This window comes from Physcomitrium patens, chromosome 1, assembly GCF_059467195.1.
Source record: "Physcomitrium patens ecotype Gransden chromosome 1, ASM5946719v1, whole genome shotgun sequence".
In the NCBI taxonomy this organism is placed as follows: domain Eukaryota; kingdom Viridiplantae; phylum Streptophyta; class Bryopsida; order Funariales; family Funariaceae; genus Physcomitrium; species Physcomitrium patens.
The window spans coordinates 20,949,534-21,010,481 of NC_143410.1; the positions used below are offsets into that span (position 1 = coordinate 20,949,534).

The following is a 60,948-nucleotide window of genomic DNA, read 5'->3' on the forward strand; positions in this document are numbered from 1 at the left end:
AAGATAAATTTGAGTCGATTATTTCTTATAAATAAATATTCTGATAGATATAATCAAAAATACAATTAGACTGATTATATCTATCAAAGTCTATGAAGATCCATCATGTATTTCACATATTTTTTCTTGAGCCATATAACAAAGTGAATATTTCAAAAAGAAAACAATTGCCACCACCTTCTATAGAAGTGATTAATAATCAAGAATTTGAAGTAGAAGAAATCTTAGGCTCAATGTAGCATTTAAATATATTAAAATATCTTATTTATTAATATAGATATAATATTAATGAATGTGCATGGAAGTCAATAAAAAAAATTACAAATACAATAGAGAAGATTAAAGCTTTTTATTGATGATATCCATCAAAATCAAGATTATGAGTTAAGCAAATCTTTACTATAAAAGAATGTATAATCAAAAAGATTATATTTTATCTTCTATTTTTTATTAAGACTTCTTTGTATTAATAGTACTAATAAGATAGAGAATCAACAACTAGTAGATTCAATTTAAGAACTATTATTTGTTGACTTATTAGATAAAATTTTGTAATTGTTACAACTTCAAGACAACATAATAGAGACAAAGATCTTTAAAAATAATATGTTTTTTCTTGAATAGATAGTAAGATACAATGCATTTGGTAACATGACTATAGAAGAGATTCCTAGTATTTAGTGATTTTATTGGAAGTAGAAATGATTCTTGATGGTGCTACAAATGTTTTTTTTTGAAGAAAGTTATGAAGGCTTCATTAATGATCAAATATCAAGGTAGTCTTTCCACCTTGAAATTAAACATTATTGATGGCTGAAAGGATCAATTAATTACATTAAATGAAAACAAAGTTTAGAATATGTGGCAAATATAATTTGTTGCATCTCGGACTCTATCAATATGTGATTACTGCTCTTTGTACAACTTATCTCTAAAAAAGGGAATATTATCACAAACATACATATTTATTCTAATAATTACTTAAATAATATGAATATATAGAAGTAAATAAAAATAAATAAATTTGATAATATCTTATAAAAAAGCTATTTATAAGCTTTATAGATGTGATTTCACTTTTATATATATCTAAAAGTAATTGATAGATTGAACACTTGATCAATAAATTAGCTATATGATATACATATTGATAGCTTATGATATAAGCTAATCATATGGCACATGTATAGAAAACTTGCTTGCAAGTTAAGACATGTATTTTACAAATTAAACATGAGTTAGAGTTCCTATAGAATGCCGTTACATAGCTTTTAATTAGATAGTATGTATAGAAGTAAGTATGAAGCCTTCTTCACGTTTATCAAATCCTTTTTTGTTTCTAGTTTAGATTTAAGGATCTTTAATTTTCTTTTCTTTTGACAATAGCCATTCTAATTTTCTTTTAAATATACATACTTTCTTATTTTATTTTTTTCATCTTTTTTTTTAAAAAAAATCTTGCTTATTTATTTACTTTCATTGAATTCTTGTCTTTAATAACATGATCTTTTGATAAGTTAGGAGGATTATAATGATAGTTCTTTTGATTACATAGTAGAAATTAGAATCAAAGAAGTTTTGTATTTAAGCAATACTCTAGAGATAATTATCAATTTCTGAGTAACATAATAGAGGTGACTACTCAATCCATAGATTGATATAAGTAATTTGCATAAGAAGTGTTCATGTCTTGGTTTAGAAAATTCAGTCAATTACTATATGTACATTTCTTATTTGAGTGTTTTATTCACAAAAAAATTATGACAACATCTATGTGGTTGATGCTTCAATCTATGGATATAATAAATATAATTAAGGTTTTGAAAGAGGACCATATTACTATTGAAGCAAATGTATCATGGTAATTGATGCCTTTTTATTGCTTAAGTTCTTATAAAATAAATCTAACTTTGAATATGGTCTTGATTTGATTTTTTTTTCTATATCATTAGTTTGGTCTTAAAGATCTACTTTTTTGAAACAATACATCTATATAATAAGAATTGTGTGAATTTTCAAATGTAATTTTTTATGAGAAAGTCATATTTTTCATCTATAGCTTCTTTTTGGAGTCGATTATTAAGAACTACTTTGATTTTTACATCATTGTTTAATTGGTTGGTGGTTTTGATATCATATGTATTAGCAATACATAATATTTAAAGATTGTAGTTGTGAAACCATGTGGATATGATGCATTTAGTTCTTTTGGTAGATCTTTGAGTTGACTAAATAGATGTTGATTCATTTATGATCTAGAATAGAAAAGAATTGTGACATTATACTTTTGATGCAAACTGATGTTTTGAATCTTTGTAAAATATATCCTTACATGTTGGTTTATTTCCAAATTTATTGTTGATTTGAATATTTTCTTGTGTTTTTTTCTTTAGCTCTAAATCTGATGAAAATATGTTATTAAAAGATAGTAGATTGTCAAAGAAGTTGGAAGTAGTCTTTTGTAAATTTTCGTAGTTAGCAAAGACAAATTTAAAACTTTTGCTTGGAATTTGTACTTGAATTCTTTTGAAATGTAAATATATATTGTGCATCTAAAAATGCAAAGATGAATAAGATTTTATTTTTTTATTGTAGACTACTTTGAAATATATTTTATTGATGAATACGCAAGTAGAACTTTGATTAAGGACTTATAACATAACTTAAATACATTTAAGTTATATGAAAGGTAAGAATTTTCTATCAAAGTGAATGTTGTGGATAGCTTTCAGAAGGATGTAATTTTTTTTTTTTTGATAATGTCATTTTAATGAAGAATCAATGGAGTAATAAATTGATGTCTTATGCTATGGATAGAGCAAAAATCTAAGAATTATATAGAAAGATATTTGCTACCTTTGTCACTCCAAAGGTACAAGATTCTAATCTCTAGTTTTTATTTGAACTTTTGTTTGAAGATTTGGAAGTGTCAAAAAAACAATTTTAGAAAATAAATCCATGTGAATTATGTAAAATCAATGAATGTATTTTTTTATTTATATTTATTAAAATAAAATCAAAAATCAAAATATAAGATATTAAGGATATGAATCACAAATAATAAAAACCTTAATATATTCTTATATCACTAGAAAAGAGTAGGTATTTATTTAAAGATAGTATAAATTTAAAACTAAAATAGCTATTATTAAAGATAGTAAGACTATAGACTCTTTAAATAAGAATAAAATCAAAAAAGGCATTGAAAAGAATAAGGAAGGTTTCACTCTTGTCTCCATATATTCTACTTAACTAAAAACTATGTGGCAATATTCTGTAGGATCTTTGATACATATCTAACTTATAAGACAAGTTTTCTATATGTATATCATATGGCTAACTTATACCATAAGTCATTAACATGTGCAACATGTGGTTAAGTTTTCAACTTATCAATCACCTATAAATGCATGTAAAGTCAAAATATCATCTATTAAGCTTTTAAGAAGCTTTTCTATAAGATATTATTAAACTTAATTACTTCTATTTATTTTTATTTAATTCTTTTAATGTAGATAAATATGTATATTTGTGACAAAAAGACATTTACATTTTATAAGTTGTAATGATGAAATTATAGTGGTCATACTTTGTACACCTATGTAATAGGCTAATTGATAATTGAATTGACTGAGATATTTGTGTCATAGATTATTAAGGTTGTTTTGGCTTACTTTGCTATATTTGATTGTAGATTCTATTTGCAAAGAAGTTACACTAGCATAATCTCCAACAAATAAGGATGTAATACAAAAAGCAAAGGATTATAGATATGGTGCTAGTAGCAAGTTGGCTTCATGAATACTCTCAACTTTAGAAGAAGTTGGTGTTATAAAGTGAAATGTTCCTTTAGTTATGCCCATAAGTGTTTTCAAATATGCAATAAGTAGAAGTAATGTATTTTTGCAAATAATAATGAGGGTGTAGATAACTCTCATGTGTAAGTATTTGGAGATGGTTTGGTGGCACGAAAAGAATTGAAGTTTTGATTTTCAATATACTTGCATCAATATTCTTTTTAATATTAATAGTTCTACTAGTATGTCTTGGAATTTGTTGATTAGTGGTTGTGTAAGCCTCTCCATTATAGTTGCTACAATGACTCTTTGGTTGTTGAAATAAACTTATAAAGATTTCAATGATGGATATAGAGTCATTGATACTAGTTGTTGAGGCCATCAATAGTAATATTATAGAAGTGATAGCAAAAGCATATATGATTGTAGTAGTTTCATATGCTATAAGTATTTTGGTCAAAATTAAAGACAATATACATAAAAAAAAAGACGTTTTTAATTTTGGAATCTAATATTTAATAATATAATTTATAGTTATTGCATATAAGACAACATGTAGCAATGTTTCTTGATTAAAAACTAGACATAAAGTGGATGAAAATATTGAGTCAAATCTAACATCACCTAATATTTTTTTATAAAGGTATGATTTTTTTTATCAATCTTAGTATATACAAAATACTATTTAAAGATTTATTACCAATAGTTTCATTTTTAAAAAATAGAAATGAAGCATCATTGGCACTAATGACATTGCCATTAGAAGTAAGGGGCTTAAAACTATCTTAAAGTTCTCTTTCTATAATCATAAGATTGAACACAAGAAAAATCAATGTACTATAGCACAATGTGGTAAGCACAGATGTTTACTTTCAAATGTTCTTTTGAAATATCTTGTTACTCATCATATCTAAAGTAGTGTAGGTCAAATATTTCAATGAGGTAGCCTCGTATATGATTGGAATCTTTATGACAATGCATCACTTAATACAAGCCTATGATATTGCAATATGTACATTGAATTATTTTAAGACACATTTGACTTCTCAATGTTCTAATTAATTGCAATAGCTACATACATATGTCAATCCTCATCTATGTGTTGTCTCTCAATAACATGGGTAATAACATCTAAGGATTGAGCAACCACATCAGCCATGTAACTTGTACCTCTAGTAATTGTTGTTTGGATATATGACTTGATTGCAAAATTTGGTATACATGACCTCTTTGTTGACTTCATTTTAGCAACTTTTTTTCTAAAATTCTTTAATTTGCATACATTTTATAAATATTGAATTACTATGCATGGGATTTTTAGTAAGATCAATACCAAACTGTGAAATGAATGGTCTCCAATTGTTGGAGAGTCCCTGCAAGATAATGTGCATTAGTTTAATGGATTCTAATTCAACACTCATGTTAGTTAGCTTGCTAGTGATATTTTCAATTTGTTCAGGATAGACTTCTATTGTTGTCTCTTCCATCATATTAATATTTTGAAGTTGATGTTCTAGCCTCACTTTTTGTTCAAGTAGGTCCTCACAATATTTTTGTTTGAAGTAGGTCTTACATTCCACTAAATCAGTATAGAAGCCTTCTATTGTTAGTAAGAATTTATCCCTAATGGTGGTTGTGAAGATGAAGATTGCTTTGATTATTTTCTTCTTCCCTTCATGGGTAGTCAATGGTAGTGAAATATTATCTTAAAGATTTGCTAGATTCTTAATTCTTCTATTGATAATAGTTTTGTTATTAGGCAGAGCAACCATTGTATTGACTATAGCTAGTGACACAGTTTCTATAAGTTGCTTGAATTTGAATTTGTCTCATATTCCATCTTGCATGAAGAAGACTTAAACTTGAAATCTCTATATAATAGAATTGTTTTTACTATCAAGTTTGTCACCTTTAAAAAATAGTTTTGTAAGCTGTATAATTGGAGCTGTCAAATGAAGAAGGGATAATAAAAACAAACAAAGTAGGTGTTTCTAAAGTTTGGTTTCTACACAAGCAAATCTAGTTAGAAACAAAGTAGAAGCAAGGCATCTCGCTTGCTCTAATATCATGTAAGATTTATTCTATGTCTAATTGATACCTAATTAATTAATTAATTAATTTCTAGGCTTATCAAAATACCTAAAACCTTGGCTATCTCATAATATAAAGAAATTGCAAGTTAGTTCTAATACCAATTCTAATTAATTTGTCCTAGAAAATACTTACTAACTTGTACAAAGAATTGATATTAAATTCAGACTAAATAGTGTGAGGTTAAAATTATGAATTCATAGTGTAAGGCCATACTAAATAAATGCATGTATTTAGATGCAAGCAATAAATTTCTCAATAGTAAAATAAAAATAACACATTTAAAACATACAAAACAATATCATGCTCATAACATATACACATATATTATTAACTTTGCACTAATAAAAAATAATTAAAATCTACATAGAAATTAAATCGTAATAATAATTATAGAACAAATGGCAAGAAGAATAAGAAAACTAATACACAAATACACATTTAACTATTATAAGATTCAAAAACTGAATTATTGAACAACCACATACATTATCTACATTTATTATACCAATTTCTTAAACTAATGAACAAAAATATACATAAAATGTATACAAAGATTAATACACATGAACCAAATCAACACAATGTAAAACACATGTAACAAGCTATTGTCCAAACAAAAAACAACAAGAAAATAATATCTTATTATATAATTTTGAATGTATACAAATATATATTTCAAAACCTCCACTTAGCTACTCAAAATTCCCACCTAGTAGAACATGAATCAAAAAGGAAAAGAAAAAAGAAAAGAAAAAAAGGATTTAATATAATCCTACATTTATCATACCAGTGATTTAAACTAATGAGTAACATTAATTACTCTCTATATTTCCATTGTTACACATCTCTTGAAAAAAATGGCTGCCCTTCAAAGGTCAACAAAGGTCAACATGAGGAAGCTATATTTTTGAAGCTATTGTAACACTTGCTTCTGTTCCAATTGTTGCATTCCTCCCTCCAATTTGCTGCATAACATGTGTACAAGTCCATGCGTCGGGCACAATAATCTACCTCATACTCCAAAACTAGCAAATCCAAGCTGTTTTACCTGCAAAATTCATCGGCGGCTTGCTGGCAGGAAGCATAGCTGCTAATCACCGCATATACGCAGACTGCAGTATTGTGTTATCAAAGGATGAGTTCCATATTCCATGGCACAAAGAAGCCATACAAACTAGAAGTATAAATACGTTGGCCCCATCTTTGACGCCAAATTACGCCCGATTGCTCTGATATTCACAAGATGTGTTCGCAAAGGCATAATCTGATGTTCGTTGCCAACAACAAATTACCTTTGAAGTGGCTTGAGGGGCACCAAAGAGGGATGGAAGGATCGACAGGACGAATTGTTGATCCGAAGGACCTGATACCTCCATGGAATCAGCACTACCAACTGGTGTAGAACCGGGTTAATCACTCCTGTTCATCAGCCTCTTCCAGCTGGGCCCTCCTTGCAGCTGCTTGTTTCCGAATGAAAATGCCCCAATGCAATGCCGCTTTCAACTTCAACCAGCTCACATATGCCTTGCCATTTGGTCGGGGCTTGTGCTCATCCACAGCCTCTTCACCTGCAACTGGTAACCCAAAAAGAGGAAATGTATCATCAGTCATGGGACCATACGGACTAAATGGCATGCCGCCCATCTGTCCATTATACAGACGGAGCAGCTGCTGAATCTGTGTTTGCATGTCCTCACTGTCTAAAAGCTCCAAGCTTTGGGAACGAATTTCATCTTCAGTTGGAAAAATTCTGCCAAGACTCTCCTGCCGTTGAAGGTTGGGCCGAGATTGCTGCTGCTGCTGTCGCTGCTCTCCCTCTTCCTCCTGCTGCTGCTGCTGCCGCCGCCGCCAATCACTTGTGCCTGAAGTAGAAGCATTCATCAGAGTGGGATCCAAGGCATTCATGCCCGAGCTTGACGATGTCGTGCTACTTTGAGAGGGACCCAGAGCTAGACCGGTTAGCCCAGTGTGCCCTGCAAGCAGTGAATTCTCGAGAGGATTCGGCAAAACAAGTTGATGATAAGTCTCAGTGCTGCTATTCATTTGCAGGACGGGTCCCGTGATACTCTGGTTATCTGGAAGCTGACCAATAGAACCAGGAAATGATCGTGGAGCCATATTTATTGGTTCCTGTCCGTACGAAAGAGACTCCGATCTTGACCCGCTACCACTACCTGCGCTATCTGCAAAATGGCGAATGAAAGTAACGAATCAGCTATAGAAACGTCAAACATCCAAGAACACATTCAAGCTGAATGTGAAAAAAAAAAAGCGCTTTCAGCAGCTCACAATAGCACCGACAGAACCATCTGAACCCACACTGAAGTAGACAAACTTGATACAGGTGCCTTTCTGCAGTTGACAACGAAGTTGCCAGAAACTGGTTAGAACGTTCTACATTACATATTAACCTACAATCAAATTATGTTCTTTATGTAAGTCAAAGCCCAAAAAGCTCTCAATGCTTTTAGATATCTAACTTAGTTAGCATATATCTCCAGAACATAAGCACTTGAAGGTGACCAAGACTGCAAGAGTTGAAATCTACAGTCCACATAATCTCCCACGGCGTATCCACAAGGCTAACTCTTCTATTGTGTTGAAAGAGGTGCTGCAGTGGTTGTGCCAGCACATGCGCAATAGTATTTACGTTACACGCATCGTCTTTCAGTTGCATACCCACAGTACCCTAGCAGCTAAACGTCCATTCGCCAAGCTATACCTGAAAGCTCTCAACAGAAACTCCTGTGGATCGTGCTGACACTTACTTTTAAAATTAATAATACACGCTTAAATTTAAGTTCAAAGGCTGCTCCTTACTCGCCCACCATTCGAATTCTGGGTAAGTATACTTATGTAATGACATCCTCTAAAAATAATTTTCATGTCTGTAGGCTTGCTTATGGTTCAGATTCGGACCTTGGGAGTGGATATTGGAAATATTGGACATACTGGATACTTTGCGTCCACCCAGTGGGTCCTCAGTGCGAGTATCGAACCCTTTTGCTTGATGTAACGGCTTCACACCGACCAAAGCCTCTCCATCGTACTCCACCACATTCTCCCAGTTCTCATATGCTACTTTTACTAGTTTATCCACATAAACCTGGGCATCAAATAACCTAATTCGTTCAGAACGAAAGTCACTGAAAAACGTTAAGAAAATCGGTGTACATAACAATCACCAATAGAACAAACAGCATCTTCAACTGTTATTCAAATTACGCCCATGTGACGGAGAGCTCAATGAGGGTGTAGTGACACCACCTTCTCACTGTCAGAGAGAGAATCCACCGACATGTACGAACCATCAGCAATAAGCCCCATTAGCTGAAAGATGTTGTTAAATATAACGCCAATATTCTGCTTCTCGTCGGCATAGTATACGTGTAACTTTCCACTCAAAACGCAAGTCTTCGCATGCTCCACCGTGCCTTCCCAAATCTTGTTCGACATACCATTTCCCAAAATCTGGACAAATCAAACAAAATTAGAATCCGAATTTTCACGATTAAAGTACCACACATGATAATGCGTGACACAAGTTTAAATGTGATACTTACGTTCCGCAGCTTTAGAGGATCCATGACAACCAAGCGCAGAAAATCCTCGACTGTCATAATACGAGATTGATTGAGACGCTTGTGAAAAGCACCGTCCTTGCCAATTTTATCCAACCGCCAAACCTCATCAGTCAGGGCTGGCGGGTAATGTTTCTTGTACACTGCAGAATGAGACCAACAACGAGGCTCAGAAACAATATTATACTCATTTTTATATTTCCACAAATTGTTCACACTTCTTCAAGTGATAACAAAAATGCAAGAAAAATTACTATATGCCAATAATCAACAAACTCTGGAGTAAATTGTAGGTTTGAACCAGTAGATCTCATGACGATAACGAGCAAAGCATAAAGAGGTCACATAACAGAATACCCTGGGTCACGAAATAATCTACTCAAGACGAACGAGAGGTTTGAATCATACGCTCTCCACGGTGATCCTTCACGGTAAAGGCCTCAGTCTTGGCTTCTCGAATTCGCAATCCCTCACAAAATCCAGATGCAACTTTCACGCCAAGTCGGAACTTGCGACTGCGAATCCAACTAGAATTATCTGTAAACGTCAACTCTCCCAAAGTACCCACTCCATCCTTTAAAGTGACAGTAAGGTCTCCAGTAAGAAGTGGCCTTTTCCCGTCTCTCTCTCTGACCTCAAAATTTTCAAACTCTTCCCGAGTCCAAGTGTCCTCGTCCTCTGCTGTGAAATCGCCTTCTAAAACTACAATGTCCAGCTTGGCGTAAGCCTCTGGACCAGTGGTAACAACTTGGCCGGTGCCGGCATGCTGTAGAACAACGTGAATTGTCAAACCTTGCTCTCCCTCAACTTTGCTCCCAGTGAAAAGAGGAAGAGCTAGCTTATTCCTGAATTCCAACCGTAAATGTTTTTGGTCTAGGCCTTGAATCCTTTCAGGTGAGGGTCTGCAAACATTAATTCAAGGAACAAAGTTTGTGATCAGAGACGAATTTGAGTTATGTTGATACCCGAATAGTAAGTAGACACAACAGTACAGTAAAAGTTCAGTTAACATGGTGAAAAAAGGACATTATGCATACCGAATTCCCAATGTTGGAGGAGCGAGCTTAGCAAGAACACGTTCAACTTCCTCAGCAACCTGCATTGTTCCATTGATCGAACCATTTATGAGTGTTACATAAACCTCTTATCCCATTCATTTAGTTGAAGCTGAACTGAACACCAAGTTCCAGTTGTAGTTCAAGTGGAATCAACTAGTTCAGTTGGCGCCATAAGTGAAAGTAGACGTTCTGTACCTAACAAAAGATTCTAAACATCAGTGAAAGTAGAGGTCATCTCCTCTACTCAATTAGATTGTTGAAGTCAGAACAAAAAACATCAAGTGTCCCTCCCAAAGCTGAGGGCAATGTGTGGAAAAGTACTTACAATACGTCGAAGCATAGGCTCCAAACTTGAGCACAGTTTCTGCAGGCTATCCCCTTTCACAGCCTCCGCTATGATACTGCATCATTAAAAGAAAATAGGCAATGGGTTACCATTGTAAATTTCTAGTTAGAGTTTATATTGGACCTCATATTGTCTATGCATGGCGTCAATCAGGCTGAATAGTATCAATAAGAAGGTGTCCAAACCTGGCAGGCTGCGATCGAAGACGTTTATTGTCCGATATGCCATCTTTCGAAGGATCCCTATCAAGAGGTCGTTTCTCTCCCCCCATGGTCATCGAGGTGGTTCAAATAACTCCAGAATGACCTATAATCACAGTCGAAATCAAGTTTCTATTGAAACGAAGTTACTGATCTAACAATTAATTTAAAATCTCCACCGAAATTCAAGTCTCCTCACCAGAAGGTAACTTTGAGCACATCTAATCTAACCCTGCTAATGATGAAGGAAGTGTCTTTTGAACCACTTCGAACTTCCTCGCTTCAAATAAGCCACAACTTAACATCGACACCAACTGCGTCGGGTTGCTGTGCATTCATATCATCAGCTCCGCAGTACATATACTTGACGATGTCCGTTAACATCGACGCAGACTTAACCTACGATCACAGCCTTGACTCTCTCTACACCCTCGCTTTTCGCAAACCTGTCAAAGAGATTGAGACACACCCTTCTCCCGGCAGCGAACCGAAATTTCCACAAGATCCTCCGTGCTGTAACAGTGTTGAGGAATTCCCTCGCTACCATGCTCCAATCGAAACCACAGGCGACTCCGTCATCCTTCCCTCCCTGCTATAGCATAACCAAAATAGCAATCGTAAGGGAATTCATTCTGCGATCTACACTTCCACTACACTCCAACAGACCTAATCCTCCCAAAAGATCATCGACACAGTGCGTGCATCTTGGACTGGTATTAGAATAACGTACCCAGCGTGGGATATCCAGCGGTAAGGGTTGTACTTTGCCACTATATGAGGCTATTTCAGGTTTTGACTTGAGTTGGTGGGGTCGGCTTGGCTCGCAGACCTCACAGTAGCCAAAAATAATGTCAGCTATGTGCTTTTGTTGTCCACACCACTATAGATCCGACGGTCCCCGTGGTGTAAGAATCCTTCTGCTCTTATTAGGTGTTGCCATTTCAGTTTTCACTTCCTACGCACAAGGCTACTACTTTAGGGCTATCTAACTGTTGAGGACAATGATAGGTAGAGTGGTAGAGATCTGGGCTATAAAGTTGTTCCCCACCAGTTCGATTCGGTGTTATCTCTGATGGTTGGTGCAGTGGTGGTGTTTGTGACGAGTACTGAGAAGTTGAAGGTTTGTGAAATACAGTCGAACGAACTATGAAATCGTTACGACCCTGAATTGAAGAAGTTTGTAAGTTGTGAAGCGGATGAGCGACGAGGTTGTGAAGTCAAAGAGGGGGTTTGCAACGCGGTGGGGGCGGGGAGCGATGGAGGGTATGATAGTTGTTTGATAAGAGGGTGGACCGTTCTATAGCGAGTTTTGTGATGCATTTTTGAGATTTAGCATTTCTACTATCAATCCTCAATTTAGCATTTAGAGTAAGGAAGTGGTCATGTACGATGCCTTCCTCGAATCGGAAAATCGCCGATCAAGACCGAGATCACGGTCAGATGGGCATCTTTTGCGAGCCTTGAATGATACCGGAACGCGAGGTCTTGAGGTGGGCTGGCTTTCATTGAACGGCAAAAGTTGCTCTCGGAGGCGACCCACAAAGCTTATTTCCTTACTGGAAGAACCCTCGACCTGGAGGTAGATTTCCTGCGGCGAACCACGGCTGCTACTGACGAACACCATTCATACTTCTGGTGCTTTCTGCAACAACTGCTGATGCCGTTGTCATCATCTCAAGTCTCCCTCAGATAAACCCTAATTCTCAGTTTCAAGTCATTTGATGAGATTCCGTCACAGCTAAATGGAGTCGATGTGCTGCCCAGGATTTGGCTCTTGTCATTCAACCTCTTCACAAACTGAAACAGGTCTTGCACTTGAGGACGAGTCCATCATCAAGTCCAAGGTCGAATGCTGAAGCTTGTGCATGGTTTTGTGAAATAGCGAAACATTGTTGTCGGCACTTCATCAATCTCTTCACCAAAAAAACATGGTAAATTGCTCCTTTTATGGGATAATTCTTCTACTCTTATTTCCTTTATTTATTTTATTTTTTTTTGTTTCTTATTCGTATTCTTTTGATATGCGATGGATCCTGTTTCTGCCATGCAGTTTCATGAGAAAGCTCTGTCGTCTAGTTTTGTTGCCATTGGGCTTTGAAGTTTTGAGACGATTGTGTTGAATCTGTCGTCGTAGGTGAAATTCAATCGTAGTTGCATGTACAAGTGTTGTTTGTGATGTATTTTAGAATTATTGATATGCAGGAAGGTTTTCTTTGTTCTGTTTGGAAAAAGATTGTTCAGTTTAATTTGTAGATTGTTTAAAAAAAATAAAATAAAATAAAATAATACATATGTCTAATGAGTACTTTACAATGACCTTCTCAAACTGATTTGTGAATTGTGTGGTATGGACAAATAAATAATTGCTACAAAACTGGAGTTTTAAATACGTTATTTTAAATTGAAGAAATTGGAATGCATAGGAATTAATATAATAGTATTTTATTAAATAAAGTTACAATTTTTTTTTGTATTATATTCTAGACCAAACAACACTGTCTGAATGATGTTGATGGTTTATTTTTGGTTACTCTATAAACATCATTCGATTCCAATTATAGTTATTGTTTATAATTTGATTTCTTACTTAAAGAATTTGTCAAGTCATGTTCATAATTTGAAAGTATACACATTAGAGCACTGAAAGCTTGGATTGTTTTTAATTAAAGTCTAAATCAATCTGTTTGCACATGTGTCGTAAATATTTGAATTACTACAAGCTTATTTTATTTTCTGTATCTCTCATATTAAAACTTATAGAATATTCAATTCATTGATGTTAAAGTAATTATTATTTTATACTAACATATACAATAATTAAGAAATATGGAACAAAAGGATTAAAAATGCATAACAATGTCAAAATGAATTGGTTGTATTTGTACATTATTATAAATTTGAAATTAGTAAATGTATGCAAAAGTAGTTCATTATATTTGTTAATTTACCCAAAAAAAATGTAACTTTTACTAATATCACCCATTTCATCATCAATAATAATAACAAGAACAGGGTGTGACAAAGTAACTGAAATCAAAGTCAATGTTTATTAAGTTGTTTAATATATATACATATATATATATACATATATATATATATATATATATATATAGATATAATTTTTTCCTATGATTAATAAAAAATCACTATTAAATTTTAGTTTTCATATTTTTAATTTTTTAACTTTAATTTAATTTAGTGGCCTTATATACTTATTTTATTGATGACAAATATATTATTTTGTTGCAATTTTCCAAGATAAAACTTGAAAATTATAGCATTTAGTACATGACAGTGATCTGATACATATTATAAATATACAAGCTTAACATTCGATTAATGTTTAAAAATGACTAAAATATCATTTGATATATATCATGTGATTTTAAATTTTTGATATTTCTAACAGATTAGTTGTAATGAAGTATAGAGTTTCATTTTCCATCTAAGGTTTTGATATTTTACAATTTTATCTTTTTATCTAATTGCTTTTGGTTAATAGTATTACACACACTTATATATAAACACACATGTATATACAATGTTCTTCTTGATAATTAATATCATTCATTACAGGAAAAATATATTAATTATCATAGATTGTTAATTATCAAAGGTGGTTTGTTGAAGGTAAGATGGAAATCATCCTTGCATGGACCCTACAATTTAGGATGCTTACTTCTACCATGGTAACCACATGGTCTTTGTTAATTACCTTTTTATTTAATAAAAATCTATAAAAATAATTTAATTATAATAAATTACATATTATTAATTATGCATTATAGAACTCAAATTCCAAAATTTCAATTGATTATTAGGTGTTATTAATTTTTAGGAGGTCGAATAATAATAGAAACACCATATAATAATTTTGTTTATTTCTTTCAAATTATACCTACAAGTTTATAAATTTACTTGGATTTTAGAGCATATTATACAAGTATTATTTATTTATTTATACTATTCTTTATTCTGATAAAGAACTCTAATGAACTTAGTATACATCAACACTTTTCACATTGTAAACATTTCTTTATAACTTCTTCCTTGTAAACATTGCAAACATTCATTTTTTGCACATGAATTTTTTTTTTTTTTTTCAAGCATGCTAAAACTCTCTTTATGCATGCAAAGTACCTATTAAATCCATGAATTCTCTAATCCAAACCTATAAGAACTTTACTCAATATGCACAAAATGCATGAACCAAAAGTATGACTTCTTTATCTCTCTTGATATTTATATTAGTAGTGACTTATATAACAGATACATAAATTTTTGGCACTCTCAAACATATTATGTCACGTTGGTGTTACAAGGGTGCCACAAATATTTGTAACGTTTGATTTATCCTTTTTATTTACCTGTATTATCATCCATCCATATATCCATCCATTTATATATCCATCCGCCCATTCATTACACTTAGTAAGACTTGATTATATGGGGATGGGAATGTGTACTATGTAGGCGAGAGGTGTCAGCCCCGACCGGCGACTGGAGTGGGGTCGTGGAAGCGTCGAATCAAGCTGCTCCGCTTTCTGACTCTTCCTCCCTCAATGCCTCATAACGCTGCTACTGTTGCCAGGACTTTAATATCTCTGGACCCACCCAGTATGGCTTTCAGGTTTGCATTCGGTTTCTAATAATCTGACCACCCTGGTCGTTGCCAGTATCAGACCAAGGTTCTCATTATATCCTACACAATTGAGCTTCGTCTCTAGAGAAGCTATCTTTAGATGTCACTAACTACAGACTGTTAGATGTTAGCTGATTGTGCGTCATTCCAAGTCCAGCTCCGCTTTGTTGCGAAGGTGCGAGCTCAAGATTCAGTTTTTTATTTTTTATTTTTATTTTTTATTTTTATGGGGAGTGTCGTATGTCGGCGGTCTGACTCTTGTGCCATGCTTTTCTATCGACTTCCCCCATTTGCCATGGCATCTAGCTCTGGATTATTCGCCCCAGTCCTGTGTTGCTCCGGCGTGTTAGTTTCAGGCCTTGTTTAGTCGACCGTGAAACTTTTTCTGAGGTTTTCGCGCCGTGCCTATTGCTGTCAAGAAATCCCACAGTTGTTTTGTTGCACATTGTGGGTGTGTGATCTCACGGTTGGCTCTGCAGCTAACAGCTAACATCTAACAGTCTGTAGTTTTTGTTCGACCTTTGCTTGGCAGCTGTCCTGTCTTGTGCTTATGCTCTCGGTCAGTTTTCATTTTTGTGCTCCTAGGAGCACAGGTTCCCCGCGAGCGTGGTGCGATGTCTAGCGACGTCTGATTTGATCACTGCTTGGCACATATTAGCTCGGTTTTCTTAATCTTTTAGTTTTTCGCCTGGTGATCGTTCCAATGAGCCAAGCCAGAAGCTACGCTGTCAGATTAATTTGGCTACTTGCCCCACTGGATACATGACCTTGAAATCTGTTGGTTAGCAAGAGGAGATTCAGCAGATGAGGGCATCGAGAATTGGACTCCGTGTCATGAGGGCGTCTACCGGTTTGTGAGTTTCCGTCTGACCACAGATTTGCAGATTGTTGAATGTTCTCTTAAGATATCTCTCTGCATTTCTAACCGCCTCAGGTGTTATTAGTCTAGTGGATCGTCTTCCTTGCATTCCTCTTTTGAGTAAAAGTGCGGGAGGGAGTGATGAAGATGACGAGGACTTCAGGGAGAAAGAGAGAGAGAGAAATAGCAAATTTGGCAATTTTTTTTTATGAACGACTAGTCACAGAAGTCCTTTAGAGATGAGGGTGGAGCCAAACCCGTGTAAGTAAAGTATTCGTGTTGGTTTAGGCTTTGCATTATGCTGAGTGTCCGTGTGTGATACATCTTCAGAGATGGAGAGAGCAGGAGACAGTATATCCGGAGTGGGGCTGCCGGGGCGAGTTGGAGTCGGAGATGTATTTCTGTTTATTCAGACCCCAGAAAACTCAAGCTGCTGCCCAAAACGCCCCAGCGGGTTCTCATGCTCACTCTCGGTGTGCTCACCATGATCTTTCTCTTCTTTACGGTTAGCACTGACTGGCACTCATTTTTTGGGCAGTCCAGACATACCGTAAGTACAAGGTTAGCGCTTCTCTTACACATGTGCTCCTTTTGAATTGAAGCTACCTCGGTATTTTTAGAAGAACAGATCTTTCTTGCTTGTGGATTTAGGCTTTCTTTTCACCAAGCAGACAATCAAACTATTACCTGCTCGTTGATGAGTGCTTGACCTGAAATACATGCGCAATTGCAGACCCAGGGTAAGGTCAGATCCCTGCACTTCCAATTTGCCAGAAGTAAATGATATTGATGATGGAGGAAGAGGAGCCTCGAGTGATGGGAAGTCCATAACAGGTAATGTGGCGTTGCTGCTAGGACAGAACCTTCAGTTAGGCAAGAGGCCAAGTATCGGACTACTCAACATCGGTAAAGATGAAGCTTTGGGATGGCAAGAGTATGCGCATGGACGCATCCCCATCTTCTTTCCCTTTGCCCAAGTTAATCAGAGCCTTGCATGGTCGGATTTTTATCCCGAGTGGATTGACGAAGAGGAGCTCTTCGAAACTCCAATGTGTCCGTCCTTGCCCTTCCCATGTGTGCGCGAGAAGACAAAGCTCGACCTCTTGGTCGCCAAAGTTTCTTGCCAAAACCCGCAAGAGTCAGGTGGAGAGCGAAACGTTCAACGACTGCAGCTTTTTCTGTCTGCAGCCAGCATTGCAAGCCAGACGGGAGATGAGGCAATGGATGTCCTGATCATTAGCGAGTGTCGGCCGCCGTTGAATATCTTCCCTTGTGGAGAGCTCCTAGAACACGAGGGAAAGATGTGGCTGTACCACGTGAACCTTGTCAATATGAGGAGCCGGTTGGTTCTACCAGTCGGATCGTGCGAGCTATCGTTGTCCATTAACTATCCAGGTACAGCATAATGTTTCCGTGAGATGGAATTGTTGTCCCTGTGGATTATAATCTTTTTAATGATTAGCCTTGACGATTGGTTTGGCTCGCTTAAAATTGGTGTGTTTTTTATGACAGAGCAACTTGCTGCGAGGACGGGCAATGAGAGGAGGCAAGCCTACGTATCCATGGTGCACACTGATGCGTCTTATGTCTGCGGGGCAATTGTATTGGCACACAGCATTCGTCTGTCCGGCTCTACACGGGACCTAGTTATGCTGGTGGACTCTAGCATCCTTCCCGAGCAGCGCCGAGCCTTGCAAGCAGCAGGCTGGCAGGTGCGTGAAATCGAACGAATCCGTAACCCGTACGCAGAAAAAGACCGCTATAACGAATGGAACTACAGCAAGTTTCGCCTCTGGCAGATCACAGAGTATGATAAGGTAAACCCTAAACCTCGAACAAATGTGTGTGTTTGTTTGTTTGCAGGTTTGTTAATTGCAATATGGAGAAATTAATTCTGAAGGGGCTGCTGCTGGTTGTTGGCAGATTGTTTTCATCGACTCTGACCTTCTCGTGCTGCGCAACATTGACTTCCTATTTCAATTGCCTGAGATTTCGGCCACTGGAAACGACCAAAACCGCTTCAATTCGGGAGTGATGGTGATTGAGCCCTCCAACTGCACGTTCGGCATCCTCCTGGATCAAATCATGGACACCAGATCATACAACGGCGGCGATCAAGGTTACTTAAACGAGATATTCCCATGGTGGCACCGTCTTCCGAAGCGCGTCAACTTCCTGAAGCACTTCTGGTCGAATGACACCGACGAGTTGGAGACTAAGACTCGCCTCTTCGGTGAAGATCCTCCTGAACTCTACGTGCTCCACTACCTAGGCATGAAACCATGGGTTTGCTTTAGGGATTACGATTGCAACTGGAACTTGAAGGAGCAACAGAAGTACGCGAGTGATTCGGCCCACGCCACATGGTTTAAGATACACGACAGCATGCCGGAGAACCTTCAACGGCAGTGTTGGCTCAGGACTTTGGCTAAAGCAGCTCGGGAAGTGGAGCGCAGGGAAGCGGAGGCTGGAAGCTACAGCGATGGGCATTGGAAGATCAAAATTAGGGATCCCCGGCTGGAGTTGTGTCCGACTCCTGAGCATTGTGACTGGGAGGAGATGATAAGGCACTGGAATGAACCACCACCGCAAGCTCTTTGAGCCCATAGTGTAAATAGTAGGACCACTGGTTCGCTTAAACAAGGTCAGGGCCCATGACAAACAAGATATACAAAAACTGGTTGAAGGATCTCAGGAATCGGCCCAAATGCTTGAAATGTGTGACCAATGTACTATTAAGGCAATTATCCTATCAGTAGGCTTATATGGAGAACATATTACAGATCAGGGTTTCTTTATAAAGATCGGCGAAATGTTGAAGCATCAATTCAAGGACTTTTTGTAGCAGGGGACGCGTTTCTGAAGGTCATTGTTGTCGTAGGCTGTAACAGTAATGAAGTCTCTAGAGAGCGCTTGAGTGATTCGCACTGGTTGAAAGACCAATTTTGGGGGATTTGCATTATCATGCTGAATGCTATGTTGCGCTTTGGCAAAATTTATGTCATTCCATTTATGATTCTTCTGCTTTTGCTCGTGTAGTTTTTCGGTGATGACATTGTTGTTGCGCAAGTTTCTTAGTAAGGAATGAAGCATCTGTTGTTGGTTTCTACTTGAATTCCTTGCTCGTGGTAGCGTTATGGAGAGATCGAATGGGCTGGAGCAGCTGTAAAACTCCCTCATGGTAGAAGTATTTTTGCGTAGGTTTCAGCTTTTCAGGTTGTCGTGCTAAATGCGTCCCTTCTAGTGCATGTTGATGTGCATGAGCAGCGCGGTATGTCCACGCTCATCAAAGTCTCTGACAATGAATTAAAAGTAGCCACCTGAACGCGGCGTTTTCCTTCCTGAATTCTGATGAATTGTTTTTATAATCAAGGATGTGAAGCATGGCAAGTAGTAATTATCCACATGATCCACATTCCACACAATAATGTTTACCAGATGTGAAAGTCTGCCGCTCAAGTTTCCCTGCCAATGTAACATCCTATTCCCAATTCATTGAAGTGTTTGAGAGAGTATGTTGATGAGGAGGACTTCTCTGTTTATAAATTAGTGGAATGTAGTAATAGGAGCGTGAATGAGGATGTTCGAAGAACATAATCTTGGAAGAGAATACCACAGGCAAAGTTCAGAGACTTGGCTATTTTTTTCCAAATCACCGAACATGTCGGAGGAACGAAAGACGAACAGCGATGACCACATCGAAAGAAGAACGGCGATGACTTGATGAAAGAAGAATGAATTTCGATTCATAGCCGTTGGGGACACAAGTAACGTCGGACCACTTTCCTCACCCCTCCCAACATTCCCAGTCCTACATAAGGTCACATTCCCCTCACATACACCAGTATACTTTACTGCCCTACCTTCTATCAATCGCACTAGCACATTCATACTCTCTACTAACAGCTTTGATACTTCGTGCATACTGTACTGATTTCTGGATTACTTGTTGATTGTTCATTTTGTGTAAGTGGTATTGTATATGTGGATCGTCGTTGCATTGTGGGAATACAAGCTGTGCAGGGTTTTGGATCCGGCTGTCCTCGGTGAGAGACCTACACTGTGACAAAGACAGAGGATGGCTACTCTCGCTAAGTCATTCCAGACCCCGACCATGAATGCCGATAATGGAAGTTGGAAGCGTGTTCCTTTGAGAGAGCGCAGCAGTCCTGATCCTGTTGTGACGAAGACAGTCGAGTCGAAGTCTCCTGACAGATCTGTAAGAAATCTGCATGCATGAGGATAGCTTCCAATTCTCTATAATCAGTGTTGATGGGAATCCTCAGTTCTTAGATTTTGCTGCCATGTTGAGATCCCCAGAAAGAAGTGTACCTGAGTCTTAGATACTGCGAAGATTTCGACGCAGACTGATTGAGTTATCAGGAGAATTTGAATTTCGAGGGTTCTAAATCTGTGTCGGATTGACTTTAGACAGACCGTTTCATCACCGACCGAAGTGCTATGAATTTCGAGATAGCGAATTACCTGATCTCGAAGGAGAACTCATCATCTGACGCCAACTTTCAATCCAAGGATGTATATAGGAATCAACTTGGGGAGAATCTACTGAACGATCACTGCCAAGAACAGAGTCGCATTCTGGCATTCAAGAGCAAGCCTCCTCCTCCTCCCGAGGGATTCCACAACGGGCGCAAATCCCTGTACTCTCAGAACATTGCAGCCGGTGAGGCAATGCCCAAGAATAAGTTCCGTCACATTCCACAAGCTCCTGAGAGGACTTTGGATGCGCCTGATCTCCTTGACGATTACTATCTCAATTTGATGGACTGGAGCTCCAACAATGTCTTGGCTGTTGCTCTCGGCAGCACCGTATATCTGTGGGACGCTACCACCAGTTCCATCGAGGAGCTAATGACGGTTCAGGAGGAAGGACCTGTCACAAGCGTATCCTGGGCTCCAGATGGCCAATATCTCGCTGTGGGGTTGAACAACAGCACTGTGCAGCTCTGGGATTCATCGTCTCTTCGTCAGGTCCGTGGCTTCATGCGGTAGTTGTGTTGAATAAGCACAATAGACTCTAAGATGCTTGTCGTATACGGTTCATTAGCTAGTTGCCTACCTGACAAGTAAATTCGTGATGCAGCTCAGGACATTGAGGGGTCACTCAGCGCGTGTGGGCTCCTTAGCATGGCATGGTCCTACGCTAGCAACAGGAAGCCGCGACTGCACTATATTGAACCATGATGTGAGAATTCGCCACAATGTGATAGGCAAGATGAGTGGTCACGAGCAAGAGGTCTGCGGGCTCAAATGGTCACCCTCTAGCCAGCAACTCGCCAGCGGAGGCAACGACAATTTGCTCCACATCTGGGACTCGGCTGCGGCTTCGTCCTTTTCATCCTCCCATCTTCACCGCCTCGATGAGCACCAGGCTGCCGTCAAAGCTCTTGCATGGTGCCCGTTCCAGAGCAACTTGCTTGCATCAGGCGGCGGTACTGCCGATCGATGCATCAAGTTTTGGAACTCGCACACAGGCGTATGTGTGAATAGCATTGACACGGGATCCCAGGTGTGTGCTCTACAGTGGAGCAAGCATGAGAAGGAGATTCTAAGCTCCCATGGATTCAGTCAAAACCAGCTGTGCGTGTGGAAGTACCCCTCCATGGTGAAGATGGCCGAGTTTACGGGCCATACATCGAGAGTTCTGCACTTGGCCCAGAGCCCCGACGGGTACACTGGCTTCCGCTGCGGGCGACGAGACCTTGCGTTTCTGGCAAGTATTTGGAGCCCCTGAGACGAAGCAATCATCTCACAGACGGGCCACGAATGCTGGCAATGTGCTAAACTGCTTGATCAAAATTAGGTAAGTCATCCAGGTGGGTATCCTAGTACTTTCATGTTATTTACTGTAATTATGTACATTTGTATTTTCATAGTTTACACATTACGCCATTTTCCCGTAGCATCGTTGTGCACTGTTTATTGATTGTATCGCTAACCACACATTCTCTTAAAGGGTTAATTATTCGGTGTTTCATAAACGCCAACATATCTGCTGAGTATCTACAGCTCCACTTCCTATACAATGTTGGTCTCTCAACTCCTTACTGTTCTGTCTACCATTTGCATTACAAAGCCCCAACCCAGAATCGGACTTCTAGTAACACTAACTGGAAGTTTGTTTATAAGTTGTAGATTCGAGGGACATATGTTTCAATCATATATCGCAAAGGGGCGCCTACCAAAGTATATACAACTAATACACAGTAGGATGTGATACCCACTGTCACCTAGCAGGTAGGGCACTTGTGCAAATCACACCCTATTTTCAAATTAAAAGAAGTCATCTTTTGCAAGTGAATTGATAATGTTGTTGGAATGCACCGTTACAAAACTCAAACAGACAAGCCAATGAAATTATCATATTATATCAACTTGCACAGTGCAAAATTATCCATGGGAACTTTTCATGGATAAAAACCTTTTTCTACATTATCCAGCCAATGGTTATGTACATCTATTATAATCCGAATGTAAAAACCTACTTATGAAATGACATGTGCTTCTTACACACATGTGAGCACTTTGACAAACAGATGCCTACATCTGTTAACATTGACAAATGGTGAAATAAACCACAACCAATGTAATCAACTTTACAGCCCTTTCGAAAGAGAGTATGTCAGGAAAGGACATACTAATTGCAGCGTTGTCCTACACTTCATTCTCGTTCTCAGCTTTGGGCTTCTGCCCGTTGTAAACGGGAGTCACGGTCTTCGAATATTTGCCTTGTGCTATCAGATATTGCCACCGATCTTGGGTGAGGTAGAGGAGAGCACAAAAACTAAGTTGGATTGAGAATAAAATCTGAAGTGTCCGCAAGCTCGTTCCACTCATCACCTCGTATGCATGCAGCCCAGTGTAAATGTTGTAGAATCCCAGCACCACTCCAGCGGTTCCAAGAATCCAGTGGATACCATACCAGATTGGTCGGGATCGGACTCCACTGCATAAACCAGAAATATTGAATTAACATGGACTCTACGATAATTGGTATACTGAACTGAAAATGATTTGTCCGAATTTCATAGAAGGTGAAACTACGAAAAAGAACAAAAACACAGAATTATTGTAAGAATATTAACTGTTGGGGACGAATAAGGCCCACAAGTGGTGCAAGCCACACCAATATCCACAACGCTAGACCAAGCCGCTCATGGGTGTAAGTGAAGGCATTGTCGAATTTCGTGATTGCGACTACCGCGCTGCAGATGACCGCCAACACCGCAATAACCTGAAAGGTCGATGGACAACTTGATTTCAAAATTGCGCCATCAAATCTTGTCACATTCAATGTCTGATGAACATGGAGAGAAAGAAAGGGGAACGTGGAAATGGAAGTGTTGCACACCTGAACGAAGATGTGGGCGTAGACTAAAGTTCTCACGGTTTTCAAGTCACCTTTCTCTCGGTAACCACTAGAGAAGCGGACCAGTATGATAGCCACGGGCATCAGAAGTCCCATGGATAGCCACATTAGCCACCCATGAACCTTAATCCAGTGAAAAGGATAAACGCGCTGCAACAAAATCATCGAGCAAGATCAGTTTCCTAAGTGTTGACTTTCTATTGTTGCGCCACTCTACGCTGAGTCAATCGATTTTCTTACAGCGAGCTAATGCGGAGCTGCAAAGTTTCTGGCGATGTATGAATACAACATTGGGTTTGTACAGTCGTGATTAAAATTTAGATAACGTTTAACCCAATTTCTCAGTAATTAAAACCTTATCGTTATCAAAGTAAAGAAACCGTCAAGTTCAATGCTGATTATTCTAAGGATCGTAATGGAAAAATCAAGTTACCCAGCGGCCATTCGCACGCAAAGAGACGTCAGCTGTACAATCATTACTCGCAGAAAATTTTGAATTCTACTTTCATGAGATTAGTGCTTCTTTAAAATTTAACGCTTCGGAGACTCCTCCCTCCACCCAAACGACATTAATTGACATGCAGCAGAGAAACAAGTTCAAAAACTGCATCAAACAATCGTTGGACTCACCGGAACCGCTGCGCCTGGGGTCGCTGCTTGGGCCATAGACACACAACACATGAGGAAACTAACTACAAAGGCTAACAACGGCGTCCTCATGATTTTCAACATGCTGTACCCTTCTCCTTGCGCCACAAATCCTGTCCCAAGAACAACGGGGAAATGTTAAAAGTGCAGCGGCAACAAGCTGTTCGTGATGATGAGGTAGCATCCTCAAGCTCATTCTCGTCCCTCTTATACAGCAGCCACCCACCCCACACAAAAATTTGCCCAAACTAGAATCAAACTGTCATCACATGATGAATCCAACCCATGACCCGCAACTAATCTCGAGTCAAAAGGTGTCGCTCATAGTCTTCAAGGGACCACTAAAGCAGCAAATCATCATTACACCGTCGCCCTCTTTAGTTGTGCACTCGAGTTGTCCCGGACAAATCTTCGAGAGAAAGCTCGAGGAGCCTACCCCGTCATGCTCAACTACAAAGCACCCAGTTACAGAAACACTAAGCGCAGTGCAACAAAATCACAAGCGCAAAACAAAGATAATCGGGAGGGACATCCAATTGCAGCCGGTGGGACATTCATTGGGCCAATGGGAGGGGATTTGGGAACCTCGTGAGAACTATAGTGATTCATGGAAGGATTCTATCTTACGATGCAGGTAGCAGAAAATTCTGCTGTCATGATTCTAAAGTTACTTTGCAAAGACGGGCTATCTGTGATTATATAAGCTCTGTCCTTGTCCCTGGTTTTCGTGGGGTTGCATCTTTTTTAAGGGAGAGGGATTCCAGCTAAATCAATTTTCATGGCCAAGTTTGTTCTGCCTCACACTCAAGTCGTGCAGCTGGTGCTTTTTTTCAGATTTATTGAGGATAACATTGTCGTTGACGTTTGATAAACATGTTCATCACCCAAGTAACTGTCAAGAGTATATGACGGCATGCCATTCTGGTTGGGCGTCTCTTATCTATCGTCTTCGAGGAGGACTGTTCACACTGCAACACGGCCTCTCACAAACAGTGGCAGGGTAATGCACGTAGGACGCGTTGAACCAGTTTGTTAAGCAGAAGAGTAAGGATTTTCATCACACAAAACATCGCACTTAAAACTACATTTTCATGTGCATTCTATTCCACCTCTACCGTTCTCAACAACCTTGATCCGCGGCGAATCATTGCTCATATGAATATACGCCGAGAGCACCCAAGGATCAGGACATAATTCTGTAGCATTCTGTGGTACTAAGTGCGCCCCTCTCATCAATCTTCATGATTTTGTTAAGTGGACATGACTACGACCATCTTGTTTGCCAAGATTCTTACTCCACTGTAGGCTCCACGGCCACAACACTTTTCCACCACTCCTGCTTTAGTTAAGACAAAAGCCGTAGTGCTTATACACAAGCCTTTCTGACGCTTCAAGAGGAATCCATCCCACACGTGTATTTCGTACAAATGCACGAGTAAACCGATACCACACTCCTCAAGGTCCATCCATGGACATACATACATGTAAATTGCGACAGAATGTGATGAAACTGAAGCTTCTGGCTGCGGTGGCCCGGCAGATGCGGCAGGAATACTGCTGCGGAGGACAGGGGGAGGTGATGAGCGTCCAAGCTTTTGCGCGTGGCACACTTTTACGAAAGCCATGGGAAATTGAATGAGGGGAGGAGATAAGCAGCTACTGCTGGTTCCATGACTCCGGTGCAGCCACCGTCCCCACGGGAGGCCGGTCTCGCTGAAGGGCTGAGTCTCCGGCGTCGCTTTTGAGCTCCGGAGGTCGATGCTCTGGTCCAGCTGCAGGTCAGCTTTCCCCGTGAGTGCATCAGGTGAAGCAGAGCTCGAAAACCAGGTGCACTTCCCCGCGAGCAAAGCAACGCAAAGCTATGCAAAGCAACGCAAAGCTCTGCAAAGCAAAGCAAAGCGAAGCATATAGCGCACAGTCAAAATGCGCCTTCCACACGCTCAAGTCAAGTCAAGCGAGAGTGTACAATTCTAAAAAATTAAGTTACTTCTATAGAATTGTACAAAAGAATATTTTATTTAATTTTTTGTTTCAAATTAGCTAAGAAGCAATATTTTTTATATTTTAATTTTTTATCTACATCACCAATAGTGGCTTGCTTGGTTAGATAATCCACAAGTTCCAATGACATTTTCAAATGAATTATCTAGTTTCAGCTATAGAGGATCACAACAAAAAATATGTATTATCCTGCCAACAATCTTCAGTTTGTGGCCACATAAACATGAGAGTACAATAAAGGATGGATTGCATGAAGGGAGTCACTTTGTAGCCTACAACAGCGCAAATAATAGCTGGTCCAAATTGTTTTTAAAATGCTCATGGATGAATCGTAGGATGAATCAACCACACTATGAATGCCACTATTCCCATGTCTTACTCCATGGCAAAATAGTTGCAAAATTTTGACACAGAAAAGCCTTCTTTTGATTTACTTCGGCAGCAAGAGCCTTGTCATTATATCATTTTTTTGGGCTGTGTGTTGACCAATAAAAATTCTTTCCACTAAGAGTACTGTCAACAATTCTATATGCAATTCTGTGATGAAAAGTCTTGTGAACCCACTAACAAAAGCATAATGAAAAAAATTTAAATACCTCCAAAAGTAGCCTTTAGTACACAGCAGGTACTGCTGATGTTGCCTTCCTCCCATTTGGTTCCTGGGTCTCATCACAAGGTACATGCACAATATGATGTGAGTGACTCTCGAGAGTGCACGCCACAGCCCCCATCTTTGCATGTAAAAAACCCTAGTTCAATTTTCAACCTCAAAAATTGGTTGAATGTGCCTTCATTGTTTTGATTATTTTACACCACATTGCAACATCTTTAGCTATGCTTTTTCTGTCTTTTGATAACAGCTTTCACAACCTGCATTTTCTACATTTTCTTTTTAGGGTTTTACAAAAGAAAAAGGTATGGAAGACCCACATAGTTTTGTTGGCCCTGCTTTGGTTATGCTCCATCTATAAAACCTGCCCATTTGGAACTTTTGGTTGGATAAGGTTGACAACCCATTTTCGAGAACTTAAGCATTTCTAAGAAAAGCATCCAGTAGGTGTAGAAATGGAAAAAAATACCTCCATGTAGGGAAATAGAAATTAGGAGGGTTTCAAGTGTTTTTACACAATTTGATCCAAAAACAAAATTTATATAAATGTTTTAGTTGAAGATTCTCTTTGACCCATTCCAACATAGAGGCCAATATAATTTTGACCAATAGTGGGTTACAAAAATGAGAATCCAACTTTTACAAAACCTTGATGTGTGGTGCCTATTAGTGCTACCAAGAGTAGAAAGTCACTTAATTATATTATTACTCCATCTCAATCAATCAATAATTGCCACCTATTGATAATTCACATATATCCATTCTAAATACAATGAATTTCATTCGTTGATCATAACTTTATTTTAACTAATCCTTGACCTATTTCCAATCAATGGATATGAGATCCGGTTGTTGGACTAACAAAAATAATGTATCCTATTTGTTGGAAATGGAAGGGGGGAGAGGGTGGTCAACAATGGATTAGCTATCTTATCTTAATAAAATCTTTAAAATTTTCAAAGAGCTGAGCATATATAATATGTAGCTTGATCTTTGGATTTGCATTATCTACTATATTTGAGGCATTTGTAATTGCTCCATAGACCCACTATATTCCATTGACAATTGGTTCACCATATTTTATTTGTGTATTCAAGTTTGAGACCAATTTCTTCTATATTCATGCTAAAAATATACCATCAAATATTGTTTGAGCTTTAATACCTACAAACTTGAATTTTTTTTCTTCTATTAATCACTATTCCAAACTATATCAGTATAAGCATAATTAAACACTAAAATGCAACATAGTTTTAAAAATATTACCTACACATTGTATTTTACAAATTGATGATAGAAGGTGTCAAAAGAGAAAACAAGATAAGAAAAAGATATTTTACAAAATTCACTTGATCCAATATTTTTAATATATTGGCTCTTTATTGATATTTTTTTTGATATTTTTTATTTTTTTTAATTTGAGGATTCAAAAGCAATCCATAAATGGCTTTTCTGGTTATTTTAAGATCTTTTTAAAATATTAAATAAATTCAAAGATTTATAATTAAATTAAAATTTTCTTCCTTTGAAATTAAGTTATAGAATAAAAATCTTATTGTAATATATTACAAACATTTTTTTTCTACTCTATTCTTATTTAATACATTTTTAGGAAAATATTAAATTAATCCAAATAAATCTTAAACTGACCCACCTTTGCTCTTACCCAATTGTACCACATCATATCTTTGTCACCAATATGGCAACAACAACAACTATATTATAATTGTAGATTACATTACATTAAGTGCTATAATAATCTAAATTCTCTTTTATATACTTGAATGCTATTTTTTTAGATCTTATATAATCTACATAATCCTAAAGTTTAGATTTAGACATCCTACACCCTATACAAATTCTAAATCCTATATTTTACATTCTAAACTCTACATTTTATATTCTAAACCATATATCTTACATTTTACACTCCAAACTTGTATTCATGCATTTTTACTCTAAGTAAACTAAGTTTGTAAATGTGTCTCTATAAAAGGTGGTGTTATTGATACTATAAAGGTATGTAAGATCCTTTTCCAAAGAAAGAAGTGGTTTAAAATTTTTCTTGCACAACATTTCAATCTATTTTATATTTTTGTTTTAATTTAAAGTTTCTTTACAATTACATTTGTTTCATTTTTTATTATATTAAGACTTTTTTTCTATAGATTATTTTTAATGATTTTTATAAATTTGAGCACAATATAATGAAAGAAAAAATATATTATTTGATTCACTTCTTTTATATGTTAATTGCCAAAGTATTAGCAATCATATTATATATATTTTTTATATCATTTGAACCTTCTTTTTTAGTTTACTAATATATTTTTTGTAATTTAAAAATATTATAATAAATAGTTTGATAATCTTAAGAAAATGAATAAACTCCTTATATTTTTACTTGCACACAATATATACTATTAAATGATGGAAAAAATATTTTATTTTAATTTTTTTTATAAAAATAATTACAATAAAAAATAAATTTTATAATATTTGCATTGGAAATTTGAATTAAGGGTTTAAAAGTTTGTAAAATATTTGAAATTTTAAATAAAATTATCATGTATATGACAAGATACTTTTAATGTTTATTTTAAAGAAATTCTAAATATTTATATATTCCAAATAGAAATATCAAAAGTTTAATAATAACAAAAATAGTATTAAAACTTTAATGATATTTTATAAATATCAAAATATGCTTATGTAGAATAATGCTTCAAAAAAATTCATCATCCATAATTCTTTTTAAAATTATATATTATAATTAAATATAATACATTTAAAATATTATATAGAAAAATTTTGTTCAATAAATAATTTTGTAGATTATTAAAATATTATCTAAAAAAAATCTAAGAAGAAAAATACTTCTTTGGTTTGAATATATATTGTTTGTAATGATTGCTTGTAACTTCTTTTGAATACACTTTAAATATATTTTATTAAAAATTTCAAGTAAGATAATTGATTTCTAATTACTTAAAATCTTTCTATCACCTTACATATATAGCAATATAATTTTTTTTTATCTTATCAAGTATTTTGAAAGAAGAATTTGAGTATTATTTTATTATTTGTGTTTATATAATTATTGCCTATGTAAATCTAGAATTATTTTAAATACGTTACTTTTTCTTCATCTATACTTGAAATGATTTTGTTGGCTATATTTTTTTAGAATTTTAAATTTGTATGAATATATATTTTTAATTATATTTAAATTTAGTTATTTTTAAATATTTACTAAATCTTTAATCAACTTAGATTCTATAGTTTTCAGCCTATAAAAGGAAATTTTGGGTCTTTTATTATGATTTTTGAAATTAAAATTTAAGAAGATATTTTTTTAAAATATGATTAATCACCTATATTTTTTCTTGATTATTTAATAAATAAAAACTATGTAGCTTAAAGTGGCTCTTTTTTAATTTTTTGAATAGCAATTGAGGACATTTGTCATCATATGCTTTTAATTTTATTTAAAAATATACTTTGATATTTTCTTGTTTATAATATTTAAGATATCTTGCCTTTTTTAAGTGCTTAGTTAGAATTTTTATTTTTATTTTAATTTTATAATGGTTTATGTAATGAATTACACTTTTTTAAGTCTTGATAAAACATCTATTTCTTGTCTTATCTTTTGGTATACTTTCTGTATGCAAAATTTCTTAAAAAATTCACCTAATTTTTTAATTATATTTTAAAAAAAATACTTCCTACAATATGTTGTCAAAAAAATTCTAAATACTTGAACTATGAACTTTAAGTCTTTAAAGAAATGAGAGTTGATTTTGTAATTTAAAAACTTTAGAAGAATCTTGTATATTGAATAAAATATTTAATAAATGGATAATATAATAATGCCACATTTCATTTATTTCTATATGAAAATCTTATTGTTTTGTAGAAAGGTACTATTGCTCACATAGAATTTATCTAACTTTACTCTCAACTGAATACCATCAATATAATTATTTTATGAAAAATTTAAACAAGTTTTATTTGTTAAAAAGATATTCAAATCAAATATTAACTTTAATAAACTTTGTTGGTTTATTTCAATTCTTGCCAATATTATTTTTATAATTTAAATATTTATTACATGATTCATTTGTTATATTTCAACCTCTAAATATAATCTATAAAAATTGCTCATGTAACATACTTTTTAGGTCTATCCAAAAAAATTCCTATCCAAATATTTATGAGACATATTAATATTCTATATTCCAAATATTCTTTGAGAATATTTTTTAATATAATTTAGATTTATTTAGATTTTCGGTTTTTTTGTATGAAAAAATATTCTCTGAGAATATCTTTACAATTAGATATTTGATAGTAGATGCATCAAGAATACAAACGCTACTTGCTCCTACTCTCTTAGGATTTCTTACATATCTTACAACAAGTTTTAGAATACAGAAATCTGTTACCACAACATTAATATTCTTAAAACAATAAAATATTGTACTGAGATTGAACACTACCAATACAGCTAAAAAATGTGTGAATTCTGAGTAGATTACTCAGCCCACAAATTCTGCACGAAAAGCATTCAGTTTCATAGAAGTAAAGATTAGAAGAAAAGTATCCCTCATGCGAAGCCACTTGGGTTTTCTTCTTCTTTCACAGCAATTGGCAACCACTCAGATTTCTCCAAATCCATTGCAGGTAGGAGTCACCAAAAGTGAACGATCGTCGCCACTGCTGACCCCCAACAATGCTTTGTGGTCATAGTTATTAAAGACATATAAATTCAAGTGAAAGAGACAACGCAGCTGCCGTCAACTTGATATCAGGTGGAGACACTTGCACATTCAAGTCATCCGCAAATTTTGCTAGTGGGAGACTCTAATCCTATGTGAGGTTGATCAAGCTTGATTCCTCGCGTTCTACACCACCCAGCCTTCTTCGTTTTCTTCCTTGGCCGTCAAAAATTGTATTTTGTTCATGTTATGACATCCCAATCTGGGGTAACCAATGCAATTCATGGCTTCATTTTTGGGTGCCACCATGCTGCTAACCCTCCTCTCACACACTCTCTGCTTGTGTGTTTAGTGGACCTGATTTTCCAACTTAATAACTCCATGAATTCGCAGTTTCCATTCACTAGTCTGTTGGTTATGTCAACCTCCTTGTTCAAGTCCATGTGCTCTTTGTCGGAGACTAGCTACCCTTCCCGGACTTTCGTGCACACCTTTTCGAATCACGATCGCTACTTTCTCCTTCATCGCTGATACTATCTCACCAGAGGTTTCTCTCTCTCTCTCTCCCCCCCCCCCCCCCCCCCCCCTGCTTCTCTGTAGCGACGTTACTTCATGTTAATTTCCATTCCTCTTGTTTCCTCTTGCTTCGATACTTTTGATGGAGTGATATCGATTGAATTTGTTTGCATAAAGCCAGATGTGTTCCTGTCGTTGTTGTCGTTGTCTATCTCTTGTATGCTCAATTCCGGATCCATTTCTGTTGGCAATGTGGGTGTCATTTTTTGCAACTACATTTTTGATGTTGGGTAATATTTTTGCATACGTTGATCGGATCTAGAGGGGTAGCAATGTGCGACCAGTCTCTTGGAGTTGTTTGTTTATCCTAATGCAAAGTAATACAAATACATGGTTTGTATATTCTATGGTTGTTTAGACTTTCTTCAAGAATATACCTATTTTGGATATTGCTTACAAAGAAATCTTTAAAATTTCATTTATTAGAATTTTATAATCATCCAAAGTAGAATTGTAGAATTTCTTAGGATGTTTATGATATATATGCCTAGATAAGGTATGTATGCAACTATGTACTCTTTCCAAATAGGTTGACATAGTAGAATCCATTGCAAAGTCTAAAATACATTTTTTTTATTGCAATAAATTTTAATAGAAACTAAAAACTTGGTTTGCCTCCCTTAAACTAGCTACGCTCATTTATGCAATGTGATTCAAATTGTACTTACAATGTTAAAGAATTCTAGCAATGTTTGTAATACCACAAACTATATAGTACATTGTAAGCCAAATAATTGGAAGGTGAATGAAGTAATTATAACAAGTTTTATAAAAATATATGTTAAAAAAATCTAAATCTAATAAATAATTTAATATTTTCTTGGAATATATTATAAATTTATTTTTTGATATATATGGAATTGACAGCAATTAATTAGTTGAAGACTTTTTTTATCTTTCAAATTATTTTCTTTAATTAATTTTTCCTCTAAAAGAAAAAGAAATTATTTGTCACAAATCAATATTGGTGTATAAGAATTTTCTTATAGAAAAAAGTTATCTGTGGCATTGTGATGAAATTTTTGCAGTGGCCTGAATCCTAGATTACTTGGAAAATTGAACAAAGCACCTTCAAAGGGAGGAGGGATACTTGGTTAGAGTATTAAAAGAAAGTGAGACCAACAAAAATCACATTTAAGAAATTTAAATATACAAGAATAAAGAAAGTGAAATGAAATATAGAAACATTTGAATAGTGTTTTTCTTATTCAGTTTTATAATGATTCTTTTCCAGATTTAAGTTGTATATTTACAAAATCAAATACTGATATATTAACATAAATGTCTTACACAAAATACACTCTGATTTATAGTAAAGCTTTTTTAATGATAATTATCTATATGTAAAAATAAAATTTATTGTGTGAGTTAATATATTTCACAACAACTTATACCAATTTATTTATTTTATTGAACACTGTAGTGAGAGATTGTTGTTGTGATACATATCACAACATGAAGATATCGTTAAACAATCAGGTTATTTTTTGATTTGCACTTTGAAATCAATGTCAAGTATGATAAAAAAGGAAAAAAAGAAAAAAAGAAAAAATTATAAAAATCTTATATTATGAAATTGAAATGAAACCAGTGTTTTAAGAAATATTTGTGAATTGACAATTTATAGCATATGGATGCAACCACAAAGCAGTGGCAGAAGCATTATTCTATATGGTTAATCTTGTAAAAAATATTTAATTTTTGTATAACAATCCATGTCTTAGAACACATGGATATAAAACTTTTAAATTAATAATAATAAAAGACTTTCACGTTGAATTATACAATTAAGCATTAGAAATAAGATGTCTAAATTTAGATTTGAAAAATTGCATGTACTAGAAATAATTTGAAAGAACCTTGCGTTCATTTCAAAGAAAATTGTGATAAACTTGCCGAGCTTACCACAAATTAGCACGTCCTGTCCATGATGTCTTGTACCGCGCCACCGACATATACCTCAAGGTTTTGTGTACCCCACCCTGTGGTTTTCAAACTCTAAATTTGATTCTTATCGCTTTATCAAATTACTTTAGAACGCTGGAAATTATAATGCATTTTTTTTCTTTTTTGAATTATCATGGCAAGGTTGTGATATTCTCGAAAGCTTTAGGGGGTTGTAGATTATCTGACATTGAGTTGGGAAAATTTTTGAATTGCAGGAACATCCAATGCTTACAAAGAGTGAACGGAAAAAGATTTGCAGAGTGATGGATTGTAAGAAGCTATCCATGGATGCGTGCATGCACGCCGCTCAGAATGATCGTCTCCCTTTGCGAGTTGTGGTCCAGGTCAGTCGCCCCAACTTCGTGGAATTAATTGTAGCTTAGGAACGACACTCATGCATCACAAGTTCATTTCGTGTAAGCATGTAAGCACTTTTTTCTGAACATTAAAGTAAAATGCACTGTGTTTCAATCTTCCACATAGATACTACTCTTTGCAGCTTCACAAGGCAGCTTTCGATGTGCCCACAGAATTTGGTGATGTGTGCATTGGTAGGTTTTGTTCTTCAATTGAACACCTTCGTGTGCGACTACAATTTCAACAAGACCCTACAGAGAGGATCTGAAGACAGGCATTCATGGAGAGGAAAGGACCCGATGTCTGTATGAACGTAGTGGCATAAAGAATCTGTAGTCGATCGTTTCGTAGATAATTTATTACTTTAGTTCAGCATCTTCAAGCAGTGTCATTTGGTCAAGGCTGAAGTATGTAAGATGAGCACTGGAACGAATGTGCTATCAGCTGCGGCTGCTGGCACGTGCGCTGCAATATTGACACAGGTTTGTAATCGATGCTGTCAGTTTTAAGCATTGGTTCGGCGATCATGCTTTGGTTTTGGTTGTTGAGCAACAAATTAGCTCTTTGTGAGCTTGTATTCTGGAGTGTCGATTGAGTGCTGTAACAAGCTGCTGCATCGACCGGGATGCAAACGAGCTCATTCGGAAATTCGAAAGGTTCACGGGCCACATTGACTGAGAGCAGCTGGCCAGGTTCATCCGAAGTGTGAAGTTACGACGGCAGGGGCGACAGCGGCGACAGTGGCGGAGGTGCCGGCAGAGCTCCCAGAAGTGCCGTGCCTAGAATTGTGCGGCACGCGGCTTGGGTCCCGAAAACAGCTAAAAAAAGGATTCTTGTGATAAGTTATCAGGGGGCATATTTGCAATTTTGACAAAAATCATGCGTATATTTGCAATTATCAAGAATTCAGGGGTATTTTTGATATTTCCACATATTTCAAGGGTATTTTTGATACTTTTCATATTTGTTTAAATCTAAAGTATTTTTTTATTATAGAAGCTCTTGAATAAATTAATAATTTAAATTCAATATTGAGTGGATACTAAATATATATATATATATATATATATATTGTGGATTAAAATAGAAATATAAAATACTTATAATAAAAACTATCATAAAATCAACAAAAATATAATATAAAGAAAAGTAATGTTACAAATCTTAAAGTAAACCTTAATCAAACCCTAGATCTTAAACAAACTCTTAACAAACCTTATAGCAAAATGGAATCTCAACAACTAATGATCAAAGCATTGATATCAACTCAAAATTTGCATACTTCTTAATATCTTAATTAGGAACAAGCACAAGAAAGATGAAATTGATTGCACTTACTAATTGAGAAAAAATTTAAATAATTCAATCGGGTGTTGGATAGCTTCCTACTCCAACCTAAATGCTAAACTTCCAGTGCTAATATCTCCTTCTTGAATTGTTGAATTGCTCTAAAATTTCACTCAAACATTGGAAATCAAGTCTAGTATCTATACAAAAAAAAGATTCACTTTAATGTAATTGACAAATTGCTGAAGATCTTAGAAACACTCACTAATCTTCAAACTCCAATTTTTGAGACTTCAATCCACAAAAACTCTTATATGCTTTAATCTAACCATTCTATGAATTTCAAAATTTGTATATATATTCACAACTAGTACACCAACACTTTGTTCAAATTTCACCATACCACAAAACACAAGAAATCTTCAAATTTGTAAACATATTTTTATTTTTCAAATCCTAATCCTACTAAGAACATTACTAACTTTGAAAATCCCTCAAAATCTCAATATTGATTCAAATGACATGAAACCAATGCTTAAATATTTTTTCTCAAGTTTGCTCTCAAATACCACTCTTCAATCTATAAAAGAACCCTAGAGTCATTCTAGGTATGTGGTTTTGTGTCTCAGGGTCTGATTTTGATTTAGGTTGACAACTACTCCTCTTTGGGTATTAATTCTTGGCTTCTTGAGATAAATTTTGCTAAAACCTACTCTTAACTCCCTCCTACATATGCTTATATTATTTAATTTTCCAATCCACTTTGTTTTGAATTATTTATGGTTCTACAAAGTAAATAGAAGTCTATTTTGCAAAAAAGCAATATTAGCATTCTTTAGTTTTACAATCTTTTCAACTATTATCTATATTTCTAAGATAATATGCTAAAATATTCTAAAATAAGATCTTCTACAATATAATATTTTCTTCTTTCTTTCATTCATTAGACATATTGCATTACAACAATATGGAATTAATACTTTCATAATGGATTATAATTGTGGTATGTAGATGCAACTAATTAAATTTTCTACTCAGTCAATTAAGTGTAATTAATCAAAAAAAATGTGGAATTATATTGGCGTGCTTTTGAAGCAAGTTTCCTACTATTATTTGATATTTTTATGCTTATATTTATAATATTATGCTATTATATGCATGAATTAGATATTATGCTCATATATGTGTATGTGGGTAGTCTATGCTAACTTCAAATTTGTATATACACTAGATATCTTGACTTTATTTGTTATTTTACTACACTTACTTGAAATCAAAAGATTATGTGTTTTACATAACTATTTGAAGACCAACGTTACAGATTTCCACAAGATCTTTGGTTGTTATCATACCAAGAATATTTTCATTCTAAATTTTTACTAAAAGCACTTGAATATAAAACCATAATTTAGGCGTTTTGTTAAGCTTTTTATATTTCTTTGTTCTAATTGATTGGTAGGAAATATTCTAAAGATAGGCATTGAGGTAGGATCCATAGTAATGCTTCTTATCAATTACCACCCTAATCTCTATACAATTTGTTGGAATTTTTGATTTATATAATTGTTGTACCAGTTTGTCTATATGGTGGATTCATTTCATGAATTTATTACTATCCATTCATCTTTCAAATTTATTTATAGTTTCTTTGTTGATCCATGTGACAATTTGTTTATTTGTTTCTTTGTTGATCGCTGTAGGGTTTGTTGTTTTGTGGCTTGATACTTTACAAGACACACCATGGCGGACTAAAGCTGTGACTGAGAACTCACCATCAGCAGGGTATTTGAAGAGGATTGTATGGGCAAGAGCAGAGGTGTATGTGTGTTCTTTTTATTGTTTCAGATTTTTTAATGTTTTTTTTGTTGATCCATGTGTTTCTTTGTTTTTAATTTTTATTGTTGTCTGTTTGTTGTTTGTTTGATCAGCCATTTACAAACTGAGTAAGGTTTGAATCTGCAAAAAAATCATTTTGATAAACCTAACAGCAACTTGCAACAACACCAGACTGTGGCAGAAAGGTCTTGCCACAATCAACATTTATTAGAGCTATGAAGACAAACAACAACCAATGATAATAAACAACAATACTAGAACATATGTGAGTCTTAAATTCTAGAAGTTTTTTAATTCTTGTGTATTTTTTTGTTTTTGTTTATTTTTTTATGTGTATGAAATATGTTAATTCTTAAATGGGAGCCAATTTTTTATTTGTCATCTTTTGGCTTATATATTTTTGTTTAAAATATTAAAAAACTTGTACCATAAGGTTACTTTTTTTAATTGTGCTACTATATAAACAAGTTCTTCAATTTGCAAGTATTGTTTCTTATCATTGTAGTGCTCATCTTTAATATTGGTGATGATACTCTTGCAACACAATAGACGAAGTTATCACTAAGATAATAAGTGCTATATTTATTACAAATTTACTGCTAGAAATAAAGACTTCCTATGTAGTACATTGTTCAATTGAATCAATCTTTGATAATTCTTTGTCAAAGCCAAAGAAATCTTTCTTTTGTTGTAGTGATATATAGAGCATTGAGAGTTAGAAGATGTGTAGGAATTCCAAACTAGCAGTAAGAAGATGAATGCATATATATCATGTAGTTGGAATATATAGGATATACGTAAATAAATGAGTGCATATGTAGTGCATCATTATATAAAGAATATAGATCATTTTGGTGCTGAAAGTTCATCATTATTTTGGAACTTATATTGGTTGATTAGACCTTTTATAATAAAACTATATGGTATTTATTAAGAAAATTATGCATTGTAATAAAAAAAATATATATATATATATATATTACATGATCATATCTATTATAATCAAGTATATGTAATATCTAAGATATTTTTCATAAATCATAGTATTTTCTTGGAAATAGTATTTAAACATATCCATTATATTCTTCCACATCTACAATCAAAGGACCTAAAAATGTTATTCTTCTATAATGATGGTTTATTTTGTTGGTGTGATTTAAATTGAAAAGACCATAAGAAGGTTTCATTAACAAACTTGAATACAAATATAAATAATAGTGATTTAGAATTATAATTTATATATTTTTAATTATGTGATTTTTAAAAAATTATAACAATAATCCATGTATTATTATTATTATTATTATTATTATTATTATCAAAAGATATTATTATTATTATCAAAAGATATTATTATTATTAAAATAATCTTATTATTAAAAGATATTATTATCAAAAGGTATTATCAAATCATTTTTTTTCTTTTTTAACAAATAATATGCTAATCATCAATTATTGAACTATTGCACAATAAAGACAAAGAACACATGAACATGCTAAGCATTACATGCAAGCAAATAAAAAACAAAGAAGTAGATAATTAAATGCATAAGATGGATATAAAAATAACTTAAATAATGTTGCATCTATATGCAATTGTCATGCAATTAAATAGTTAAAACAAAGGGCATGTATAATCATTGAAGAACATAGAAAATAGAATAAATAAGATGTAGAAGATATGCTACTATGATTAATGGAAATAATGGTGGTAGTAGAAAGATTTCTCAACTTATGAATCTTTGAGAAAATGTACAACTAAAATAAAAGGCATGAGACGAAGCAATCTAACATGCACAATGAGAAGAAGAAGCAAGGAAATATAGAAGCAAGAAAAATTGATTAATAAGTGGAGCAATTTTTCATGAATATCATAATATAAGAAAAATATTAGAAGATTGTTATAATATTAAAAATATGGATGTTTAATGCCCATATTGCAAGGCATTCCATTGAATAGATGAATAAATCATACTATTGACAAAATTAAATTCATGATTTAGTATATGTTGTTTTTATAGAAGGTTAAGTTTCTATTTCTTGAAGATCTCTTATTATTAATTAGAAAACTACTTCATTGACAAGATGAATAAAAAAAGAAATTTTTGAAGATAATATTCTATAATATAATTTTGCAAATGCATTTACATCCTTGGTACAAAAGTAAATAATATTATCTTAGAAAGTTATAATTTGTATAACTTTTACATATTTGAAGAGCCTTGGCATCAAATAGATACCTTTCTATTCGAAGAAGGTATAGAAGTAAGTTATATGCAACTTTATATTTGTGATCTAGATATTGCACATAAAGCAAGAATGGGACACAACAACAATTTTTCAGTTCAAATAATATAAGAACTTTAAGAATATTTGAAAAAATATCATGTAATGTTTCTACTTTGTTGAAAAGCTCATAAAATATTTTTTGAAGCAAGAGAAATAAATATTGAGTATTACTCAATATTTTAATATATATGTATATCATCACTCAATACATGCTTCCTTTCATATTAACTATTATTCAATATTTTCAACATTCACATATATTTGATACAATGACTTCAAATCCATGGTAGCTATAGATTTTAAGTATACTCCTTTTACAACAAAGGCCTAAGAATCATCCCAACTTAGTAACAAGAATATCTAAACTCAAGAGCCTTGCATTAATTGAAGATGTTTATAAGTATCATATTTTAGGACATGCACTTATAAGAATGTATACTATTAAATTTTAAAAGTGAGGTCTTTCACATATATATTTTTATTCTTTTTTAAAAATAACAAGAAAATAAAAGATTTAGCTAATGATGATATACTCAATTATGTAGAGTTCTCTATTGAAAAGAAGATCTATTGTTATTTGAGACAATTAGCACTTACATGGTTTATAGTCTATGTGGATCTCAAAATATGTAAGCGCCATGCATGAACGATAGAATATATTAAAAGATGTATCTAAAAGAATATTGAGAAGTAATATCAATGGATGGTGATGGCTACCTCCAAATCATAGAAAGTATGATAGAAGAATTTTTAAGATTGGCAGTTATATTATATAGAATTGAGATATTATTCCATATAATCTTACATTTAGTAGAAACTATAACTACCATATTAACATTAAGATTTGTGCTATGGTTTATATTATGAAATATATTCATAAATATATCTATAAAAGAAATGATTTTATAACAATACAAATTAAAAATAAAGAAGATGATATCAAGTAATATATTGATGTACAGTATATTAAATCTCTACAAGCAACATAACATTTATTTGGAATAAAAATACATGAATTTTTTTAAAATGTGGTTTGATTAGCATTGTATCTTCTTAAAATGTATCAAGTCATTTTTAATCAAAATAATGAGACAATTGAAGTCTTATTCCATAGAGAGTGGAAAAAATATTTAATTATATTTTTTTAAATGTATAAATATAAGTATCAAGAATTTTTGTAGCATTTTGTATGGAACAAGACTTGAAAGAAGTATATAATAAAATAATTTAGATTTGCAATTAAAAGATTATATTTTGTTGATCCTAATATAGAAAAAAGATTCTATCTTTAGCTTCTTTTAACAATGGTAAGTAGACCACATTCATTTGAAGATTTATATTATATAAATAGAGTATTTCAACCAAATTTTAAGAGTGCATATTTAAAAATGGAATTATTAGAAGATGAAAAAGAAAAGAATAAATATTGAAAAAAATCCTCTATAATGAAAATAAAAAAGTGGTTGAAATATTAATTACTATTATTCTTCTTTAATGTTTATTTGAATATCTAAAGTTACTATGGAAAAATGTTCAAAGAAAGTTTTTGTAATAATGTTGATTATCAATTATTCAAAATAATAGGATTAAAAGGCCAATGAAATGAGAGATATTAAATTATGGACTATTTTTTTGATAAAATTCTTCAAACATATATATATATATATATATATATATATATATATATATATATATATATTTATTTTCTATTTATATTATTATAAAAAATAAAAATACTATAAATCAAATGTTAATAAAATATATGTCATAGGATTGTAATAAACTAAAAAAATAGAAGAAGAATGTGTGCCAAATTTGAATGATGAACAACACAACATATATTTGAATATCTTTGTTTTAATAAATAATAATCCTAGAAAGCTATATTTTTTGTAAAAAAAACTATCATGAAGTGAAAGAATACTTATTTATAATACAACAACAATGAAGTTTTAAAGTAATGGAATTTATTTTTTATGTGTTGTTTCTTTTAGAATTACAGCATAACTTTTAAGTAGTCAACGGACTGCACACTCTATGTTGAAAACTCTGCTCTATCTTGGTAAAGATTTATTAGGTAGTATTGCAAAGAATGCACCATAAGCAAATATGTTGAGAAAGAAAATTCTTGTTATTTAGGATGAAATACCAAAATAACATTGCTATTGTATTAAGGCAATCAATAGAATTTTCAAAGACATAATATCATATATATATATATATATATATATATATATATATTTATCTAAATAAAAATTACTAGGTAGAAGATAAATATAAGTAGATTTGATATATCTTGTGAAAAAGTTTTTTAAAAGCTTCATAGATGTATATTTAATTTTATATATATTTATAGTTGATTGATAGGTTAGAAACTTAGCCAATAAGTAAGTTATGTGTTGCACATGAAGGTAGCTTAAGGTACAAGCTAATGATGTGGTACACTATCATAATATGTGAAGTGTTGCTTGAGAGTGCATGAGGCACCTAGCAAATGAAAGAAAAATCCTAAAATCTGCTCGGATGATTCCCGGCCTCCTTCTCTAATCTTGATGTTAATCTTCTGGTGCTAACAACTCTCCTTTGTAGTGTTTGATTGATCTCAAAATTCTCATATATGTAAGAAAACAAGTTTACTACCTATATACATAACTTTTACTTTAATCCAAGTAATAGATTGTAAGGAATCTTAGAAATCCTCATTGAAACTAAAATTCTATTTTTTAGACCTTGATCCACTTAAACATCAATAATCCTCAATTCACTTGTTTAATCAAGCTAAAATTTATAATACTTATTAAAAAAAATTATAACCATTAATCCACAAAATTTCACTTATAAATCTACTATAAAACTCTTGAAACTACCCAAAATATCAAATCTCTTTAATTTCACAAAAAGCCGAGTTATTTGAAACAATCTTAATTTTGTAAGGCTTTTCTAAAGTCATTACAAACTCAAATCATACAAAATCAATGCTCATAAAAATCCTATTAAATCTGCTATCAAATTCTACTCTCCGATCTTTCAAAAGAATTCCAAAGTTGCCATATGTGTATAGTTTTGAGCCTCGGGGTCTGATTTCGACTTAGATTGACAACTGGTCCTCTCTAAGTATCAGTTCTTGGCTTTTTGAGGTAAATTTTACTAAAATCTACTCTTAACTTTCTTCTATATATGCTTATATCATTTAAATTTTTAATTTATTTTATTTTGTCTTATTTATGGTTCCACAAAAGTAAATAGAAGCTCATTTTATAAAAGGCAATATTAGTACTTTTTAGTTTTATTACCCTTTTGACTATTATTTATATTTTAAAGATAATTTTTTATAATACATTGAATTAAGATCTTCTATAATATAATAATTTTTACATTCTTTTATCTATTAACTATGTTACATCATGATATCCACCTCCCTTGAATCTGTGCATCTTCCAGCATGCGCCAATGATTCTTCAATATGTTGATGTAGAACGCTCTTCATCTTCTTCAAATTCTTTATCTTCAATTTACTCCTCCACTCCCATCTCAATATCTAATATTAGATTTTCTTCTTCATCAAAAAAAATATCTTTATTTTTCTATTTAAATAATTTAATTTGTTTGCCTACTATATATGTCTTCAATTCTATACCATCAAGTACTTGTAACAAGTATGTTCTATTATTATATGTCTTTTAGACAATATAAGGCCCAAACCATCTCTTTGCAAACTTCTTTGTTATGCTATGTTGATTGTCTAAGCTACTATCATAAACTAACATTCAATCACTATTTTCAATTGCTTTAGGTCATAATCAATGTTTTTTTATTAAATCTATCTTTATTCTTTTTTCTTGCTTCTTTCAATCTCTCTATTGCTACTTTAATATCATTACGTTTTTTTTCTAATTTTTGAATCTATAATGCTAAAAGTTCTTCTTTATTGAGATCATTCTTCCAAGGCAATACACTCTATCTAGGTACTATATCTTCTATTGGCATTATTGATTTTTATACATATATTAATTGAAAAAACATATAACCTATTATCAAACTATAAGTTGTGCAATCTGTCCATAGTCCTAATGGTAGTAGTTTAGGCTATTCATGTGCTTTGCCATTGTATGTCTTTACTAATGCCTTAACAATAGGTAAATATCCATGTTCACTCTTACCATTATCTTTTGGATTATATGCTATTATTAAATAAAGTTTAATTTTTATTCTACTAAAGAATTTTCATGCTTCTTTTGCATCCAATTCATCTCTATTTGCTATAATTTTTTTAGTACAACCATAGCAACAAATAATATTTTTCATTATAAATTGGTATATACTTTCAGTATTCTTTATTCTTAATGGTCATCCTTCAATCATATTTGATATATCTTCTTATGTAAGTATCAAATACTTAATTTGTCCAAGTTTCTTAGGTATTGCCACTAAATCCACCATCCACTTACAATGTAAAGTTAAAGGATATATTAGGTGTAACCTATCTCAATGCCATATATTTGAATACACTTGACAAGTCTTACAAGTTCCTACAAAATTTGATATATCTTTGTGCATACCCTTCCACCAATATTCTTCTCTCAACTTAGTAAATATTATCCAAATACCTTAATGCCTTGTCCATAAACTTTCATAAAATTCTTTAATAATCTTTTGTTGAGCTTCTAAACTATATATCATCTTTTTTGGTACTTCTCCTCTCCTCTTTGGATGCTTCCATAAATATCCATTATATAAAAAATATCCATAGGTTTTTTAACAAATTTTCTTAAATTCTTGATTTGTCCAATCTTCTTCTTGCTTTAATAAGCTTAAATATTTCTCAACATCTTTCCATTCATCTTCATATAAATCTTTTAAAAATATCTCTAATTGTATATTCAAACATATACCTTCCTCATTTCATAATGTATTAGTATAAAATTTTGTATACACATCATCTTCCAAATCAGTCATCTCTTTTTCATCATAAGATCTTATTCTTGATAACATATTTGTGACTGAATTTTCTTTCTTTGTAATGTATTTAAATTTTAGATTCATAGATTTGATATATGTTATCTACCTTAATATAGTAATATTAAGAATTAAATAACTTATAATTATATCTAATAAAAATAAACAATCTATTTTTATAACTATTGATGCCCCAATTAAGTACTCTTTTTCATTTTTCATAGCTATTACTACATCCCATAATTCTCTTTTGATTTGCACATATGTCCTTTGCCTAGCATTCAAAACCTTTGTTCCAAATCATACTACATATCTATTTCCTTGTTCATCATCTTATCCAATTGCTCAACCTATTCCAATTGGACTTACAAAAATTGTTAATACCACTAGCCTTCCACCTTCATAATTTACTTTCTTCAAAGTTGGAGGTGAAGAAATAAGTTCTTTCAATTTTTCTATAACTTTTTTTTGTTCTTCTTTCTATTGAAATTTTTTATTCTTTCTTAACAACTCATACAATGGATCTGCTATATGTCTAAAAAGAAGTATCCATACATGATAGAAAATAAATTCTCCTAAAAAACTTCTTACTTCCATTGTATTTACACATTCTTTCATCTTTTTAATAATATCAATCTTTTCCATACTTGGCTTGTGTCTATATAGCCTACACATGTGTCCTACAATGAAAACTACTTTTACTCCAAATATTGATTTTGTCCCTAATAAGATTAAATGAACTTCTAATCTTTTCAAAATCTTCTTACAATCATGAATATAATCTGCCACAAACTTCTTACATCCCTTTGAATTCAAAGTTTCATCTTTTCTTTCTTCTTTACATCCTTTAATTGGTACATCATATAAGAAAGGTATTATTATTCTTAAAATAAAATCTCTTAATACCTTATGCATTCTATTCATCATGTGTGCTACAAAATTTGTAGCTCCTTGTGGTAATGTACACATTTTAACCAATCCTAATCGTATCTTCATTAGCAATACAAAGTAGCAATCATAATCGTATCTTTCAAAACTGATCATATTTTAAATAAAAATCACTCATTGAATAGATTGCGCTTCAAGCAAATGCTTTTGTAAATTCATCCACAATTGGACGTAAATCCATATTTCTAATAGTTACTTTATTCACAAGTTGCATTTCTTGTATAAATCTCATCATTCCATTTTTTTTCAGCATTATAAACCATCAATTAGAATAAGGTGCCATAGATGGTTCCAAAATTCTCATTTTTATCATTTCATTGAATAAATCTATTAATTTGGATAAATATGCTCTTGGTACTAGAATTGGTCACAAATTCCATGGTTCATGAAGAATAGTAAAAATAATAATACTTAGATCAATACACTGAATTTTATTTGCTTCAAATGCAAAAGCCTTTCTATGATGTGAAAGCATATTTCTAATTTATTTTTCTTCATATTTTGTCAAAAATCCCTCACAACCAATATTTAATCCATCTATTGTAGCATCCATAAATTTATGCCCTATCTTCCTCAAATCCCTTAAATTTGGTTGTTTAAATGCTCTACTTATTCTTTCTTTATAATCTAATGGTAGTGCCAATGCCATTGGTTTGATCTTTTTTACTACTGACTTATACTTAGTTTCAACACGTACCTTTTGGCAACTTAAATTTTCTATAAATCTTTGAATTTTATCATAAAATTCTTTAGAATATACATTAATAATCATATTTTTTTCTTGTAATCTATATTATAATAAATAATTTAATTCTCCTATAGTATTTGCAAAACCTATTTCTTCAAATGCTCTTGAAATAAATTCATTTTCAACCAATTTTCCATTTTTTTTCAAATTTTGCTCAATATTTTTAATATAATATTTTTCCATCTTTTTCATCTTGTCAATAGTCTTAAAAGATAATATACAATCTTGTATCATTCTAATAAGCTTATTAGATAATATTCCTTATTCTAAATTAAGTAAGAGTATTCTTTTCTCTAACCCATTGTAATTCCACCTTACAATGGTGTGTGGTAAAAATCCTCAAGGTCTTTAAATTTCTCATTTGATAATGGCTTTTCTCTTAACTTATCATGATTTTTCTCATGATTAGTGCAAACACTTAAAAAATTAAATAATTTTCATCCCATCTTGACTTCTTATTCTTGCATAAGCTAAACTATCATCTATTACCTTTGTTTCCATTTGTCTGGTAATAATATATGGTTGTCCCGATATAATAGGATATGTGGACATGTCTTGCATAAAGAAATTTTGTTCATGAATAACATCTCTTATCGCCACCTTGATATTTGAATAAGCTCCATACAAATCTCTGTTTGAATTGTTTGCTATTCTTATCATCTATCCATGTTCAATATCAATAGGCCATTTTTCTCTTTTATAGAATTCTTTTGACATCAAATTGATTTCAGAACCATGATCAATCAATATGACAATTGATTCTTTTAAATCTCTCAATTTTATCATAATTTTCATAGTAGCCCTTGCCCAATGACTTCTAAAATAATGATTAGAAGTTTGAATGTCTTCATTCCTTTTTGTAAATCTTACTTGCAAGACATTTCTAAAATTTTATATTTCATCTTCTTCATCTTTGTTGCTTTCTATTGCTCTTGTTCCTTGCGCATTTGATGTTATAGTGTCTCCTACAGATTACCATTTTTTTATTATTATATTAATAATAATTTCATGAAACTCACGCTTTGTAATTCCTAAAATTTCACCAATTGTGAATTCAACCTTTTCACTTAAAATTTGTTCCTCCAATACCTTCTTCAAATTTGTAGCACCTTCATTATCTAATTGTAATTTATAAGTAAGAGCCTTTGCTTATTTTTTTCCAATTTTTCTTTGTTTTGTACAAATTTTTTTTGTTATATCTTCATGTATAGGATTTTTTTGTTGTTGCACTTTTTCTCTTCTTGTAGTTCTTTTTAAATGCCCATCATTATTTTCATCTCTCTTTCATTTTTTTTTCTATTAATGCTTTATGTTGACTCCTTGCAATATAAGCATGCACATATAATCTATCTACTAGATCATCCCACCTAATAATTTATCAAATATTATTAATAATTTGTTTTAAATCATATCTAGTAAATTTTTTTCTTTCAGTATAATTCATTGCATTTGTCCACAAAGAACTAGATTCTCTTGGAAACTCAAGTTTTATACTTAAACATTTACTAGAATTTGCTTCCACCTAATATGTTGATGCTTCATTGCTTGAGATTGTATGCACTTTAAAAGCATCTTGTACAAATACCTTTATTCTTCCTTTACCAAAATTTGTCTCTAATTTTTCTCCACTTTCTTTTAAGTAAAGTATACCATCTTTAAAAAAAAAAAAAAAAAAAAAAAAAAAAAAAAAAAAATCCTTTACATAGTACCTTTGTAAAATCCTCACATTCTTTTTTTGAATGATTTGTGCTATTACACCACATGCACCTATGCACTACACCTTCCATTGGCCCTAATCTTTGTCTTGTTGATACTCTTGATGATTCATCCTTCTCTTCAAGTTTTACAAATTTTATTTACAAATCTCTCATTCCACATATGATTTCATCAATGTCCATTTCTTCTTTCTTTGATGAAGCCATTGAAGGTTGAATCAAAGATGCTGAATGGGTGTTAGATATTTTTACTTTAGATGCTTGTAATGGTCTTTGAATACTCATCCTATCTTTTTCCTTTTCTTCTTTGTCAACAATCCTATTGCCTTTTCCACTTCTTTCCAATTTGATGTCAATCCTTCATCTTCTTTTTTATCTTTAAGCAAGATTTCCAACTTTTCTTGCAACTCTCTATCAACTGCTTAAAGAAAGAGCTCCACTTTACTTGGAACCAATAATTGATTTTCTTTCTTTGATAAAGAAGAATATTACTTTTTAAACTCCTTTAATAATTATGTTATTAAAAGACCCTTCTCTGGCCTTTCAACCCATTCAAAAAATGATTTCTTTATAATCCAATCACTATCTTCCAAAAAAAACTCATCCTTAAATGCTTGAGATAATTTTTTCCATAAACCTCCAAAATATCTTATAATAAACCTTATATGATTTCTTGTCTTTGGTGTAGTAGCTAATTCAAATAATTGAACCATCTTTCTTTTTAGAACATGCTTCAATTCCACTTCTTTTATATAGCACCTTAAATACTTTGTAATATTCTTTCCTTCAAATTGACCAATCTTATCCACAACTACTTATATTATTTTATTTTTTATATCTACTTTATAATCTTTAATAAATTGTTGTTGCATAAATAAGATAAAAATCACAAATATGCTTATAAAATCGGGATCAAAATACATATCCTGGCCTCCACTAGTACTTCTACTTGTAGTTCTAGTTGAAGCACCATCCATAGTCCCTCCTTCAACTCTCTTGCTTTCTTTCTCCTTAATTCAAGTAATCCAAGAAATTTTCTAAATATTTTCTACTTCAAGCTTTTTACCTTTGGTTCACCAAATATGTTTTAATACATGAAGTGTTGCTTGAGAGTGTATTAGGCACCTAGCAAATGGAAGAAAAATCCTAAAATCTGCTAGGATGTTGGCCGGCTTCCTTCTCCAATCTTGATGTTAATCTTCTAGTGCTAACAACTCTCCTTTGTAGTGTTTGATTGATCTCAAAATTCTCATATATGTAAGAAAACAAGTTTACATACATAACTTTCACTTTAATCCAACTAATAGATTGCAAAGAATCTTAGAAATCCTCATTGAATCTAAAATTCTATTTTTTAGACCTTGATCGACTTAAACATCAATAATCCTCAATTCACTTGTTAAATCAAGCTAAAATTTATAATACTTATTAAGCACAAAAATAACCATCAATTCACAAAATTTTACTTATAGATCTACTACAAAATTCTTAAAGTTGTCCAAAATATCAACCCTCTTTTATTTCACAAAAACTCGAGTCATTTGAAACAATCTTAACTTTATAAGGCTTCTCTAAAGTCATTACAAACTCAAATCACACAAAATCAATGCTCATAAAAATCCTATCAAATCTATTATCAAATTCTACTCTCCAATCTTTGAAAAGAACCCCAAAGTTGTTATATGTGTATGGTTTTGAGCCTGGGATCTGATTTTGATCCAGATTGTCAACCGGTCCTCTCCAAATATCAGTTCTTAGCTTCTTGAGGTAAATTTTACTAAAATCTAATCTTAAATCTCTTCTACATATGCTTATATCATTTAGATTTCTAATTTACTTTATTTTGTCTTATTTATGGTCCAACAAAAGTAAATAGAAGCTCATTTTATAAAAGGCAATATTAGTACTTTTTAATTTTACTACCCTTTTGACTATTATTTATATTTTAAAGATAATTTTTTATAATAAATTGAATTAAGATCTTCAATAATATAATAATTTTTATACTCTTTTACCTATTAGCCATGTCACATCACAACAGTGCATATAAAAAACTTCTCTTACAATTTAATATACATATCTTGTAAATTAATATGTGTTAGAGGTCCTATAGAACATTGCTACATTGTCATGTAGTAACATGGTCATTAGGTGAAAGAAAAGAAAAAATATTTTATTATAAAAGAACCTAATTAAAAGTACACAGTAAAAAAATTAGATAAATAAAAGAAAAGTAATAAAATCTATTAATATTAGAATTATTTTTTATGAAAATGGATTCTATTTACTTCGTAGAACCATAAATAAGGCAAAATAAAGTAAATTAAAGAAATAGAAAATATAGACATATGTAAAAAAAATAAAAAATTAAATGATTTTAGCAAAAATTACCTCAAAAAGATAAGAATTGATACTCAAAGAGGACCAATTACCAACCAAGCTTCAAATCAAATCCTAAGGTACAAAACTGAGCACCTATGGCAATTTAGAGGATTTTTTGTAAAGCAAACAGTGGAATTTTAGAGCAAACTTAAAAAGAAATTTTTATGTATTAGTTTCATATCATTTGGATTAATATTGAGATTTTGAGAGATTTTCAAACTTGATAATGTACTTGGTAGATTAAGATTTTGAGAAATAAAAATATGTTAACAAATTTTAAGATTTTATAAGTTTTATAGCGTATTTACAAGTAAAAATTAAGAAATTTGTATTTTTGCTTGTTGTAAATGTATATAAGAAATTTGAGGTCAATTAAAAATTTAATTAAAGCATATGAGGATTTTTGTAGATTATGGTCTTAAAAATTTGAGATTTAGAATAAGTGAGTGATTCCAAGATCTAACAATATTTGTTAATTGGATTGAAGCAAAATTTGATAGAAGAAATTAAGACTTAAATATTTACACACAATCTAATTTTTAGAATAATTGAACGGTTCAAAAAGGTAAAATTGGCATTGAAAGATCAGCATATAAGTCAGAGAAGAAAAGCAACCAACAACGAAGAGGTTTTGAGAGCTTTTCTTGGAATTTGTGACTCCAATTCTTTTCAAATTTTTTATACTTATTAATTTCTTATTGGTTGAAGTTTGAGTAAAATTTTAGTTAAGATCTATAGTTCAATTAATATTTATTGAAATTTCAAATAATTATAATAATTGATTAAAATTTACTTAGAATTATTTTTGAAATTATTTAGGATTTAGTATTTTATTAGGATTTGGCCTAAAATTAGGATTTGGAATTTTCTTAGGATTTAATTAGGATATAAGTAGGATTTGATTATAATTTATTTAAGATTTGATAAGATGTGATTAAGATTTAGGATTTCATTAGAGTTTGGTCTAGGATTGGGATTTAGAATTTGATTAGGATTTGATTAAGATTTGGCCTAAGATTAGGATTTAGGATTTGATTAGGATTTGTCTTAAGATTAAGATTTAAGATTTAATTAGGATTTGATTAAGATTTGTCCAAGATTTGATTAAGCTTTGCCTAAAATTTGATTAAAATTTATTTAAGATTTAAGTTTTCATTAAGATTTGGTTGGAGTTGGTTTAGAATTTTATTAAGTTTTTTTGAAGATTACATTAGGCTTTGATTAGAATTCAATTAATTTATTTATTTTTGATATTTCCCTAAGATTTTTTTATTATATATATTTAATTAAGATTAATTTATAATTTCTTTATGCTTCTTTTATAAGTTCTTGAAACTTTTTTTGGAATTATTTAAAGTTTGATTAGCATTTTTATAATTTAATTGAGGTTTATTTAGGATTCTATTCAAGATGTTAGGATCATCTTATTGCAAGTTCGATTTTTTCTTCTACAACTAAGTATCTAATATATTCTTAAGCAGACTTCATGTTATACAAAAATGTAGCTCCTAATTAGATAGTGTATATGGAGGCAAGAATGAAGCCTTCTTCACTCTTGTCAATACCTTTTTAGTCCTTATTCTTATTTCAAGACTTTTTAGTAGTTTTACCTTTGGCAATAGCCATTCTAATTTAATATTATTCTATATTTTAATGATTTTTTAATCTTTTAAGTAATATAAGAGTATATTTATCTTTTAGTTCTATGAGATTCATGTCTTTGAGACATAAATGGAAATTATAAATTATTTGGTAGAATTATTATAGTCTTTGGTAGAAAATCTTTGCAAATTTTTCTTATTATTATTAAAGGCTCAAAAAAAATTATTAATGGTTCTTTGCAACAATCAAAGATTTGGTATAATATTAAAGTTTGTAAGTTGACCAAAAATTTGTGTCTAAAAGATATATTTGATGATAATTGATTATTTGCTTAAGAATTCTTAAAAGTATGGATTATACAAAATTGTTACTTTTATGAATTATTTCATGATATAATATTTTTGATTAATATATCTAAGAATGATTTCCATTTATAATTTGGAAATAGATCAATAATTATAAATCTATTAAAAAATATATTAATTTTTTGAAATCATATGAAAGTAGGTCCAATATTAGATGATTTGATTCAAGCTATCTATTTGAAATTTGATGAAGATGGAATACTTGAAGATGAATATGTCACCAACATATTTTTTTAATTTACACAAAATTATGATATTGATGATTTAAACACATATATTATAGAGAGATTTTTTAGAGTTTTATATATTTATTTCAATGCAAATGTAGTGATTATAGAAGATGGTGCTAATACTAGTAATTACTATTCAATCAAGTATTTTAATAGATTAAGTCTATCTAAATTGTCACTATTTAATTTGGAACTAAAGATCAAATATCCTATTATGGTATTGTAAAATATTACTCCACATGAAGGACTTTGCAATAAATCATGTTTAATCATTACACAATTCATTGATCAAGTTATAGAAGCAAGACTTTTATCTAAAGACTATAAGAGAAAGTTGACTTTTCTTCAAAATGATTAAATAATGCCCATTATTTTTAGAGATTCTATTTAAATTATAAAAAAGGTATTTTTAATAAAGATAAAATTTATAATGTTCATTAAAAAATCTCAAGATCAATTATTAAAGAATATAAGAATAGATCTAAGATTTTCCATTGTTGTATTATATAAAAGATAACTTTGAAACACAATTAGCATTTGATTGTAGAAAAGTTTGAACTTACATTAAAGTTTGATTTACAATACATAAGATATTTAGATACATCTTTTTGCATCTTTGAACAATCCAAGTAAGATTAAAATTATTTTAAATAAATCTTATTAAAATTTTAAAATTTCTATATAAATCTTATTATAATCTAATTAATTTTAAAATAATCCTCAAATAATCTTTAAGATACTTTAAATAAATTCTAATTAAATCTTGATTAAATCTTAATAAAATTTAATTCAAAAATTAAATCCTAAATCTTAATTAAATCCTAAATTTTAAATCCTAATCTTAATAAAATCTAAATCAAATCTTAATTAATTTTTAAATTCTAAATCTTAAATCCTAATAAAATCTTAAATCCTAAATCCTAATTTTAATCAAACCTAGACCAAATCTTAATAAAATCTTAGCCAAATTTTGTAGCAAATTAAAACCACTATAATTAATAATTTAATTATTAATTTTAACTAAAAATTTGTACATCTTTCAATTAATTAATTGAAAATAAGCACAAAAAATTTGAAGAAGATCAAATTTACCAAATGGAAGTTAAACCTTATGATTTGCTTGAATATTAGTTAGCATCCTTTTCTAACTTTGATGCCAATTTTCCAGCATCAATACCTCTTAATTTTATCATTAAATTGGTCTTAATCTTTATATAATTGCTAAAAATTAAGTTTGCTACTAATATTAAAAAAACATTTCAATTTAATTGCCAAATTTTAGAAAATCTTAGAAATCTTCATTGATCCTCTAAATTGTAATTTTTGAGACCTCAATATATTTGAATTTTAATAATTTTAAAATAAATTACTTGATCAAGCTTACGATGCACATTTCGTTTTTAAAATTGTAATTGCACAACTATAAAATTTCACTTGTAGATCTACTACCAATCTTATAAAATTCTCTAAAGTATAAATTCTTTATATTTTCAAAAAAACCAATATCACCCAAAAAAAAAAAACCCCTAATTTTTCAAAGCTTTTGCAAAGTCATTACAAATTCAAATCACTCAAAATCACCACTTAAAGAATATTTCTCAAATTTTCTCTCTAATTCCGCTATTTGATCACCAAAAAAATCCCAAAATTATTGTGGATACATAGTTTTGTGCCTTAAAAACTGATTTTAATTGTGGCTCACAACTAGTCCTCTCCAGTAATTAATTCTTAATTTCTTGAGGTAGTTTTTGCTAAGAACTCCTCATAATTCCTTCCTAAAAATGCCTATATTGGTTGTTTTTTTGTCTACTTTATTTTGCTTCATTTATGGTCATATAAAATAAGTAGAGATTGATTTTGCAAAGAAGCAATATTAGCACTTACTAGTGTTATTATCTCCTTGACTATTATCTACACGTCTAAGGTGATTTGCTACAATATTTTCAATTAAGCTCTTCTATAATATAACCCTATTTTTTCTTTTCCACCTAATAGTTGTATTACAACACAACACTCTATGTACACATGGAAAGTTGTATCTTGTCCTTTCACAATGCACTTCTTCAAATATGATCAAGATCTTATACTTTAAAAATAATGAAGATAAAAATATTACAATAAATATAGTATATTTAGAAGTTCTCTTAACTTAGTTGTTTTAGTTGTTGTCATAAGTAAAAATTACATTTACCAATTACAATGGAGAAATATAAATGATTCTATTTTTATGCATATACTATTTTTTCTTTTCTTTTTTTTCTTGATCAACATTCCTATAAGAGTGTTCAATTTTTGATTTAGCAACTACATATTATATTTTTATACATTTTTTGTGGCAACGGCAAAATTTTCTACTAATATATATATATATATTTTTTTTTTCATACATTCTTGAGTTCATTACTTCTTTTTCTTCAAAATAGCAACATATCATAGTCAACATTATTTTTACTTCACTAAATGTAAATATATTTTCAAAAAAAAGGCAAAAACTCATCAAACATTGTAAATCCACCTCCAATCGGTTTTGTCACAAGAACCATATGCTTACGAAATCCCAATAATGCATTTGCCAAACACACAAAATATCTCTCAATCACAATGCTTAACTTCCCACCTATTCCAACAACAAGAACAAAGGAGAGAAATGCCAAAGGCATCCTCGGAGAGAAAGAAAAGAAAAGGTAAGAAAAGTGAAAGGCGAGAGAGGAAAATCTGAGGAAGCAGGAATGCCACTAGGATGGAGCCACGTGGAGGAACCTCATAAGCGAATCTCCTGGAAGGCGGGGATAGGGCCATCCAAACCGTCTCCGCGACCAGCCCCTCGCCGAAGCGAAGCCAATGCCAATTAATCAATTTCTTTGGCAACTGAGGGAGGGAGAGGCTCTTCGATCGGGGAATTCCCGTCGCCTTTCGCGTGTGTAGGACTCTGCTCACTCAGATTCTTTTCTCTTCTTCACTTCTCCACTACATTAGTTGGGTCCTTGCGTCGTGTCGGTGCTGTCTGAGGAATTGCGAAACTGATGGGTTAGAATTTGCAGTTCGCAGACATCGCATTCTGCGTGCGTGTGTGTGTGAGAGAGAGAGAGTAAGAAAGTGAGCGATTGCGGAGGTTTATTTGAGGGGTTTTACATTGTAGTGCGTTCTAAGGGAAGGGAGAGATGTATACTTGTAAAGCTTTAGTGAACCATGGAGCCACATTAGTGGTAGGAGCTTCGGCTTTGGGGTCTGTGGGAGGTGATTCGGTCGCGAGAGCTTTTGACACATCAAGCTTTGCTATTTCACCCATTCCATGTGCTCTGTTGACTTTGCATGCGCTTGCGAACTCGTTCCCGCATTTTGGGTCTAGGGAGGGTGCTTCTCATGTCTTCCAACTTCAGCGGCGGAGTGTTGGGGATTGCCAGGGTTTGTGGCACTCTTTTGGAGCTTTAGTTAGGGGCTCGAAAGTTTTTGCCAGCAGCCGCTATGACAGTTCGGTTTCTGTTTCTCGCCCGGGAAGCGCTCCTGATGGCGCTGAAGCTGCACGAGATAGCCCAGTAGGTGACGAGAAGAATTTGCCCAAGTTTGATGTTAGCAGCAATTGTGTGACACCTGTTTTCCGAGTTTCTCCGTTCATACAGAAAACTTCGGTAATCTTTCGTTGCATCTTGATTGCATGACACGAAATTGTAGCCCAGACCTAAGGAATCTCTATCTTATGATATGCACAAAAGATTGCGCTAGATTGTTTACTGTATTTCTTTACAGTCTTAGACCTGATTATGTCATGTGTCAAAATGTCCGTGTAGCTTGTGACATAATTGTTGCTTTGATCACCAGTAAATCTGAAAATCTTGGATTACCCTCATTGAGTCAATCTGCTCTCCAGCTGACACAACCTCGATTTTGATGAGTTTCCTTCAGGACTTGGAGAACACAAAGGTTCGGGTCTTGTTCGTGAGCGAGGGTAACGTATGTCGATCAGTGTATGCCGAAGCAATTTTCAACTCACTTATTGAAGAGCAGGGGATGCAGGAGTTTGTCGAGTGTGCTTCTAAGGTTCGTTTCAGTAAATATTATTCGTTTCGAATGGAATGTACATACACTTTGTGTGGTGATTATTCACCTTCCATGTCCTGTAGTAGCGAATTTAACATTCGAAACAAAAATTGTGGCTAGCTTGTGTGGAAGTTTAAAAGACTCCGAGGAAACAGAGTAATACAACCCTAAACCTAGCTTCCCACTTATTGAAAGATATTACTGAAAAATTTAAACGTTCCCTCTGATAATCATCTGATATAGGCTTCCAGGGATTACAATGTGGGAGAGTCTCCAGATCCACGAGCAGTTTCAGTGGCTGAAGAGTTTGGACTCAAGTTGCCAGCAGGAGCCACTTCATGCGTCTTTGATTGTCAGGCAGACATTGTTTTGTTCGACCTTCTTGTCGTTATGGATAAGGTGAAGTCTCTAACTGGAATTTATTTGTGAAATGTCTTCATAAATTCCGTTACTTAGTACACGATTGAGAAGCTTCGCTTGCATACTCTTCAATCCAAATGGATACACTTACTTCATGGTTGAATTATTTGTTTAATCATTTCGATTGATCCGCGAGACTCTGTGGAGATGTTTCTTCACTATCAACTGTGTGTGTGCGTGCAGTTTAATGCTTCAGACGTGCTGAAAGAAGTCACAGTTTACGAGGCAATTGATAAAGGGGCTCGATACACCCAGAAAGTTCGACGCCTTGCTGAATTTTGTAGAACAAAGAAGGTGAATAACTTTGTTCATCGTCAAAAGTTGATTATGAAGAGACTGTAGCGTCTGCTTGAGAGTGGATGGCTTGAATATTGTCACTACTATCATTCCAGGATTGCAGGACTTAAGAATGCCAACTGTTGCGAGCAACTTTTCTTAGTAATTAATTGTTTCAACATGTGCGAGCTATCTCTTAATTCAGACTCATTCTACGTTGAGCCACTTGACTCAATAGGAATCCAAGGCCCTCAATCTAAAAATCAAGGGGCTTTAGAATCATGTAATTTATGCTAACAAGGAGCGGTGCCATATGGTGACAGATGGAAGACATAGATGACCCGCTGTACGGGAATATGGGTGGTCCTGAGGAACTGGTATTTTCCTTTCTCCAATCAATGCTAATGTAATTTAAGCATTTTTTTAAATTTTTTCTCCTGGAAAATTGCTGTGCGAGAATTGGTGAGCACTGGATGCTTTTTAAATTTATAGTTTTAACTCTGTGTTAAAATGGAAAAGGGTATATTTTTACCAGTATTCCAGTACCAGCTACCGTGTAGTCTGAAATTCGTTTCGTTTCGTTTCTTTGACTATCAATTTCAGGTACTTCTGCGAGAATCATATGAAGACATCCGAGCTTCATGCGTTGGTCTCATGCAGACTATAATGGATATCAAGGGTGGCTTACAAGGTATGAACTTAAATTTGTCAAGAAATTAATGTTACACAAGATATTGTTCAAGTTAAGTTCAATTGTGTAATAATGTGTAATCTTAATAGGTCATTTGATTCAAAGCTCATTGCCATCGCTTTTTGGAACAGATTCAGAAACATTGAAGCAGGGAGTCGCAAGGTCTTTGGGTGCAATGGAGTCACTAGACTGGCTTGTACCTCCTATGTTACAGAAGGCAGACCCAATGCTATTTAATTGATCATTATTATTCTTCTGCATCAGTATTCATTTGAGTCAAACCATGTAAACCAGCCAGGAAATCCGTCCAGTGTGCGTGCCGGTCTTTCACCTTCTCAGGCAGGTTCCCCATGAAACCGCCCCTATGGATACACGAACTCAGTTGAACTCAGTTGTGTTTATTTTGAGCATGTTCCAACTACCTCAAGTTTTGGAGCTCATAGTTCAGTGTGGCCAGAAGCTGACAGCAACATCAAAAACAAGATATGTTAAGTTGTCAACTAGATCATGTCAGGAAAAGCTAGTGAGCACTGAGAGGCAGGAAATATTTTTGGCGGTGGAGATAATATTATGTTTACATACGTTCAGGAAAAAATGATGGTGTTTAAATAATGGAACGTCTTGGATCTGTCTAACTCATCTCCTAGAATTTTTTTAACTGTAAAATGTTTTTTTGTGACCACTTCTTAGCAGGTTAGGGTTACTATTGAAGGAGGAGAGGATAAATGAGGATTCTTTATGGCACATATTTGCTCCTACGTGGCAATCACACCAGGAAACATACCAATATGCAGAGGTCATTACTAATAGATTTTGGAACCATTGGAAGGAGAGTTATGGGAGATTTATCCATTGAAAGAAACCACAAGAGAAATTTTCTTCAATATGTTTTTAAAAGAGTTTTGGAAGTTTGCTATTACAAAATTCAAATTATATCATTGATGTTGATATAAAGTAATAAATTAAAGAATGTATTGTTTCAAACAAGAAGTTATAATGGTTAGTTATAATGGGAACTTACCATATTCCGAACAACAATCAAGTCATTGACATATGATTTAGGACTTTTTTAAAATCAAATGAGAACAAGGATAACAAACTTAGTTAAAGATTTTACATTGTAATAGTCACAAGAATAGAAGAAGAGATTAATTAAAGCCATCCATTCCATCACAAGAAAAAAAGAATCATACTAATTGACTTTACTTTTAGTTTTTTTTTGGATACTAGCCATGTCATAAAAAAAAATAAAAAAATAAAAATCTAATATTAGAAGATATCATAAGACTCAAGTAGGATAAATAACAAGTTTATGCAAAATATTGCTATAAAGTCTATCAATTGAAGAATAATTAGAATAATGACAAAGTTAACTTTACATTGATTACCAACAATACAAAGCATAGGTAATAAAATAAGAACCACAATATTGCCAAAGATAGTGTACTATTAGTTTTGCAAAATGATGGTTGTAATTTCTTTGAAGAAAATGCTACTAATAAAAGAAATCAAGATCACAACTAATATAATTAATATCCATCATATAAAAAATATTTTAAAATACATGATGCAATGAGATGGCAACAATATTGCTCTAAGAAGAATACTAAAGATGTTAGGGACATAGTCTTTAGAACCTTCTAGAGACAAGTTTCTAGAACCTTCTAGAGACAAGCTTCTAGTACCTTCTAGAAGCAAGTCTCTGGAACCTTCTAGAAGCTTCTTAGTTGGTAGAAGATGTTCGAGACATAGTCCTTAGAACCTTCTAGAGATAAGTTTCTAGAACCTTCTAGAAGCAAGTCTCTGGAACCTTCTAGAAGCTTCCTAGTTGGTAGAAGTTGTTTGAGAAGCTTCCTAAATAGGAGTATATATTGGAATCGAGGCTGAAGAGTTCTTCAGTCTCGACAACACATCTCTTGGAGCTCTAGCTCTCCTCTTTGGTGTTGTTCTTGTATTCATCTGATTAATCTAGTTCTTGCCAGTTCTTCTTGAACTTCTTGGTAGATATCAAGTCTGTATTCTGTGTCCGTGACAGTTTGTCGAGACTTCACTCACCTCAGATATCAGAGCTAGTTTCTTCTTTGTTAGAGTGTAGATTATCCCTCTGCTTGGAAGTGTACTAGCACTTTAGAGGTTGCGGATTACCCTCCTCTAAACTGATACTTCTTTTGTTACAATATTGGAGTCTTATTCTTCTTGGAGAGAGTGGATTACCCCTTTTCTTGAAGCTCTTAAGGCATTTTAGAGGTTGCGGAGTACCCTCCTCTAAACCAATATTGTCTTCTTGTAGAGTCATTCCTGTCCTTCTCTTAGAATGGTCGAGGGCCAAGACATTAGT

General features: G+C 32.8%; 4 protein-coding genes, 2 long non-coding RNA genes and 1 pseudogene across 13 annotated transcripts; 5 read left to right on the forward strand and 2 right to left on the reverse strand.

The window, feature by feature from the left end:
* Positions 1 to 6,496: 6,496 nt before the first annotated feature.
* On the reverse strand, positions 6,497 to 11,948 carry LOC112286233 (calmodulin-binding protein 60 D). 3 transcript variants are annotated; one of them, XR_012218223.2, is made up of 10 exons: positions 11,546 to 11,776; positions 11,062 to 11,182; positions 10,856 to 10,931; positions 10,510 to 10,568; positions 9,881 to 10,374; positions 9,455 to 9,615; positions 9,159 to 9,362; positions 8,811 to 8,997; positions 7,184 to 8,074; positions 6,497 to 7,003 (listed from the first exon to the last, which is right to left on the reverse strand). XR_012218223.2 is itself a non-coding variant. In XM_024527937.3 (10 exons), the coding sequence occupies exons 3-10, from the start codon at positions 11,151 to 11,153 to the stop codon at positions 7,305 to 7,307; spliced, it is 2,043 nt and encodes a 680-aa protein (XP_024383705.1). In that variant the 5' UTR covers positions 11,154 to 11,182; positions 11,546 to 11,665; positions 11,807 to 11,948; the 3' UTR covers positions 6,497 to 7,304. The 3 variants fall into 3 exon arrangements, 2 of the variants coding, with proteins under 2 accessions (XP_024383705.1, XP_024383714.1); XM_024527937.3 differs by adding an exon at positions 11,807 to 11,948 and having other exon boundaries at positions 6,497 to 8,074; positions 11,546 to 11,665; XM_024527946.3 differs by having other exon boundaries at positions 6,497 to 8,074; positions 11,523 to 11,661.
* Positions 11,949 to 12,185: 237 nt separating this feature from the next.
* On the forward strand, positions 12,186 to 13,375 carry LOC149989932 (uncharacterized). Of its 2 annotated transcripts, none has more exons than XR_016504730.1 (2): positions 12,186 to 12,655; positions 12,883 to 13,375. It is a non-coding gene; the product is annotated as an uncharacterized LOC149989932 (long non-coding RNA). The 2 variants fall into 2 exon arrangements; XR_016504729.1 differs by having other exon boundaries at positions 12,318 to 12,655; positions 12,841 to 13,375.
* A 2,149-nt stretch (positions 13,376 to 15,524) lies between these two features.
* LOC112279794 (putative UDP-glucuronate:xylan alpha-glucuronosyltransferase 3) lies at positions 15,525 to 19,605 on the forward strand. Its single transcript, XM_073532291.2, has 5 exons — positions 15,525 to 15,706; positions 16,908 to 17,138; positions 17,311 to 17,972; positions 18,090 to 18,394; positions 18,501 to 19,605. The coding sequence occupies exons 1-5, from the start codon at positions 15,639 to 15,641 to the stop codon at positions 19,176 to 19,178; spliced, it is 1,944 nt and encodes a 647-aa protein (XP_073388392.2). The 5' UTR covers positions 15,525 to 15,638; the 3' UTR covers positions 19,179 to 19,605.
* Positions 19,606 to 19,713: 108 nt separating this feature from the next.
* On the forward strand, positions 19,714 to 22,899 carry LOC112280268 (cell division cycle 20.2, cofactor of APC complex-like; annotated as a pseudogene). Its single transcript, XR_016504732.1, has 3 exons — positions 19,714 to 20,796; positions 21,009 to 21,569; positions 21,682 to 22,899. The product of XR_016504732.1 is annotated as a cell division cycle 20.2, cofactor of APC complex-like (transcript).
* A 37-nt stretch (positions 22,900 to 22,936) lies between these two features.
* On the reverse strand, positions 22,937 to 24,782 carry LOC112280277 (cytochrome b561 domain-containing protein At2g30890). Its single transcript, XM_024515586.3, has 4 exons — positions 24,598 to 24,782; positions 23,950 to 24,117; positions 23,684 to 23,832; positions 22,937 to 23,544 (listed from the first exon to the last, which is right to left on the reverse strand). The coding sequence occupies exons 1-4, from the start codon at positions 24,697 to 24,699 to the stop codon at positions 23,253 to 23,255; spliced, it is 711 nt and encodes a 236-aa protein (XP_024371354.1). The 5' UTR covers positions 24,700 to 24,782; the 3' UTR covers positions 22,937 to 23,252.
* Positions 24,783 to 35,998: 11,216 nt separating this feature from the next.
* On the forward strand, positions 35,999 to 38,719 carry LOC141046263 (uncharacterized). Of its 4 annotated transcripts, none has more exons than XR_016504734.1 (3): positions 35,999 to 36,783; positions 37,126 to 37,930; positions 38,043 to 38,719. It is a non-coding gene; the product is annotated as an uncharacterized LOC141046263 (long non-coding RNA). The 4 variants fall into 4 exon arrangements; XR_016504737.1 differs by having other exon boundaries at positions 38,122 to 38,719; XR_016504738.1 differs by having other exon boundaries at positions 35,999 to 36,761.
* A 17,304-nt stretch (positions 38,720 to 56,023) lies between these two features.
* Positions 56,024 to 59,222, forward strand: LOC112279489 (uncharacterized). The gene is made up of 7 exons (XM_024514380.2): positions 56,024 to 56,814; positions 57,089 to 57,223; positions 57,467 to 57,622; positions 57,827 to 57,937; positions 58,243 to 58,296; positions 58,523 to 58,610; positions 58,742 to 59,222. The coding sequence occupies exons 1-7, from the start codon at positions 56,347 to 56,349 to the stop codon at positions 58,849 to 58,851; spliced, it is 1,122 nt and encodes a 373-aa protein (XP_024370148.1). The 5' UTR covers positions 56,024 to 56,346; the 3' UTR covers positions 58,852 to 59,222.
* Positions 59,223 to 60,948: the final 1,726 nt, after the last annotated feature.

Excerpts from the sequence above, each read along its gene's own strand:
- LOC112286233 (XM_024527937.3), bottom strand. The coding sequence starts at position 11,153 with ATGACCATGGGGGGAGAGAAACGACCTCTTGATAGGGATCCTTCGAAA. Across the intron at positions 10,932-11,061 it reads CTTCGATCGCAGCCTGCCAG|TATCATAGCGGAGGCTGTGA; the intron begins GTTTGGACACCT and ends TTAATGATGCAG. Across the intron at positions 10,569-10,855 it reads AGCCTATGCTTCGACGTATT|GTTGCTGAGGAAGTTGAACG; the intron begins GTAAGTACTTTT and ends GGAACAATGCAG.
- LOC112279794 (XM_073532291.2), top strand. The coding sequence starts at position 15,639 with ATGCCTCATAACGCTGCTACTGTTGCCAGGACTTTAATATCTCTGGAC. Across the intron at positions 15,707-16,907 it reads CCACCCAGTATGGCTTTCAG|AGATGGAGAGAGCAGGAGAC; the intron begins GTTTGCATTCGG and ends ATACATCTTCAG. Across the intron at positions 17,139-17,310 it reads AGACATACCGTAAGTACAAG|ACCCAGGGTAAGGTCAGATC; the intron begins GTTAGCGCTTCT and ends GCGCAATTGCAG.
- LOC112280277 (XM_024515586.3), bottom strand. The coding sequence starts at position 24,699 with ATGTTGAAAATCATGAGGACGCCGTTGTTAGCCTTTGTAGTTAGTTTC. Across the intron at positions 24,118-24,597 it reads CCCCAGGCGCAGCGGTTCCG|CGCGTTTATCCTTTTCACTG; the intron begins GTGAGTCCAACG and ends ATTTTGTTGCAG. Across the intron at positions 23,833-23,949 it reads ACGCCCACATCTTCGTTCAG|GTTATTGCGGTGTTGGCGGT; the intron begins GTGTGCAACACT and ends TCGACCTTTCAG.
- LOC112279489 (XM_024514380.2), top strand. The coding sequence starts at position 56,347 with ATGTATACTTGTAAAGCTTTAGTGAACCATGGAGCCACATTAGTGGTA. Across the intron at positions 56,815-57,088 it reads CGTTCATACAGAAAACTTCG|GACTTGGAGAACACAAAGGT; the intron begins GTAATCTTTCGT and ends AGTTTCCTTCAG. Across the intron at positions 57,224-57,466 it reads TTGTCGAGTGTGCTTCTAAG|GCTTCCAGGGATTACAATGT; the intron begins GTTCGTTTCAGT and ends CATCTGATATAG.